The following is a 72,089-nucleotide window of genomic DNA, read 5'->3' as shown; positions in this document are numbered from 1 at the left end:
AAGAATCATTTGAAATAGTGTCAGACCGGCACCTTCTATCTTCCTGGTGAGACTGCAAATCTCGAAAGTGTATTTAGAGGTCAGATTCAATAATCCTTGCTAATAAATAACGGTATTAGAACAACATCAGACACAGTGATGCAGTTCTGCAATGACGTTTGTTATTGGTTGGCAGTATGGAGGATATGCTTTGTCAGTAGACATTTCAGTGTTTAGTTACAACAACTTAATTGTTTCTGAACGTAATTTCCTACTTGAGTCGAGTTTAACGTGGACTCCGTACCAAGCTGCTACTTGGGGGCAATTTTTGCATTCAAAATTAGGAAAAAATGGCACTCAGGAGTTTCGAACACAGGATCCTTGCCACGGCATAACTTCATTAAACTGACTGAACGACTGTGATGTCAATTCTATCAGCTCAAAATTTACTGTTTACAAAGCCTATTGTGAGTTTATTTTTCCCAAAAGTTGGCAGGTTAACAGTTTCACTGAAAATAAAAACATCAATAGATTCCAAAATTGCTGTGACTGTACCAAATGAAGGTTTAATGAGCTGCTTCTTTAATTCGTCTGAAAAATTGGCTACCGCGGTTTACCGCCTCAAACGGTCACAAAGGTCGATACGCGGCCTCTGTCATCTACGATAGAGCGCGCATACGTCATAATGACAATAGAAGAATTGGCAATTGCGAATAAGGACAACCGTCAGCTGTAGAATGGAATGACACAGTGAAAATTTGTGCCGAAGCGGGACTCGAACCCGGATTTCGCGCTTATCGCGAGCTGTCGCCTTGCGATATGGCTATCCGTGCGCCACTCAGGACCAGACCCAAACTTCCCTACGTCGTCACCCATGCGTCTACGACCTGGACTCGTACGTTTATTATGTATATTCCCGTACATGTCAGACTCTGTACGTGAATGTCGCTTGCCCTGTATCAGCAGATAAACAACGCCTGACCTGTACGGGTTTATACATAATAAACGTACGAGTACAGGTCGTAGACGCATGGTTGACGACATATGGAAGTTTGGGTCTGGTCCTGAGTGGCGCACGGATACCCAAAAGGTATGGCGACCGCTCGCGATAAGCGGGAAATTCGGGTTCGAGACCCGCTCCGGCACAAATTTTCATTGTCGTCATTCCATTCTACAGCTGATGGTTGTCCTTATTCGCAGTTGCGAATTTATCTGATCTATTTCATTACGGCTGTAGTCGCCACAGCGACTGTTCCTTTGGACGTGTGCGCGTGTCCGAAGGAGCTTTGCATCGTAATCAGAATAACACAGGCATTGCAATATCGTTTGTCATTATGACGTCACACGTGACTCTGTCAGCGTACAATAAGACTCGTCCTCATTACAACAACTGGGTCGACGCCATGTTCCAAACTAGTCAGCGTGGCACACTAACACCGCTGTTACTGTGAGAGCAGCACAGAGAGGCAGTACTTAAAGGCTGCTGAACCAGCTCGACATTTTCTAGCAGCTGGGCAGTTATGCGAGGTTGGGCCTGTGGCATTCAGCGTCGTGCCGATGTCGCAGATGCCCCCCCCCCCCCCCCCCCCCCCCCCCGCTTAATCGGGGCACGAACCACTCCCTGGCCCCTAACTTCTGGGCGCCAGAGGCAGCCTTGCACTTTGCCATCACGAGAGTACTACATGAGGGTGCAGCCATCTCTGTTCCCACTTCAATTTTAGCTCGTTCGTACCTGGTTCGAGACAATACAATGAATTATAGGAATGAATATTAAATACCAAACAAACTCTCGGCGCTTGAGCATGGCCCTTCTTTTGTTAAAGGTCCTTTCAAGTATTTTTTTAACTGTGTCTCTTCTCTCTGTGTTTTACTACAATCGGATTTCGTAATAAGACAGCACCCGAAGACGACGGTGGATCGAGCTGCACGACTTTTCGCTTAGAGGTACGGAACATTTTGCCATGCCAAGTCACCCAACAATCTTATAATGACTAAAGATACAAAATAAACATACATAGGTTAGTAATAACAGTATATTCTGAAATAAAACACAATTAAATTACGACACTTACATTGAGACTTGTATTATGCAATTACGAGTGCCGTTTGGTTGCAACTCGTGAATGTATTGATAAAATAATGTAGTATTAATGGTGGTGTGCCAAAATACGTCCGATATCGACAAGACCTAGAAAACAAAAGATGCCTCTTATTCTGCGAATAATCTGACAATCAAAAATCTTCAGATGTTTCCAGCGGCTGCATACAATATTTATACAGCTGTGGACTATCTCTATGGCCCAAATTATTTCTTTATTTCATTACTTATAATCAAGTTTTCTGCTAATAAGAACTCAGCATGCAAATGTGCCTTTAAACCACCGAGATATCAACAGAAGACCACTACGTTTCGGCACCTGGACCGTGACGAAGCCTGACGTTCTCGCAGCCGCCGCGACTGGCCACACCTACTATGACCCTAAAATGCGGAAAACTGGTGACGTAACAGCAGCAGGAGCAGGACGCCCGGTCAACAAAAAATTAACATCTGAGGTCAGTCTCCTACACCTAGAACTACTTAAACCTAACTAACCTAACGACGTCACACACATCCGTGCCCGAGGCAGGACTCGAACCTGCGACCGTTGCAGCAGCGTGGATCCAAACTGAAGCGCCTAGAACCGCTCTGCCACAGCGGCCGGCCCCGGTCAACAGCCGGAGGCTGCAACACTAGGCAAATGCCGTGATATTATCCGCGCTACCACCCGATAATTGTAAACAAGTCTCATAAAGAAGCCATTGTACCCATCATCGGTGCTCAGCTGCAAAACGCATCCATTGTCAGTAGAGCATCCTAGCACACGCTTAACCATCCTAGACATAGCATTAGTTTTGGCTCCAGAAGGGTGCCCCCTTATGTCAATCCTCTTAAATTTTAGAGTTTGCCGACAGCAAATATCACTCTCTCCGAAAAATGGGTTGAATTAATGGTGTATTACTTATTTCAGATAAGGCAGGGCTTATTATATGAGAACAAACCAAAGAGTGTCTCAGATTGGCAAAAGACAAACTGGACCCGTTTGCAATGTCGTTTGTCGTTTGCATACCGTGTACATGCGCAATAATGACCTGATGATGTATTAATACCAGGATCATCGAACACAAACGGTATTGCGCGTCGGAACACATGAGAAATCGGTTGCTGTGACAGACCAAGCCCGAATAAAATTCGCTGACATGAAGGTTCTCGTTGTGGAGGAAAGCTACCAACCCCACTTATTCAGGCAAAACACTGAAATTTAAAAACAGAACAAAGCGGGAACCACAGTGGTAATAACGAGGGAAAAACCTCTCAGACATTGGCACAGCAAGACATGTATAGTGTCTGGCCATAGATGCGACTCCAGTCCACCACCAGCAATGAATGCTAAATGACACTTGTCAGCTCCTCACGCTGCCGAAACACCAAAATGTAATTAAACGGATCTTGATCGAAGATCCCGCTACGAAAGTCAACGGGCAATGTGTCAACTACTAACCAAGAGTAGTAAGTATTGTGTTCTGCCTTACGGCAGGTCTTGTCATGGGAGAAGCCTCGTCAGAGAGGTCCACCGCATGAGCGTCTAGGGAAGTGATTCCAGTGGTGGTTTCCCGTTGCCTTTCACTGATGATGAGGGCAACACAACACCCAGTCCCTGAACGGAGAAAATCTCCGACCCAGCTGGTAATCGAACCCGGGCCCCTTGGCGTGACAGACCGCCGCGCTGACCACTCAGCTATCGGGGCAGACACTGACCAAGAAAACATCAACAATTTTGTCACATTAAAATTCCTCAAGTGGAGAAACAGGAATAAACTTTAGACGATACTTCACGTCTGACCATATTATGGGATTTATTGCATCAGTTTCCTCTTCTATTATGTAATTTTGATTGTCATACTTAAACCTGAATAAATGTGTTTTCAAAGCTACAGGTTGGGTAGTCTCGGTAAAGTCATGCGGCCAACATGCCACATTTAAACAGACACAAAATCTCCAAGACTGGCGATCTTTAACAGAAGCTCGAAATTTAGCGTGGACTTCGAGGCGAGATGCTTATAATAGTTTCCACAACAAAACTTTGTCTCGAATCCTGGCAAAAAATCCAAAGAGATTCTGATTTATGTGAAGTATGCTAGCGGCAAGACACAATGAATGCCTTCTCTGTGCGATAGTAACGGAGTTGCTATCGAAGACAGTGCTACCAAAGCGGAGTTACTAATCATAGCCTTCCGAAATTCCTTCACCAAAGAAGACGAAATAAATATTCCAGAAATCGAATCAAGAACACCTGCCAACATGAGTAACATAGAAGTAGAGATCCTCGGAGTAGTGAATCAACTTAAATCACTTAACAAAGGCAAGTCTTCTGGTCCGGAATGTATACCAATTGGGTTCCTTCAAGAGCAAGCTGATGCAGTAGCTCCATACAATCATGTACAACCGTTCGGTCGACGAAAGATCTGTACCCAAAGACTGGAAATTTGCAAAGGTCACACCAAAATTCAAGAAAAGGTAGTAGGAGTAATCCAATAAATTACAGGCCCATATCATTAATGTCGATATGCAGCAGGATTTTGAACATATATTGTGTTCGAACATTATGAATTACCTCGAAGAAAACGATCTATTGACACACAGTCAACACGGATTTAGAAAACATGGTTCTTGTGAAACGCAACTGGTTCTTTACTCGCACGAAGTGTTGAGTGCTATTGACAAGGGATTTCAAATGGATTCCGTATTTCCGGAAGGCTTTTGACACTGTACCACACAAGCGAGTTGTAGTGAAATTGCGTACCTATGGAATATCGTCTCAATTATGTGACAGGATTCGTGATTTCCTGTCAGAGAGGTCACAGTTCGTAATACTTGACGGAAAGTCATCGAGTAAAACAGAAGTGATTTCTGGCGTTCCCCAAGGTAGTGTTATAGGCTCTTTGCTGATCCTTGTCTATGTAAACGATTTGGGAGACAATCTGAGCAGCCATCTTAGGTTGCTTACAGGTGACGCTGTCGTTTATCGACTAGTAAAGTCATCAGAAGATCAAAACAAATTGAAAAACGATTTAGAAAAGATGTTTGTTTGGTGTGATACTTGGCAATTGACCGTAAATACCGAAAAGTGTGAGGTCATCCACATGAGTGCTAAAAGGAATCCGTTAAACTTCGGTTACACGATAAATCAGTCAAATCTGAAGGTTCCTAAATTCAACTAAATACCTAGGAATTACAATTAAGAACATCTTAAGTTAGAAGGAGCACATAGAAAATGTTGTGGAGAAGGCTAACCAAAGGCTGCGTTTCATTGACAGGACACTTCGAATACGTAACAGTCCTACTAAGGAGACTGCCAACACTACGCCTGTCCGTCCTCTTTTAGAATACTGCTGCGCGGTGTGGGATTCTTATCAGATAGGATTCATGGAGTACATCGAAAATTTTCAGAGAAGAGTAGCACGTTTCGTGTTATCGCGAAATAGGTGAGAGAGTGTCACTGAAATGATACAGGGTTTGGGGTGGACATAATTAAAACAATGGCGATTTCCATTGCGGCGGAATCTTCTCAAGAAGTTTCAATCACCAACTTTCTCCTCCGAATACGAAAATAATTTGTTGGCGCCGACCTAAATAGGGGGAAACTATCACCGTTATAAAATAAGGGAAATCAGAGCTCTTACGGAAAGATATAGGTGTTCGTTCTTTCCGCGCGCTATACGAGATTGGAATAATAGAGAATTGTGAAGGTGATTCGATGAACCTCTGCCAGGCATTTAAATGTGATTTGCAAAGTATTCATGTAGATGTAGATTGAGAACATTCGACTAAATGAATATGGGAAAGCTCGCAAAACCACTCTCAAACTGTCCAGTTAGAAGCGACTTTTAATGGCCAAGGGGTGAACCAGGGAAGTCGTCTCCTCACTGTGACACATTAACAAGCAGCCATGCCAACTGGACTGAAAGAGCGCGCATGTTACGTTGTGTTGCACACAGTAGAGTATGAGAAGGTTTCAGTTTTTAGAGTGGATGTTTTTCGACCTTGAAATTTCATCTTTTTCCCCACTTCTGTACTGATGCGATTGGGTCCGAAGATGTACACACCTATAGTATATCATGCACATGCTATTCAAAGGCTGCTACAATAGCTCTGCTGGGTAAAACTGAATGCAAAAAAGGGAATTCGTCAAGGCTTTTCGTTGTCTACACGCTTATAGTAAACTACTGTTGTGACTAATCTGTGCAAGAAGGGAAAGGTGCGTCCTCTTGGTAACTGATACGAATTGTTGCTGGAATCCAGGTGCCAATGTGCTTCGGGCATTTCCAGTCCACTTCTGCACCTCGATAATTGATCCACGGGAAAGAAGCAAAGAAATGATTGAGTACTCCACTTCAGCTCTGTACTGTTAAGGTTTGCATCCACCTTTATAGCAGAACAGCGCCCTTAAAATGATAAACAACGTAAAGAGTAGCTACCAAACAAACTCAAGTTATATAGCGATTACTAAACTCACAGTTTCCCATCCCGCTCTGAAATGGTAAGTCTGTTTTTTTAGTGGAATCAAAATCGTATCTAGTAATATGTGATAATTTCGTAAAGACAATACAGTCTACACTCCCGGATGTTAGTAGTGGCAGTAGTATGTAAAATATTTCCCCCTTTCTGGCCCCACTCTGACTTCAAAGGCCAATTTTCCTACATATAAAATGGCGGCACATTATAAAAAAATGGATGTAATTCAAAAGATGGTGGAAATTAAAAAATTGGCCAACTGTGCTAAAGGGTCTTCTCCCATTCTATGACATCACTGTAGAAGTAGGGCAGTTGTCCTAAGTGTATAAAGGTGGGAAATTTAAAAAAATCAAGAATAGGTATTTTCATGTTGAAGAAAATTCATAAAATCCAAGATAGCGATCGAAGACAGCAGCCCCATGTCATCAAAATCCAAGATCGATCACCTGGGAATATGGGAGCAGCCTCTATAGTTCTCACATTTCTCCTTCCATGTGATATGAGAATTCATTATGGTGGACCCGAGGGATATGGGCACAGGCTGCATTTTTGTCAAGTCACTTGTGTTAAGTATAGAACCTGGTCCTAAATTTAAACTGGCAGGAAATTCAAAAATCATTGAATTTCCTCATTCCTATGATGTTATACATCACTTGCCCTAAGTTTAACATGTCTGCTAGACCAGCTTCCCAAAGTTTAAAGAGTTTCCTAACCTGTCTGATCTTACTTTAAACAATTGTCCCCCTAAATTTGGGCCCCCGAATAGATTTGCTCTAAGTTTGAAATGGTGGGATATACAAAAAATCCACATACCCTACTTTTAAAATGATGGGAAATTAAAGAAAATTACTTACACTGAGTTTAAAGTGGTGAGAAAATCAAAATCTATTTACCTGAAGTTTAAAATACTGGGAAGCCTACTGACACAACCTATATGCTTGCCAGAAGTAGAGCATTTATCCTAAGTTTAAAACTTAGTGCAACCTTCGTGCTTGTCAAAGAATTGCTGTGTTGTGTGTTGTAGGATAGGAATTGTGGTGCTATGCTCTTGCATTTTATTCCTTCGAGCATTTGTCAACTCCACCAGCCCACTTTCTCATGCACAACCATAGCCACTCGTGTCAAGTAGAGCCTGGACTTTCCACAGTCCAGCAGCTGACTGTACGTGTTGGGAGCCTAGTAGGGAATGGCTGTACAATGGCAGCTGATGGATCACATAACGTCAAGCTGAGCCTGCGTACCCATCTGACAAACAGGAGCCTGCCTGTATTGATGTGACTGTACCTACAGTTTAGAATGTTGACACCCACAGTCCAATAGCAGCTTTGTGCCCCCACCGCAGTCGGCTACACGATTTTACGCTTAAACACGTTCTAATTTTATACCAGGATGGTTTCTGGCCTCTTAGTCGTCTGGAATGTGACTTTATTAACATTCCAGCACCTGATGTTATAACCTAGGAAGGATTTTCTGTATATAGCTCCTCACACTTTGATTGCAGACTTTAAGGGGATGAATTTCCAGTATACAAATCGCATAGGGACTGCAATGACCACATACGTTTTTTGATATATGAAGTATTATTCGCCTATTTTTCTTCTGTTTTTGCTTTGATGGGATAGGAATTTCTCAACATCTGTATCCAAGCAGAGTTCTAGTTGGACAGTAAGGATACTACAAGTGTAGATCCACTTAATAGTGTGCAGTTCTACCTTTTATACCGAATACAACAACGATTCTGCATGACATAAGTCCTTGATAGGTTTCTGGAGGTATATAGCATAAAATGTTTACGAAATTGACATCCAGTTGTGATTCGGCAGCTGTGGCATGATTCCATCATAATGATCATCACTGAACGTACCAATGTAGGCCCCAGCATCAGCATCTACTGCCCTCGGAGTCTTGTGCAAGTACAGGCTTTTACTTGAAGAAATACAGCAACCAGGCACTTTTATGGATGTTTGTTTATGCCAATATACTTTTCGGCCTTTCATCCCTCTTCAGTTGGTGTAATACATGTATTAGTATTCACTAAGTAGATCGTTAAAAATCGACAGCACTTATTTGCTGCAGTTGCCCTGTGTAATGTTAACAATTTGGGTTATCTACCACCATATATCACGATACAATACTTCGTAGGTGTACTTACTTCCTACCTTTCTTGTTGCTGTTCCGATTTTCGCGTTTATAGATGTGGTACAAACACTTTTTCACTTGTGTCTTGCACAAAAACAATGCAGAATCTACCATGTTTGTCGAGTAACGCCTTTGTCTACACCGGAAAATTATATCTATAGTTAAAACTGTATTTTACTTACAGGCTGTGAAAAGACTGTTTCTAGTTTAGTATCTGTATGACTAAGAGGAAAAAAATTGAAGTTGTTTAGCATGAATGTGCTGAGTTTTCTGTAAATGTAATAGGGACTGTTTAATTAGACTATACTGACTATCATAAAACAGTGTAGTACATTTATGTAAAAGAATTAATACAACGCGTTTTACTCATAATGAGAGTGACATTTACAAATAATAAAGGCAGAAAACACAAAACTTACACGATGTACTACTACTATATGGGGTGGATGGGCTCACGCTGGATTATGTTTTTCACGACTGTACTTAGTGTGCGGTTGTACGACCAAATTATCAAAATTCCTTACAAAAATTTTTGTTAGGTAACTCTGTTTGGTCACTTAAAAAGTCATTTGGTGATGCACCTTTATGAGGAAAAATTTCAGTTTCTTCAAGTTTCAGTAACTTTTCAATGATCCCCAGGTATTTAATTTCACCTACTTCTAAGGGTTGGTATGCAGAGACATATTTTAATTGTCGCAATGTGCAAACAGTTACCGATGTGTGTATGTGTATACAGTTGAGTTTGGCAGGCCAGGAACATTTTTCTAACTAAAAAATTATTCCATTCTGAACCAAGATCATTAAACCATCCATGCCAACCACTATAAAGTCCCGCATCACAATCAAAGACGTGTTGTCATATGTGTCGTGGGGTAGGAACGGTTTTATTTACTTAAATAACTGTAGAGGAGATCAGCAAACTGCAACAATCATTAATGTGTAGACACGAAGCCACCACACTCGTGGTCCGGTCACGTTCGTCAGAAGTGGAGCTGACTGTGCCGAAACCTGACTTGGAGTGATTGCTACCACAGGCTGCCCTCTCTACCAGCGCACTACACTGACAGACGTCATACACTGCATCAAATATTTCTGCACCACCTACCAAACCAAACAGGTGCATTTTCCAATGCCGTGACTGTCATTCCGCGAAAACTATAGCGCAGCCCATGGTCGCACAAAGACACGTCTGTGGAACTAACATACTGACTGCACAGGTAAGAGATTATTAATAGCTCCCAGCCACAGTAAAGCAGTCAACGCCATAGGACAAGAAACAGCTTTGGAGACATTTGAGGAATCAAAAAGTACAGCTGATTAACATGCAGTCAAGTTCAAAGCACATACTGGTGAGCCACAACGTTACACCCACCCAGTTAATTACGTCATGGTATACCTTTTATACCCTAATCTGCGACTATTCTGCATGACACTAGTGCGTAGTAGGTTCTCTGACGTATGAAATCCAGCATCCACAAAATCCCTGCCAGATTCTGGTCGGCCAATTATGATTCCCAATCATTCATACAGATACATAGTAACCTCTAAATGTTGGAAAATGTACATAAGTGAAATGTATTTCCTAGAGAGCAACGCAGGTAGCAGAAAAGGATAAATTTAGTAGATGCAGTTTCAAAAGGCGGCAGTACTATCCATTCAATTACCACGTTAGGTGTGTCCTCGTTTCTCACACAGACTCAAAAACGCCACAGTTAGGAAGCTGAAAGTTCCAGACACATTACTGATGAACGCTGGTGTTAGCTGCTTTGGTCTACTGGCTACACGTATATAAACGTTGTATAGTCATCTGATGTTTCCACAGGATTTCTAAATTATTTTAGATGAATACCGGTCTGATTCATTCAAAATGGGTTTTTATGTGATAAATCTTATGCTGACCGTGGATATGATCATTTACGATAGTGAGTGCAGTTTTCATGACGTACACTGAACTTCACACGAAGCATAGAATTATTGACAGATCTATAATGCTACCACAGTCATACACAAGAGTGCAAGTGCAGGAATATACTCTATAATAGGCAGAAAGACATTTGGTCAGTGTGGCACTGTTGATAGAGTACTAGTAGTTCTCACAGTAGTACATCCATTCCATAGTTTCAAACAGTGGGTCGCATGGGTATTCCAGAAAGGTAGAGCAGTAGATGCAGACTATAGATTAAAGTAGCCACCCAACTAGCTGTAGTAGTAGTAGTAGATTCAAACCACAGATTCTGAACTGGCTGTGCCATAGCGACCACACGCAATATTCTTTGTCAGACATCACTATTAGTCTTTAACTCAGACTGATTTCCACGATAGGTAGACGTTGATGTGATGGAAATTTGATATAAATGTATACAATGCGTTAAATTCCAATCATACTTCCTACAAACATAAAGTGATCTAATGTAAAGGGTGGAATTGCATTTTTAAATGATTTTTAAGCAATTCCTCACATAGAGTACTGCTGGTTGTTGAAGCAGTACATTCAAAATGTTTTACACAGTACATAAGGCATCTAACATTTTCAGTGCATATCTAAATGGAGACAGTTGAGGAATCTGAAGACATGAGTGATATGTGAAAGGTTCTCATGATTGTAATTGATTAGTAGGGTGGTGGGACTTCTATTTGTGAAGTTAGATACTTCCATAGGATTTATAAATCATTTTATAACAGATTATTTTATGATTGCTTCAACGGCGCTTGTGCAGTAGGTCTTTTGGTGGTCATGATAGTGAGTGTTGGGAGATGCGATTTGAAACGACAAAAATAGAGAAATGGAGAAATTCGACATGCCTGCGAGGTTGTAGGACACTGACATATGTGCTACTGTCGTAAAATATTTCTGACAATTGTTGGAATCAGAGGACTTCACGGTCATGCAAAGCCTGATATTATCGAGCTTACACTGAAATACACTCCTGGAAATGGAAAAAAGAACACATTGACACCGGTGTGTCAGACCCACCATACTTGCTCCGGACACTGCGAGAGGGCTGTACAAGCAATGATCACACGCACGGCACAGCGGACACACCAGGAACCGCGGTGTTGGCCGTCGAATGGCGCTAGCTGCGCAGCATTTGTGCACCGCCGCCGTCAGTGTCAGCCAGTTTGCCGTGGCATACGGAGCTCCATCGCAGTCTTTAACACTGGTAGCATGCCGCGACAGCGTGGACGTGAACCGTATGTGCAGTTGACGGACTTTGAGCGAGGGCATATAATGGGCATGCGGGAGGCCGGGTGGACGTACCGCCGAATTGCTCAACACGTGGGGCGTGAGGTCTCCACAGTACATCGAGGTTGTCGCCAGTGGTCGGCGGAAGGTGCACGTGCCCGTCGACCTGGGACCGGACCGCAGCGACGCACGGATGCACGCCAAGACCGTAGGATCCTACGCAGTGCCGTAGGGGACCGCACCGCCACTTCCCAGCAAATTAGGGACACTTGCTCCTGGGGTATCGGCGAGGACCATTCGCAACCGTCTCCATGAAGCTGGGCTACGGTCCCGCACACCGTTAGGCCGTCTTCCGCTCACGCCCCAACATCGTGCAGCCCGCCTCCAGTGGTGTCGCGACAGGCGTGAATGGAGGGACGAATGGAGACGTGTCGTCTTCAGCGATGAGAGTCGCTTCTGCCTTGGTGCCAATGATGGTCGTATGCGTGTTTGGCGCCGTGCAGGTGAGCGCCACAATCAGGACTGCATACGACCGAGGCACACAGGGCCAACACCCGGCATCATGGTGTGGGGAGCGATCTCCTACACTGGCCGTACACCACTGGTGATCGTCGAGGGGACACTGAATAGTGCACGGTACATCCAAACCGTCATCGAACCCATCGTTCTACCATTCCTAGACCGGCAAGGGAACTTGCTGTTCCAACAGGACAATGCACGTCCGCATGTATCCCGTGCCACCCAATGTGCTCTAGAAGGTGTAAGTCAACTACCCTGGCCAGCAAGATCTCCGGATCTGTCTCCCATTGAGCATGTTTGGGACTGGATGAAGCGTCGTCTCACGCGGTCTGCACGTCCAGCACGAACGCTGGTCCAACTGAGGCGCCAGGTGGAAATGGCATGGCAAGCCGTTCCACAGGTCTACATCCAGCATCTCTACGATCGTCTCCATGGGAGAATAGCAGCCTGCATTGCTGCGAAAGGTGGATATACACTGTACTAGTGCTGACATTGTGCATGCTCTGTTGCCTGTGTCTTTGTGCCTGTGGTTCTGTCAGTGTGATCATGTGATGTATCTGACCCCAGGAATGTGTCAATAAAGTTTCCCCTTTCTGGGACAATGAATTCACGGTGTTCTTATTTCAATTTCCAGGAGTGTAGAATCTAGGACAAAAAAACCGACAAACTAGAAAGGAATTACCTGTATAGGGCGGCATTTGGTATATGTGATGTACGAGTACAAGCAAATGATAACAGTTTCATAAAAATTGTATGATTTATTCAAGAGAAAGAGCGTCACAATTTAATCAAGTCAGTAACGCATTGGTCCACCTCTGCCCCTTATGAAAGCAGTTATTCGGCTTGGCATTAACTGACAGAATGGTTGAATTTCTACCTGAGGGATATCGTGCCAAATTCTGTCCTACTGGCGCGTTAGATCGTCCAAACCTGAGATGGTTGGAGGGCCCTGACTATAATACTCCAAAAGTTCTCAACTGGGGAAAGATCTGGCGACATTTCAGGCCAAGGTAGGGTTTGTCAAGCACGAAGAAAAGCCTTAGAAATTCCCGATGTTTGCGGGTGGGCATTATCTTGCTGAAAAGTAAGCCCAGGATGACTTGCCATGAAGGGCAACAAAACAGGGCTAAGAATATCATCGACATACTGCTTTGTTGTAAGGATGCCGCGGATGAGAACCGAAGGGGCTCTACTGCGAAAATAAGTGGCATCCCAGACATCACTGGTAGTTGTCATGCCGTATGACAAACAACAGTCAGGTTGGAATCCCTCCACCATCGGGGGTATCTCCAGACATGTCTTCCGCCTGTAACCTCACTGGAGTAGAACTGTCTTCAGTGATGAGTCTCACTTCGAAATGAGCCCCGATGATCAGTCAATAATTGTCTGCAGACACCCTAGACAGTAGTGGGGACCAACCTGACTAAAGCAGCCGAATGGCCTAACAACCGGAAGTGATGATCTGGGGAGCCATTTCTTCTCACAGCAGGATTCCTTTGGTTGTAATCTGAAGCACCCTTACAGCACAGCAGTACACTCCCAATATGATACACCTCATTTTGTTGCCCTTCCTGGCAAGCCATCTTGGGTGTACATCTCAGCAAAATGATGCCATCCAGCACACGATGATTTTTTTCATTGCTTGTCTTCACGCTTGCCAAACCCTACTATGGCCATCAAGGTCGTAGGATCTCTTCCCAACTGACAAAGCTTGAAGCATTATGAGCAGGGCCCGCCAATCAGCTCATAATTTTGACTATCTAATGTGCCAGTTGGACTGAATCTGGCACAGTATCCCTCAGGAGGGCATCCAAAAACTCCGTCAATCAATGCCAAACAACTGCTTGCATAAGAGCCAGAGAAGGACCAACACGTCATTGATTTGCTCAATTTGTGAATCTCGTTCTCTTGGATAAGTCAGCCAGTTTTTCTCAGATTGTAATCATTTGATTTGTGAGTACATGTACATCACATCTACCGGTTTCCGTCCAGTTTGGATGATTTTTTCGAGATGTGTCATTTCTTTTGTCTTAGAATGTATTTCGGATAAAGTTTGGACTTTATTTTATATGAAGTGAGAATGTGTTGAAAAATTAAACAATTCATGTGTTGCATAGTGGAAACTACATAACAATTTACCCCATACATCGACACATTACAGCAAAATTGTAACAAATAGTATCCACGTTACAATGAAATCACAACAAAATATCCCCTATTAAAATGACATTGTAACAAAATTCCGTCTGTTACAGGAAATATTATACAAACTTGCTCCACATTGCACAAAAAATTCCAAACAGTCACCACACAACCAAAAATCACAAGGGGATTGCTACATTTTGGAGTAAAATTGTAACAAATTGCTTCAAGTTACAATGAAAATTAAGAAATTACCGCATATTGGAACAAAATTGTAACAAAATTCCCACATAACTGAGGCGACTCCTGCAATTGGAAATGTTTCATCCAAATATGAATTCACTTGTATCACATTCCAGATCCGCTATTCACATTGACCGTGTTAGACTACTTATTCAATGTTATTCCATTTGTTTATTGTGAATTTTTTTATGTGCATGTGTAATAAACTGACGATTAAGATTTTTGTCTAATTTTATAGTTAGATGATATCGTTTATTATCATTATTTTGATGGGTGATGATTTACTTATGTCAGATGTACAGGGCCAAAGTTAAGATATTTAATTAAAGATTCCAATTAAAGTGCTCCATCCACAAGTCACGTAATTGGTGTAATCTTACAAATTGGCGACTCTGCTCAGGGTATGTTTAGTTGACAACTTGTGACACCGCAGTTAGCACCCTGAAAATTTTTGCCGATTAAAACAAATGTTTTGAAGAAAGTTTTGCATTTGTCATCTTAATAGTCATTAAGTTAAGAAACGTATGTTTTGAAGAAAGTTTTGCGTTTGTCATCTCAATAGTGATTAAGTTAAGGAAAATAAATTACTTTTAAGTCGCCGACGTATAACTATTTTGTGCATTTTGTTCAAGAGATATGAGGTTGGTATACGCTCATTGTTGTCCAGCTGAAGATCATCATTGAACTTCTGAAGAGGATTTTTTTTTCTTTTTTCTTTTTTGTCCTTTGCGTGTTTAGTGTTAGGAGGGCAATGAAGTAGGTTCATTAATTTTTATTGAAACGTTAGGTGTACTGAAGTTTGGAAATTCAGATAGGCATTCCCAAAATTTCCAAGGGCATGAGTTAGGAGTTTACCAAGAATGAGCGAGGCAGACAGATAAGTTTCAGCTATTTGAGAAACAACTGGCATGGGATCAGAGATGGAAGTTAAGCAGCAGACTGTCAACACGCAGATTTCAGTGAGACTTGGTGGGAGAAATCGCAAAGTGAAACGAATTTAGGGAACAAACAAAACCAGGCACAGGTTAATGAAGCATAGTCAGAAGTTGAATTTAGGAGAGAAGACGATAGAGAGAATACACATGTACCGAAGACTTCTGTAGTAATAGGCCATGTAAATGTGGCACAGAGTGATGCCACTCGTGAGCCCATACTGCAGAGATTTGTGATTGAACAATTTAAGACAATTGAAAATTAAACTGAAAAACAGTCCCAGAAAAACGAAAATAAAAATTAGAAAAATATGAGAAAACTGAAGAAGAAAGGGCCAAACAGTTCAAGAAAATAGAAGAATGATTAAAGATGAGCGAAAATTTACTCCAGAAATGTGAGGGAACAGTTAAGAAAAGTGAAGAAAAGAGGAACGCACAGTGCGAAGAGAATGGCAAACAGTTCTAAAATTCAGATAAAAAGATGGATGAACAAGTAGCGGCAGTGAATAAGAAACTCGACGATCATGTGAAATGTGAGGAACACATTAAATTATTAGACAAAAGATTGAAGATTGGGTTACTGAAGTTGAGAAACAGCTGAAGAAGAAGGTATATGAGTTGGCACAAGATTATAGTACGAAAGCAGATACGTTGACACAGAATACAAAGGGTACTATGGATAGTTTACAGAAAGCTAATCATACCAGCACACAGAACACTGATAACAGAGCACAGAATATTGAGTTGCAGAAGAATGAATTAGGCAAAGTAATTGAACAAGTTTAAGTATTAACCACGTATATCGAACAGTTAACATGCAATGAAACCACATCTGATACGACAGCACCAGTAAACCTATGCGAGAAGGAAGAAATTAGGGACCTGGTACAATTTAAGGAGATCCAAAATCACATCACTCGAATGATACGTGTGAAAATAAAAGAGCGGAAGGCAGCAGCAGAACCTCAAGCTGTAACGTAAGACGGAACGAGAGAAACCAAAGTGCAGAAGAAAAAAATCGAGAGGAAGAGGAATTAAGAGAACTTAAGACAGGTTACGTCGCATCAGGGGGATACTGAAACTTTCAACTCCACCGATAGTCACCACCACAATCGTTGAAACTTTATCGTGCGATGTAGACGAAGAGTCGATCAAAAAGAGGAAATCCCTACAAAAGAATGGTCCTGACTAGCAATAACCTATACCTTTCATGAATCACTTACCGCACAAAAATCTTCGTTACTCGAACTACTGCAGTACAGCGAGTGCCACTACTGCCAGCTAAATAAAAGAGTCAAACTACTGAAGGCACTAACTACTGATAGGCATAGTTAGCAACTGAAAGATTTTGATAGAGAACAAGCAATGTATTTATCTTAATAGTGTTCAAAAGTCATAATATATATATATCAGTCCATGATATCCAATATTACAAATTTACTCTTTCTGATGGACACACGTCCAGATCGTCCGCTCTCAAAATTCCGCCATCTCTCTCCCCACATCCACCACTGCTGGCGGCTCACCTCCAACTGCGCAATGCTACGCGCTGTTAACAGTCAACTGCCCAACACTACAATGGCGAATATTACTCCAACAATGCAAACCAACCACAGCCTTCACACAGCACAGTCGCCGACCGCGGTGGTCTAGCGGTTCTAGGCGCTCAGTCCGGAACCGCGCGACTGCTACGGTCGCAGGTTCGAATCCTGCCTCGGGCATGGATGTGTGTGATGTCCTTAGGTTAGTTAGGTTTAGGTAGTTCTAAGTTCTAGGGGACTGATGACCACAGATGTTAAGTCCCATAGTGCTCAGAGCCATTTGAACAGCACAGTCAGTGATTTTCATATAGAGTGCTACATGGAGTTACCAACATAAAAACCTAAACAGCCTACTTACATAGCCCCCAAGCTCCCCACAAAAATTTTACAAATTGTTTTGGGCAGTGACCAATACAGATTTGAAAAAAATTTTTCATAATTACAATAATAAAGCAATCAAATGCACACACTTATTGATCCAATGTTGGTCAAAAGCTAAAATTTTCTCACAGTCCATAAATACAGTCCTGATCATTCATCACAGTAAAATTGCAGTGGTTTTTTTTCTCTCAAAGTCTGAGCAGTAAAAGAAAATGCACACAGAAGTAGTGGATTTCCATGCAGTCTTGAAGAAGTAGTGTTGTCCTTCCAACGGAAAGACAGTGCTGACTCTTGACATGCAGACAGGTAATGGACCACAACAGAGCAAACCCACAGCAGAGTCAGTCGAAGTTTTGAAGAATATTGGTAGGTAGGTCATCACAGAGCAGACCCACTGTAGTCCTGCTAGAGATTATGGTATTGGTGGGCCACCAGAGGTGCAGACCCACTGCAGTCCTTGTAGAAATAATGGTACTGGTGGGCCATCAAAGATTCAGACCCTCTGTAGTCCCTGTAGAGACGGCCAGCAGTCATCTGTTGCGACTGTGCAGGTGCACAATCACCATCGAAGAGTCTTGTGGACAATATAGCAAGTCCATAAACCACCACTTGTGCACTCACAAAGTTTTTTGGAATTGTCCTTAGAACCAGCAATGCTGTTAATCAGTCCCTTGATGAATTATTAACACACGTGCAAACACTAACAGTCCCAAATTCTCATCTATTGTGCATATACTATGACCAACTGAAACAGTGTGCAGTGAAATGTAACTTAATTTGATGAACTGGTGTCTATATAATTATAAATTTACAACATAAGAATACAATTACAAAGGTACAAAATACATCATTAAGGAACATAAGAGTACAGATAACATTTGTAGTAATACAGGCTTTACAAAAGAATAGAAATAAACATGTACATCAGTGTTACAGGAATTATGACATAAGTACATACATAAAGATCAGAATAACTTTTGAAACATCAACTTCACACATGAGTATTAAAAAACACAGAATAAATAATGTCTAAACATCTTTACAAAGTAAATAACATATTATAAATGCAAATTATATTTGAGGATAACAGTATTCCTCATCATAGTGAATGTAGCTGAGTATTAGAAAAATTCTACAACGAAAGTCTTACCAGATAAACACATAAAGACAGGAAGAACACAAATACACGAGAGTACACAAACACATAGCGGAATAATACAAAAGGAAAGGACAGGGTTTGCTTTACTGCAGTATTTTCCAAACAAAACTTTCTTTACTTCTTGGAGATCTCCTTTCATTCATCATTATTCCCAAAAAGTCCTACCGATACCTGCTTTCTGTAGTTTTTTCGTATAACTTCTCAATGCACTTCTTCCAATTCATCGAAACTCATTCTCTTGCACAGTCTACCCCCTCTTAAGCTAACTTAAATCTACTGAGCTCAGATGCTAAACTAAGGGATGAGGCAATGCAGCAGCACAAAACAATTAACACAAACAGCTATGACAAAAAAATGCAAATTGGCAAAGCTAGCAGCAATAAATATAAATTAGCAAAGCAAATGCAATACTACAACTAATATAAGGCAATGTGCACCAAACAAGAAAAATAAATCAGTAGTAAAACTGGATTAACAGAGTAATACAAAGTGAAATTTAGTAGCACTATGCCTGGCAAACAGCAGCAGCAAATGCAATAACTAATATCTAAACATGACAAAGCTCAAGCAGAAAAAATATTTGACTAAAGATGGCTATGTCTAATACCTATGTCACATCTTACCACTAGAGTGATGCATCACGAGAACTTACTCTAGCACTCTAGCACTCAAGTTACCAAATCGTAAAAAAATTATTTATGCAATTCCTGTGAAGGGAAATGTCTATTCATGTTCCCTCGTTTTCTTGGAAGTAGATCATAAAATTATTATTTACTGGATCTGTAGGTGTAAAATAACTATATTAGTACATCTATTAAATTTTATTTTAACCAATGCTGCAGTGCAGCTATAAACTAGATGTTAAACAAATTCAGCAATCTCTGAACTAGAAAGACAATAGATGTAAAATGTTTCTCATCATTTCATTAGGCATTTTAGTAAATATCATAAATTGAGAGCTCCACAGTGTAATCATATGTTTTCAAGTTCGAGCATGTCATATTTGCGATGCTTTCTACAAAGAAATGTCAATAGCGAGGATAATGGCCTCCTTTTTTCTCCTCCTGTGCCTCTGAAAGGCACACATTACTGGCTTTTTTTCCAAGTGACTGTCGCTCAGATGGGCCTCCACAGCACATTACGTCAAGGTCATCTACCTTCTTTACTGAAATATTTATGGCAGCAGTTTCCTCTACAGTGACAATCTCATATAAAATAAAAAAATTCAAAGGTTAGAAATTTACATTAGAAGTGTGTAGAAACAAAATCTCATATTTAACAGAGTCCAAAAGTTTTGTCAGCATTGTGGTAACCAACATTCACATATGTACACACATTTCATAACTCTTTAAATACGATTCTTGGTTTCCAACATCCGTTTTCATAAATCAGAGTCCCTAACCACTACTCCTTATTCCTTACCTTATTACACATATACATATTCATCAACATGTCTTCAATATTTCCTCATAATAAATACATAGCATAACCAAATTCCTCATATAGCATCATCTCATTGATCATAAACATACCTCAACAGCATAATACACATTATCATCGTAATAATATCACAAAACCTCATTCAAATCTCAAAAACGTCGTAGCTTTCTGCAATAATGTCAAAACCTAAAAAAAATTCTCTGCTCATTTCAATAGTGTCATCTACCTCAAACGTACTTTAAAAATCATGATCCCATACCAAATACATCATTCAAAGCTCTCATAGTATCACAATGGTTCACAAAGTACAGACAAAATACAATTTCATAAGTGTGAAGTTATCCAACTGTGTAATTGCGTAAACATGTGTCACTGATGCAATAAAATAAATGTTTGTCTCTCTCAGTTAAATGATCAGATAGCTGTGTAATTAATGTGTTAGAGAAATATGGTACCGATGTGTAAAGTTGTATAAGCAAATACCATGTTAGCTAGGGCTCCTTGTGCTTGCCAAACACATGGTACACAAAGTAAGCGTATACCCCCTGAGAATTAATGTATTTATACCCTCAGGTGTTACAGATTACAGCAATGGAATGAAATGTATCACGGAAAACTTTCTTTGTAATTCAAAAATCTATAAACATAAATGTTTTAAGTACAAAATCAATCACTCAAATACGTGTACTGTAGCGCTAAACTGTGCGTCTTGTTGTAAGACAATCTCTGTCATTACTTAAGGGTAAAAAATGTGCCAAGTGTCGTAATTATCGTCGTCCATAAGCAAAGTTCTGTAGAAGTCAATGTACTTACCTCGTAATAAACAAAGTGAATTGCTATGCGTATAGATATCGTAGTTATTACATACAATTCCGTGATCAAGAAAGCACTACACTGTAATGTATTGTTGTGCTACAAAAAAGGCTGTCTCATTGTAGCTATACCACAAAAGTTACTACTAAAACATGTTTTACTTTCCAGAAGAATTCAGAAAAACTGTGCAGATATAAAGCAGATACAGCACAAAAGCAACAATGTAAATTGTGCCACACATTAGTAGCGTCGTGATATAATCGTGTAGCTGTCAAAGAAACCAAATACTAAGTCATCTTTAATCTCACAGAAAGTATTTCAAATAAAGAATGTCTTTTCAAGTAAACCAAAATGTTGCATTAAAATCTCATTAGTAGTATATGTTCGAAGTATGTAAGGCTTATAGTCGTTACGTAATCGTGCAACTAACAAGCAAGAATGTACACACACAATAACACTGTGTCGTCTGTTCACTATAACAACGCATTCGTAATTACTGTCTAAATATGTTCCCTAGGTTCTAGACTGGATAGTTAGTTTTAAAACATAGTTGCATGTTAACAGTTTCTAAGTGTGACAAAGAGTACTAGTAACATGAAGTGAAAAATTTTATAGCAAAGACTAAATATAAAATAAATAAATAAATTACTACAAGAACAAATTTCAGGTGATCTGATATCTTGTAGTAATTTATTTCTTTTATCTCGTGCTCTCATGTTTTCGCCATTAAAATACTTGCCCTTATATCGACTTTAACACATGTAAAGAACAACATATTACATCTCTGTGCAAAGTAGCTTATGCCATATCTTTCTGTCAAGATCTTTGTTACAAGCAACAGTTGTAAAGTGCATGTTGGTAAAGTGTAATCTAATATAGTTCGTGTGAAAGTGTTGTGGACATCAAAATGGACGCAGACATATCTGAAAAAAGCCGCCTATACTGTCACAGTAAGTAAAAACTAAATTTACATCCATATCGACAGATAAGCTATAGTCACGGCGATACATTAAAGTATGACCCATCTTTCTGCCATAGAACCAGCACCCAGCATTATGCTACTACCAGTAATGATGTAACTTCCCGGATCCTCCCGAAACCATCTGAAGATGAACCTGAAAAGGTTTGAAAACCGGTTTATGGAATAAAGCATTATTATTCAAAAAAGTGACTGGTTGTAGTTGTGTATAACTTATTTACATTCAATATACAGTCAGGGTTCTAAAATATCCGTAATGGATAAGCATAATCTTACATTATTTGCTTTTCAGACAGCTGAGCAAAACTGAACGTACTCAGACATTTCGCTCTTTACCTATTCCTGTCAACACTAAACTGACACACAATATTTTTAGCGCAACACAATCTGACTTTGAAAAATCCCTACAAAAGAATGGCCCTGACTAGCAATAACCTATACCTTTCATGAATCACTTACCTCACAAAAATCTTCGTTACTCGTACTACTGCAATACAGCGAGCGCCACTACTGCCAGCTAAATAAAAGATTCAATCTACTGAAGGCACTAACTACTGATAGGCATAGTTAGCAAATGAAAGATTTTGATAGAGAACAAGCAATGTATTTACCTTAATAGTGTTCAAAAGTCATAATATATATATCAGTCCATGATATCCAATATTACAAATTTACTCTTTCTGATGGACACACGTCCAGATCGTCCGCTCTCAAAATTCCGCCATCTCTCTCCCCACATCCACCACTGCTGGCGGCTCACCTCCAACTGCGCAACGCTACGCGCTGTTAACAGTCAACTGCTCAACACTACAATGGCGAATATTACTCCAACAATGCAAACCAACCACAGCCTTCACACAGCACAGTCAGTGATTTTCATATAGAGCGCTACATGGCGTTACCAACATAAAAACCCAAACAGCCTACTTACAACTTGAAGGACGAGAAGATCAAATAAAAATTCATAGGGAGTGCACAGACACAGGGAGGAAATATTTATTCACCTAGGCCTGGTTGTCACTGGAAAAGAAGAGGAACCATTGGGAAGAGATGTAGGAGAAGTTAGCCACGAACAAACAAGACATTGTGAGGAAGTTCAGGCAGGTGATAAGATGGCAGATGTTACTCCAGCTTCGATGAGAAAGAATGATGAAACAGATAGAGGGGATGACGAAGAAAACAACGATTGGGAAGATATGTGGATCAGCGAATCGGAAGAGATAGAATACGTAGAACGTAATGCAGTAGAAGAGGACTTTTGGACATTCGATATTTTTAACTTGATAGGGGTTGTAGAAGCACAACTAAACTCACTAGAAGAGGAAGAGGACATGAGCGAGGTTGAGGATGTTTCAGACGCTGGAACATGTTGGAAGTGCTACTGATAGGAACAGAGAAAAAGGGGAAGAACAACGAGGAGGAAGCGGATAGCGATTGCGAAGACTTTTGTGGAGTAACCTATTATTCTAGGGAAATTATTAAACAGTCAATACTTTTGGGGCATTTTCAGTAATGTGAAGGAACTTTGTGAGACCACTCTAAGTGAATACTGAATGTTATCAATGAACAAGGGGTATCACGATGTGGTTTATTCCGTAAGGGTACGTTCCTAGAAAGAGTCAACTAACATATTGCTTCCTCCTACGTATATCTCGAGGAATCATCCTGAATCCGAGAGATTTGAGCTCGTAAGAAGGTTTACCAACTGTCTAACATCTTCGAGCAGGAAAGGTAGGAAGTACCCTCCATCACGCATCGTAATGCGGCCTAAGAGTATAGATTAGGTGCAGAAATTGGTCGTTAAATTTATAGGCGGTCCGCCTCTGTTCTGGGGAGATTTAGAAAACCGCGGAGACTGAAAAAGAGTGTGACCGTAGAAATATTTTCAACCCGTTTCCTCCTGGATGCGAGTGCGGTGTGTTTACTGCTGCGTTACGTCGGTCAGTGCATGCTCCCAAGAGAGAGACGCTGCGCCGTGCACCAGAGCTGAACTCTAGCGGTCACAGGGGGCGGTGTTGCAATGCCTCCACAGCTTCCGCGCCAGACGACGGTTGACGCTGGGCGGTCACGCTTTGTTCTCAGCCATTGTCTCCCTCCGATCGCTGCGGAGGAAGCAGACGCGGTACTCGCTAACGTCGTAAGGAGGCACGACCCATCGTGCCTTGGGACAGCAGTGCATTTTTTTTCTTCTTATAATGGTACCGGTATGTCATATTACTTCGTATGCGTTCATACCAATGTGTCGGCTAAAGACTACTCACACGCGACGACCTTCTGCACAAAAGTTTGCGCTCATCACATTGCGCGGGCAGGTCGCAGCGTGCGGACCTGATATTTTCGCGGATTTGAGATGTGCGCAAATCTGGAAGTTGAAGTCGGAAATTTGAGCTAAATTTCTCAATTCTGTGCGTGTAAATCACGTCTGCACAGACAAATCACTGCGCGTGGATAGATCTCTGCAAATCTGGCGCGTGAAATGTGTTGAGTCAGCTGTTGTTCAGTCTAGCGTTTCTCGTCTCTGTACACTGAATTCAAAAATGGATGATATGCGTCTGTGTGCTACAGAGTTCATTATTGAATTTATTGAAATACATAGGACTCAAAAATGTTTCTGGTAAGTTAAGAGTAAGGAATACAGCGACGTGTATGCGAAGGCACCCAGTTCTAAAAGTCTATTACAGACTTCAGGCAGGGAAATTAATAGTCTCCAGATACTCGGAAACAAAGTAAAAGGTACTGCACAGAAAACTCCTATACTTCATCAGAATATTTGGAGTTCCAATCATTCAAAATATTAAATGATTGAGGTACATTACTTGCCTTCATAATATCTGCTTCAGAACGGTGTACATAGCTTCTCATGTATTAGGTATTGTTTCGCTCAGTGCTTGACTGGACGTTGCAGATGAAAAGTTTTAATCCTTAAAACTTTATCCTGTTGCTAGGTATCATAAGGTCGCCTGTCAAATGTTAAATCTGCTTTCCTTATCTACGTAACTTATGTATTACGTGAGGAGTTAACAAGTGTACATAGATATTTCTATGTTTCTGTCTCCATTTAAATGCCGGCCGAAGTGGCCGTGCGGTTAAAGGCGCTGCAGTCTGGAACCGCGAGACCGCTACGGTCGCAGGTTCGTATCCTGCCTCGGGCATGGATGTTTGTGATGTCCTTAGGTTAGTTAGGTTTAACTAGTTCTAAGTTCTAGGAGACTAATGACCTCAGCAGTTGAGTCCCATAGTGCTCAGAGCCATTTGAATCCATTTAAATAATTTCGCCAGCCGTCAGATGCGCCCAGTAATTCACGAAATAAATTAATATGTGAGAACGGTGCCCTAAAGTATTCACTGTCTTGACCATTTAGATCTTTATTTCTGCCTCTAACACACAGGTTGCTCTTTTTTTCTCTTTTCAAGTTACTAAAAAAGGACAGAAGAATTTCTTCCATTACAAATTATTGTCCTGGAATATCCTTTGCTCAGGGTGACCGTATATGTATTTTCAACTGGAAAACGAGTTCAGATCAACTCAAATGTCCAAATGTCTAAAAAATACTTAAATTTAACTACATCGTTCTCTGATGTATAACATACGAACACTTAAGAGTGTTGTGTGCTAGAACTTGGTCACTCTTCATTGTAAAATTCGAGGTTCGCACTTTTTCAAAAAAGGGATGTTTCTTTTCTCATGACATCCTAAAACTGCTGACAATCATAGTCAGCGCTAGTTTTTATTTTTATCACACTTTTCATTGTCTCTACTGAGAGCCTACGTTTTTCATACGACCAATAGTTTGAGATAACGCTGAACACTCTTTCACAGTCCGCATTGGTTCCCGGAATATAAAAATGAACTCCTAAATCACACCCAGCCTTCATACAGCATCGTATAATATTTTCTCAACTTTTCTGAAGATTCACATTATTTGTCTCCAGGATCCCAAGTAGTCTTCTGTTATTCGCAGCACGTATCGAAAATAATGTTTTCGTCACCATGATACTCAATTACATTTTTGTAAAGTTAAAAGTATGATTAAATTCTTCATTTGCTGTAATAGAATTTAACAGCAACTTACTTAGTTCTAGCATATCTCTACAGGATGTTACAAAAAGGTATGACCAAACTTTCAGGAAACATTCCTCACACACAAAGAAACAAAATATGTTATGTGGACATGTGTCCGGAAACGCTTACTTTCCATGTTAGAGCTCATTTTATTACTTTTCTTCAAATCACATTAATCATGGAATGGAAACACACAGCAACAGAACGCACAGCGTGACTTCAAACACTTTGTTACAGGAAACGTTCAAAATGTCCTCCGTTAGCGAGGATTCATACATCCACCCTCCATCGCATGGAATACCTGATGCGCTGATGCAGCGCTGGAGAATGGCGTACTGTATCACAGCCGTCCGCAATACAAGCACGAAGAGTCTCTACATTTGGTACCGGGGTCGCGTAGACAAGAGCTTTCAAATGCCCCCATAAATGAAAGTCAAGAGGGTTGAGGTCAGGAGAGCGTGGAGCCCACGGAATTGGTCCGACTCTACCAATCCATCGGTCACCGAATCTGTTGTTGAGAAGCGTACAAACACTTCGACAGAAATGTGCAGGAGCTCCATCGTGGATGAACCACATGTTGTGTCGTACTTGTAAAGGCACATGTTCTAGCAGCACAGGTAGAGTATCCCGTATGAAATCATGATAACGTGCTCCACTGAGCGTAGGTGGAAGAACATGGGGCCCAATCAAGGCATCACCAACAATGCCTACCCAAACGTTCACAGAAAATCTGTGTTGATGACGTGATTGCACAATTGCGTGCGGATTCTCGTCAGCCCACACATGTTGATTGTGGAAATTTACAATTTGATCACGTTGGAATGAAGCCTCATCCGTAAAGAGAACATTTGCACTGAAATGAGGATTGACACATTGTTGGATGAACCATTCGCAAAAGTGTACCCGTGGAGGCTAATCAGCTGCTGATAGTGCGTGCACACGCTGTACATGGTGCGGAAACAACTGGTTCTCCCGTAGCACTCTCCATACAATGGCGTGGTCAACGTTACGTTGTACAGCAGCAACTTCTCTGACGCTGACATTAGGGTTATCGTCAACTGCATGAGGAATTGCCTCGTCCATTGCAGGTGTCCTCGTCGTTGTAGGTCTTCCCCAGACGCGAGTCATAGGCTGGAATGTTCCGTGCTCCCTAAGACGCCGATCAATTGCTTCGAACGTCTTCCTGTCGGGACACCTTCGTTCTGGAAATCTGTCTCGATACAAACGTACCGCGCCACGGCTATTGCCCCGTGCTAATCCATACATCAAATGGGCATCTGCCAACTCCGCATTTGTAAACACTGCACTGACTGCAAAACCACGTTCGTGATGAACACTAACCTGTTGATGCTACGTACTGATGTGCTTGATGCTAGTAGTACTGTAGAGCAATGAGTCGCATGTCAACACAAGCACCGAAGTCAACATTACCTTCCTTCAATTGGACCAACGGGTGGTGAATCGAGGAAGTAAGTACATACTGACGAAACTAAAATGAGCTCCAACATGGAAATTAAGCGTTTCCGGACACATGTCCACATAACATCTTTTCTTTATTTGTGTGTGAGGAATGTTTCCTGAAAATTTGGCCATACCTTTTTGTAACACCCTGTATATACAGATTGTTTCGTAATTCATGTTACACACTTCTAGAGGTCGTAGAGTGAACATCGTAGATCAAGTTTTACACAGAAACACATGTCTGGAAACTTCGACCAAAGACGTTACAGAGCGTCTAAGTTATGGGCGCCGTCGCCTGTTAATGTATGTTCCATTTTATACAGGATGATTCCGTGATGATGTTACAAACTGTCTAGCTTGATGGAGAAGGATAAATGTATCAGTCTGAGGTGAGGGTTCCTGTACCGGTAACGAACGAATCGGAAGTTATAAGCGAAAACCGTTCTCATAACTCTGCCAGTGAAATACTTACATGTACTGGTACTGTTGTTGACAAAGAAATATGATCAAATATTCGTCAAATTTCTTTGACAAAAATGTTTGACATGACGCTACAAAGGGTATTACACTGTCGTCAAATTTCAAGATGGTGGACGACAACTTATTATACTCTGCATTTGCTAGTACCAAAGTTGTAATGTGTGTGTATTTGGAAGAAAAGCGGCGGAAAGAGAAGGAAACTTACTTGGATGAAGCCCTAGGTATTACGTCGAGATAATAAAAGCATTCACCAAAAGTTGTTACGAGAGCTGCAAGTGGAGGAAGTCAAGTCTTAATATATAAATTACTTACGAAAGGATGCGAGTGTATTTCAGTATTTGCTCAGTAAAGTGGTTTTTCGTATTACAAAACAGAGTACTCTCTTGAGAAATTCTGTATGTACAGAAGACAGGCAAACTGTGACACTGCGATTTCTTGATACATGAGAGAGCTACTCTAGCGTACAACACAGCACTCAAAAAGCATTTTGCACATTGACCAAAATAATTTCAGAAATGTGTGAAGCGATTTATAAAGCAGTGAAAGGGGAATATGTGAATATAAATAAATGTCTAGCACACTATATGAGCAATAAGAACTATTTTTAAATTTGAATAATTTGTTGTTGTTGTTGTGGTCTTCAGTCCTGAGACTGGTTTAATGCAGCACTCCATGCTATTCTGTCCTCTGCAAGCTTCTTCATCTCCTAGTACCTACTGCAGCCTACATCCTTCTGAATCTGCTTAGTGTATTCATCTCTTGGTCTCCCTCTACGATTTTTGCCCTCCACGCTGCCCTCCAGTACTAAATTGGTGATCCCTTGATGCCTCAGAACATGTCCTACCAACCGATCCCTTCTTCTAGTCAAGTTGTGTCACAAACTCCTCTTCTCCCCAATTCTATTCAATACCTACTCCTTAGTTATGTGATCTACCCATCTAATCTTCAGCATCCTTCTGAAGCACCACATTTCGAAAGCTTCTATTCTCTTCTTGTCTAAACTATTTATCGTCCATGTTTCACTTCCATACATGGCTACACTCCATACAAATACTTTCAGAAACGACTTCCTGACATTCCATGTAGGCTTTCACGGCCGGCGTCTTCATCAATAAACACTTCCGGGCTAAGTTGCCGTGGTCGATCTGTAAAACTTCTTCTACCTAACGTTTCGTTCTCAACTACGGAGAACATCTTCGGAGGTGAGTCAACGACTGGCTGCTAGGAGCTGGGGCCGCCGCTTATATGGATATCGTAGAGGGCGCCACGATAGCCAGAGATAGCTGCACATCGACGCCACGTGACGTGCGGTGGCGCCCTCTACGATATCCATATAAGCGGCGGCCCCAGCTCCTAGCAGCCAGTCGTTGACTCACCTCCGAAGATGTTCTCCGTAGTTGAGAACGAAACGTTAGGTAGAAGAAGTTTTACAGATCGACCACGGCAACTTAGCCCGGAAGTGTTTATTGATGACTTCCTGACACTTAATTCAATACTCGATGTTAATAAATTTCTCTTCTTCAGAAACGCTTTCCTTGCCATTGCCAGTCTACATTTTATATCCTCTCTACTTCGACCATCATCAGTTATTTTGCTCTCCAAATAGCAAAATTCCTTTACTACTTTAAGTGTCTCATTTCCTAATCCAGAAGAGTCGAAGGAACAAACAACTCTGAAGCCATGTTTACAAACTCACTGTGGGACGTCAAAAAGCGGAAGCGACGCCAGCGCTCGAACCGGTTACATTTCCCATTGCAGTGAACATAAGACGAACGACTTTTATGATCAAATCAACGGCGAGGCCCTAGATTTGATCATATTTATTTGACAACAGACGAGATTTGACAAAGTTCCCTATTACAACATCAAATTTCTTTGACATAAATATTTGACATAACAACTTTAACAAAGAAATATTGTAGTGTAATACTGGCCTAAGATGTGTACGGACCACTTGCAGAGAGGGTAATAAGGACCAAAACATGAAAAAATGGCTACTAAACATCGGCTCTGAAGCGCATACCTTAAGAATTATGAGCTCATAGCTCCTCACGTATGCATTTTAGAGGCCAGGTCCACAGGACATTTTTTCCTAGTTTTCCGTCATACTATCACCTCTGAAAGTTGCGTACCCTCCAGTCTTAGTAACAACTGTACCAGTATGTCTATTCCACTGTCAGAGGTATCAGAACGGTTTTCGCTTATAACTTTCGACTCGTTTGTTTCTGGTACAGGGACACTTACCTCAGACTGATACATTTATCCTTCTTCATGATACTATAACATTTGTAACATCATCACGGAATCACCCTGAATGTACATACATTTACAGGAGCCGGCACTATAACTTTGAATGTCTGTAGCGTCGTTGGATAAGGTTTCCAGACATGGATTCCTATGTAAAACTTAATCTACTAAGGCCACTCTAGAAGTGTGGAACATGAATTGTGAAACACCCTTATGACAAGCAATGTCTCGACTGACTGACGAACACACTGTCTCATCAACGGCAAGCCCAAACCACTAATGATAGAAACTTGAAATTTGCAGAGGGTGTTGATCGTGTACTATAGACGTCGCTTAAGAAAGTATTTTTTCGATATACTATTCTTAAGGAGGTGAAATGGGGGATGAAACGCTTTGTGACAATATATCGCTATTAAGGCAATTTTGAAGCTAGAACTACAGAAATTGGTAAGTTATTTGGTCTCTTCGTCAGAAATAAAAAATACGTATTTCGGCATTTTTGGACATTCAACCCCTCAGGGATGAAATAGGGAATGAAAGGTTTTAGAAAAATGTTTCTATTAAGGCAATTTCGAACCTAGAGCTATGAAAATCGGTATTTGGCTTTTCGGTCAGAAAGAAAAAAATGCATGCCTTAGTGTTTTTGTAAATTCGATCCCTATGTGGGTGAACTAGGGGCTCAAATGTTTTATGAAACTGTTTCATTATGAAAGCATTTTCAAAATTAAATCTATGAAAATCTGAGTTTGTCTTCTTGGTTAGAAATATATATTGGTTTTACTGTTCTTGGAAATTCAACCCCTATGGGGGTAAAATGAGGGCTGAAAGGATTTGTAGAAATCTTTCAATATGGAAGCGTTTTTGAAGGTAATAAACGAAAATTTTATTTGCTTCTCTGTTAGAAATAAAAATATACATTTCACTGTTTTTGAAATCAACCTGTAAAGGTGGTGAAATGTTTTATGAAAATATTTCATTGTGAAAGTATTTTAAAGCTACATCTTCGAATACTTATATATGGCTTCTCTGTTAGAAATGAAAAAATAGGTATGCACTGTTTTTGGGAACTCAACTCCTAAGTAGGTGAAAGATTCAATGACTCATCGTCGCCATCCCAAAGAGTTGAGGATACAAGCTAGAAATTGGAAAAAGGGTGTGGATTTTATATGTAGGCATCGCTTAAGGTGGGATTGTTTGGAATTCCATTCCTAAGGGGGTTAAATAGGGGATGAGAGGCTTTTTGAAAATATCTCGCTATTAAGGCAATTTTGAAACAGAGCTATGGAAATTGGTATTTGGTTTCCCAGTCAGAAATAAAAAAATATATATGTCTTTCAGCATTTTCGAAAATTCAACCATTAAAGGAGTAAAAGAGTGGGTTAAAGATTTTGAAAATAAATCATTATTAAAGAACTACTGAAGCATTTTTAAAGCTACATATATGAAAATTGGTATATGACTTGTCAGTTAGAAATTTTAAAAAAATGTGTCTCAGTGTTTTTGGAAATTCAATCCCTAAGGGAATGAAGCAGAGTGTGAAAGGTTTTATGAAATTATTTCATTATGAAAGCATTTTAAAATCTAAATCTATGAAAATTGGTATTTGGCTTCTCTGTTAGAAATAAAAAATATATGTTCCACTGTCTTTGGAAATTCAACCCGTAACGGGGTGAAATGCGGGAAGAAAATTTTTAAAAAAATGTTTCCCCATCTTAAAAAAAATTTAAAACTAAATCTATGAAAATTGATATTTCACTTCTTGGTGAAATATAAAGATACATGTGTTAGGAGATGGAAGTTTCTATTTCAATATCACCACAAGAACGCGACAGGCTACCAGAATCGCTTTTTGGTCAGAAGTACCTTCAGAAATGACCATGCTTCTATGGCCTTAATTAGAGAGAAAAGTTTAGGTGTTGCAGTTTGGGAAAAACATAAAAATTCGATTAGAGGAAAACGAAAAATATCTGTGAAGTCGGTTCAGTCTACGTGAGTGAAGCAGAAAGCGCTAAGCTTGACTCTAATACTTCGTTTAGAACAATTTTTCAAATATAAGATACAGTCATTGTAATTATCCTGACAGTTTCCGGAACCTAAGGATTTGTTTAGAACACCATTCTCTATTGTGTTGTGCAGTGTCGTGACTGTAACCGGAATAAATATATTCACTTCCCTGTCTTCTAATTTCCGAAGTAAATTGTTATATGTTGGTGCTAGTAGTAGCTTCCCCCTGAATTCTTTTAAGAAAATTGTTGAACAGTTTGAGTTGTGCATGAGTAAACAGAAGCCACAGTGCACTGTCTTGCCGTTCAAAAAACTTCTTTGAAGTTATTGGGGAGTCTATATTACTTAAAAAGTAGCTCTTCAACAATTCAGACAATTTTAGGATACGTATCACCAATATAGTCTGATTAAATTACTTACACTTCACACATCTTGCATTGGGGATGATTTTCACCAATCAGTGCGCTCAACATCATGCCCGAACAGTTCGCTGTTACTAAACTGCCACAACAATTGATCAGTTCGCTTCTAATTCCTTATCCGGCATTCTTTCTGTATGTGTTTGGATCCCGAATCATGTGTCTGCCACTTTTGTTTCGTATTTCATCGTGCATGATAACCACACCACAAACAGCACACACACGTAAGGACGCTAAAGAAATAGACACGTTTCGTACACAGCATTAACTAAACACTATTGGATACCTCCGCACAAGACACAATTCATTATCACATATGCGGTTATCGTAATCACAGAGAATGGCTCATATTAGTTAAGCTTCGCACGACATTGTGTGAAACAGAGTTTTTGAAGGCTGCAATACATCACTACGACTGTGTGTTCACAGTCAAAAATACAAGTTGCCTCAGTGTTGTACTTTAGTGCAATGGTTAGCGCAATAATCTGCCATGTTGAAGGTCGTAGTTAAAATTTTATTACTTCTGCATCTAGTAAAACAGTTTATCATTTTTATGATTTGGTCTCTTCGTCAGAAATAAAAAAAATACGTATTTCGGCATCCCTCAGGGATGAAATAGGGAATGAAAGGTTTTAGAAAAATGTTTCTATTAAGGCAATTTCGAACCTAGAGCTATGAAAATCGGTATTTGGCTTTTCGGTCAGAAAGAAAAAAAATACATGCCTTAGCGTTTTTGTAAATTCGATCCCTATGTGGGTGAACTAGGAGCTCAAATGTCATTCATAACCTTTTTGTCATTCATAACTTTTTGCCACGTCACTTTCATCGTCGCACTGACATTTTAATTTGTTCTAATTTTTCTGCCTATCATTCTTTTTTCGTTAGGAATATGCCAATATCATCTATAATCAACAACTAAGTGCGAACGAGGACGGCTCATCGATTGGTAACGCGGCAAGTCGCGTAGCCAGTGAGAGGATAGTTTCATGCGACCAATGATAACTCGAAATTACAGTTTCCTTTCAGCGCTGAAACTGAACGTTTTCTGTCTTCAGTTTGCTTGTAAAAAGAGATCGTGGTTTTAGTTCCACGGCAGATTGTTGACCTCTGCTTTCTCAATTACATTACACATCATGAGGTTGTGGTTAGCTTAGGATATGAGTTCAAATTCAGGGCTACAAAACGCGTCTACTGCCGCAGTTCAGTCATTTATCACTCGCATTTCCGACTTACTTTGCGCCGGCCACTTCCAACATTGCCTCGCGTTACACATGAACAGCGCTTGTGAAGTGACTTGCCGTGTTTGTGTGTTAGCTATAACCGAGCGGTAGTCGACGGCCGACGTGACAAAACCCTTGCGGCAATTGACAGACGTCAGCTATCAAGTAATTTTAAACGGATATAGAGAGAGACCCAGCGAGTCTTCCCATGCTGCAGCACTGGCTGATACTGAATTCTAGTGTCTTTTCCAGTACAGAGAGCATCTTGTTGCACTGATCTGTATGTGACATCGATGAACTTCCGTTGCGACAATATTGGCACCAATGCGTGGACTGAGCCTTAAAGGAATGTCGTTTGTCTGGAGCGCTGGGAAGTCCAGGTAGCGCTCTCCGTGCAACAGGGCTATCCGAATTGTCACAGACATTCGTTCACATGGTAGCAGCTTAGAACTAACGTCATCGTCGCACTTCCTGGAAACTGGAAATTGTTGTGTTTGTAGTCGGTACTTTTTCAAATTATTCAAATGTTTATCTTAAGTAATGTTATGTAGAAGTGAGGATCGACTAGCGTGCGCAATGTGATATTCTCTCTGTTTTTTTTTTCTTCTAATTTACATTTCTACATTTACATGTTACTGGCACTATATGGGAATTCACCAATTTGACGCAAAATTATATGAGAGAAAAGTTGTAGAACATCAAAATGGTGTATCAAAAAGTCTAAGGAAGTGACGAAAATCGTAGCTGGTAGGTACACATCGGCACTGGTGTGAGAAACTGAAGGACGAAAGTGACTTTTGGATGATGTGTTGTAAGTAGGCTGTTTAGGTTTTTTTATTGATAACGCCACCTCAGTATGAAAATCACCGGCTGTGCCGTGTGCAGTCTGTGGCTGCTTTGCATTGTTGTAATACTCAACCATTGTAGTGTTAGGCAGCTGGCTGTGAACAGCGCGTAGCGTTGGGCAGTTGGAGGTGAGCCGCCAGCAGTGATGGATGTGGGGAGAGAGATGGCGGAGTTTTGTAATTTGTCATGAACTGATATATATATGATGATATCAAGGTAAATACATTGTTTGTTCTCTATTAATATCTTTCATTTGCTAACTATCCCTATCAGTAGTTAGTGCCTTCCATAGTTTGAATATTTTATTTAGCTGGCAGTAGTGGCGTTTGCTGTATTGCAGTAGTGGGAGTAACCAAGATTTTTGTGAGGTAAGTGATTTCTGAAAAGTACAGGTTAATGTTAGTCAGGGCCATTCTCTTGTAGAGAATTTTGAAAGTCAGATTGCGTTGCGCTAACAAAATATTGTGTGTTGAAAGTCAGATTGCGTTGCGCTAAAAAAATATTGTGTGTCAGGTTAAGCACAGTCTTGTAAAATTGTTCAAAAGGGGACGTTTCAGTGTCACTGTCAAGTAACTTAGTTCGATGAAACTAGGACCGTGGATAGAAAGAACTGCTACAGAGTAGCACAGAAGGTAACTAGAATACGCTATGAGACGAACAGAAAAGACTACTGAAATATGATAGTCATACTGAAGTCACCACGATCCGTGATGACCCCCCCCCCCCCCCCCCGTCCCTCCCGGACATTATAAAGGCGGGACAGGGTTCTTAATAGAGTTTGTAATGGTCACGGACGGCAGTGCTTGCTCTGGAGTGTGCTCTCGTGCTGACCAAGAGGTTCCTCTACCAGCGAGCTCGACGACGATAGCCCGTGCATGTGGACATGCAATACTGCTTCACAACGGGTGCACGGTGGGATTTAAATCGGGGAAAGGGGAAAGCCAGTCCACACCGAATATTCTCTCGTTCCACGAATTTCTCCACTAGCGATGTGCGATTCAGTAGCACATTGTCATCCACAAAAATTAAATCAGAACTGGATTCAGCTCTGAAAACACGCACACGGCGAGGGGGTACAATGTCATAAAACGTTGCTCGACAGTGCACCACGTTTAAAGACTTGGAGGTCAGCACACCAATGCAACATTATGCCTGGACCACCACAACATAATACCTCGACCACAAAAACAATCATTTTCGACAATGCAGGACGTATCCTCACAAAATGGTTCAAATGGCTCTGAGCATTATGGGACTTAACATCTGAGGTCATCAGTCCCCTAGAACTTAGAACTACTTAAACCTAACTAACCTAAGGACATCACACACATCCGTGCCCGAGGCAGGATTCTAACCTGCGACCGGAGCGGTCTCGCGGTTCCAGACTGACGCGCCTAGAACCGCTTGGCCACACCGGCCGGAGGACGTATCCTCATGTGGCAAGATGTGTGAACACGAAATGCACACAGGAACATAACCGAACATGATGGTTTTGATGTTCCATGTGATACGTTGTGAGGAGAGACACTGAGGTGACAGAAGTCATCCGATAGCAATACGGACACATAAAGATGGCGACAGTATCGTATATACAAGGAATAAAAGGGCAGTGCATTGGCGGAGTTCTCATTTGTACTCAGGCGCTTCATGTGAAAAGATTTCCAACCTGACTGTGACCACACAGACTTTTGAAAGCGGATTGGTAGTTGGAGCTAGATGCGTGGGACATTCTGTTTCGGAAATCGTCATGGAATTCGATATTCCGAGATCCACAGAGTGTGCCGAGAATACCAAATTTGAGACAAAGCACTGTGTAAGCTGGTGGTGGCTCCACGATGATGTGGACTTTGTTTTCATGAAACACACTGGGTCCCCTCGTCCAACTGAGCCGATCATTGACTGGAAATGGTTATTTTCAGCGAGTTGGAGATTACTGGCTCAATATTTCTGCAGGAGACTTCCAACGAATATTGAGTCCATCCATGTCGAGTTGCTGCACTACACCAGGAAGAGGGTCCGACACAATATTAGACCATATTCCATGACTTTCATCGCCTCAGTGTATAATGTTGCATGGGCGTACTGGCCTCCAGATCTTTGAGCACACTACAGTTTATTGAACAGAAACTGAATAAAACAATTGCCTTGAAGATTTTTACTGCTTTTTGCATAATGGATAATTTAGACTGTCTGATGTCATTACGGAGTTAATTTAAAAGCTAGTAACACATCTATAAGATCTCTTGGTCCATACTTTAAATGTAATTTTCTCAAGACATAGTTGTGTATTAGAAACGAAGGATCTCGGTCTTGCAGCTGAAATAACAGAATTTGAAATGCAGCTGATGGTCGTCTTTAGCTTTGAATAATCTCCTTTCTTTTTTGAACAAATGATCACTCTAAGAAGTAATTTGAGTGGCTCTGGATGTCACTTTCAACTTTATCGAAGAATATGTCTCCACTTCATAAATTCGTGATCTGATGTCTTTCGATATTACAGCAGCGGTTTCAACAATTCAGATGAGTTCCTGTTGTTGGCCTTTGCGTCTGGAGTCCTAAAACACGTCAGATATCATGGAATAGACTGTGTTTCGAAAGCGTATCTCAGTTTTCATTTGCTGATGAGTGGTCAGCGGGACAGAATGTCAATCCTTAGCGCCCGGGTTCGATTCCCGGCTGGGTCGGAGATTTTCTCCGCTCAGGGACTGGGTATTGCGTTGTCGTAATCATCATCATTTCATACCCAGTGGTGTCAAATCGAAAGACTTGCACCCGGCGAACGGTCTACCCGACGGGACGCCCTAGTAACACGACATTTACATTTATTTGCTGATTTAATTTTCCAATGAATAACAAATCTTCATAGAACTTTTCGAACGTCCGTTTCTGTATCGTTTCGATCTTTGGGTAGTATCCATTATAATTCTTCAGAATCTTTTAAGAGTGCCAACTGCCGTTAATCTTAATTTGCTTCCAAATGCTCACAAATTAAATTCTCTGAGGAGATACCTCATCAGCTTTTGGTCGTCCAACGCTACTGTAAATTTCAACATCAGATTTGAAAAACATTTTCGTACAATTACAATGGTTTCTCCCTTCAACAACAAGATCGTTTTCGTGCCCTACTCGAAATTTTACCTGATTGCCCCACTCATTATTCCGTTTTGTCACCATTTCCTTTATCGAATTTGAAAACGTATTTTTAACGTCACGAACAACATTTACAGGGACCGATGACCGTAGCAGTCTGGTCCCTTTCATCCCCCAAACCAACCAACCAACATTTACAAAATTTTCGTGTAATCCTGTAATGCGCCCACCCACAAATAAACAGTCTGTTTTAAGATAAAATTTTTGAACAGGTGATCAATAAATGTGGTAATCATTTTCCACTGAACCCTTTCTAGCATGGTCCTTCTAATGAGATTTCCTACACTTTTCATGAACAACAACAGCGGCACAGTACACCAAAATATGTTTACCATCGTTTCTCGTCTCAATTCTTTCAATAAACATTTATATACGTTTTTCCTTCATTGTGTAAGGTCTAGCCAATCCATAACACTTTCACCACAAATAAAACATTCAGACGTCGCACTGAACTCCACTAATGAACGTAACTAAACAATCGTCAGTCAATAACATTTTTCTTGGTACGTGACAGCATTGTTAAGTGTAAAAGTCTCCAACCTTTCGTCCGCTTTTGCAAGCGGCCTTCATCACGGTGGGTTTGGTAACAGCAAAAACATACTGAGGAAGGCCATTTGCAGTAGTAAAGAAAACGAGCCACCACAGTCCTATCTTCAAAGAAATTTATTTCAAATTAATATTTTCTGGACCTGAAGATCGAGTAAGTGTTGCGGGTAGACTAGTCGTTTGAAATACATTTCTTCGATGATACGGCTGCGGTGGTTAATAGAGATGGGGCCCCTCCACGCCCGCACCAACGTGGTGACCAAACCAAAAGTTCTACTGTCACCTCCGTAAACATGTTAGTTATCTAGTAAGTGGATCACAGGATGCTGGGCTGTGATGTTATCCGTGCGTCTGGGTAAGACTACGCATTAACACGGCCCATCAGGTGATAGATGGTGGACGAAACGCGAGTGAGGGTAGCGATTTGAAGAGCAGAGGGAAAAAAGTGCCATGGCTCGTGCCGTGGGAAAAAAACCTCTGCGACAGTGGGATGGGTAGTAAGAGCAGTAGTGGCTTACTAGCTGCGATAGTTCATGCAAGGTTGGATTTGTTAGTATGGGTATCATGCATCATTACCGTGGCAAGCGATGGCGATGTATCCCAGTTGCTGCAGCCGCTACACTCCTGGAACAATCAAGATCGTTATACAGTAGTAGGAGATCGGCCATAGATCATCTCACTGTGTGGGGGATGTGTGGAGTTTGTCTGCATGCAGTGTACGGTACGGCTTCCCTGCGTGGTGCCAGTTATTCGGCAGTGTCTTCCAGCTGGATATCCAGTAATGGCGTCTGATTAACAGGGGTTCGCCTGTACCGTTATGTTTGCGTATGCTTGGCCATAGATGTTAGGTCCTTACAAGTATGTCTTTTGATCTTTTATGTTTCCATCTATGGTTGTGGTCGTAGTTTCCCAGATTCAGAATAAACTGGTTCTGCGAATGTCTGGAGTTTCTGTATAGTCTTGTGGTGAGTTTGTGGATTACCTCCGTGAGAGTCTCAAGTCGGTATTCCCGGTGAAGGCTCGCGATGCGTGTGTATCGTGGAGCATTGCTTATGATTTTGAGTACTTCGTTGTGTATGAGCTGCAGACGGCGCAGGCGTGTAGGCGCAGCATATCCCCAGACAGGAGCTGCATACATCAGGGGTCGGGTAAGTGTCATGTGATTTCCGGGAGTGCGGTCGTGTTGTTTGGGGGGATAGGTGTTGGTACGATGCTTGTTGGTTTTCAGGTGTTGTCTGTGGCTGTTGCGTAGCTGTTGCAGCGGTTGTTTCGCGTGTGTGTGTAGGGCGCTGAGGTTCCGCGGCCTGTGCCGTTCCGCCAGGGCGTGCAACCGTGGCAAACGTTAGCCGTTCCTTACTGGGTTCGGCGCTGGCCTTGGGCGTGGTATGTCGTACTGTACCCTCCTCTTGTCTCGTTTACGCTTCAGCGCCTGTTTGTATGCACTGCACTGTCTGAAGTTTGCCGCATGGGGCCCACCGCAGTTGGCACAGCGTCGCTGGTTTGGCTGAGTTTGTGTGTAGCTGTTGGATCTGTGATTGCCAGCGCGTCCGCGGCAACGAGTTGCCAGGCCGCAGCGGAGGGCCGAGTGGCCGAACCGCTGGCAGTTGTTACATTGTTGGGGGACGTTTGGTGGTTCGTAAAGTTCTACACGTACGTCCATCCGCAGAAAGCTCTTTATCTGCAGGATGGCGCGGGAATCAGCCGTGTCGGCTAACTCAACCATGTAGTGTGGTAGCGGTGCGTGTGTACGGAACCCTGTCATCCGGGAGGCACTTTTACGGTCGAATCCCAGATAACAAAGCGCCGCCTGTACTGTCTCGTTGCGGGTACTGGGATCCACTCCCTTGATCATGTACTGCTGGGTTCTCTCGTCCAGCGTTCTGTACGTGTAGTGTTCGATCTTCCGATCTTTGAGGAAGGTCAGAAGATCTTTATGTTCGTTGTCTGTGGCAACGTACAGTGAGGCCCTATCTCCCGAGTACTTTGCGTGTAGTGTACTGTTTATGTGCCTATCCGCGAATGCAGAGTTAAGGGCACTAAGGTTCCCATAGTTTTGTATAACGTCTGGGGGGAAACCAGTCTTGTGTTGTGTGGGCACCGATGTGGCTTTGTGTGCTTTGTTGTTGTTCGCCACAGCTGTGTTTGCGTTCTGTTTAGTGTTAATATTGTTGCTAGCCTGAGATGAGCTAGTAGGTGTAGGCAACAGCGCCTTTCGGTTGCCTAGCGAGTTTGGTTGCTCGCTTGTTTGTGTTGGTGTTTTTCTGGGTCTGCGTTTTTGGCCCTCCACCTGCCAGGGCTCTGTGTAGTGGTTTTCTGTATCCACATCCTCCGCCGCTGCCTCGATCTCTTGAGGCTGCGGCGTCGGTGGGACAATGGTACCCGTTTTCTTTATTTATATCACTAGCCACTGTCTCACGTGCGCGAAAACAACGTTCTTGCACAATTTGCAATACTGACCGAAACATAGGAGAATTTTACACATTGACACATATCCATAACAACTATCATTGGCTGTGACAACGGCCGCAGAAGCCTACGCTTACATTTAAACAATGTTCACTGACAGATTTAGCAATGGTCAATAAAAGACCCGGCAGAGAGCACACGTTTTCGACAGCGGAGTAAAAAATTTCAGAGAATGATCGCCCCGATAAGTAAATGAAACAGCAAAAGTAAATATTGTAAAAACCATTGAATGGAATATAAAAAAATTTCCGATCATTAACCACGCGATTCCGAAAATATGAGAAATGGCGATACTTACTAACCAACTAGGTTTTTTGACAGTTACTTTGCCTTTTTGAAAGCACATTTTAACGTTCTACAACTCTTCTCCTAAAAAATTTTTTTCTTCAAATTGGTCAATTCACAAATATTGGACGTGTTATAGCGATAAAACAAGTGTTCATCGAAAGATGAAAAATTAGTTTTTTTTCTGATGTAGCGTGGAAGTAACATCGTTTTGTGAAAGTCTATGTCAGATATTCTCACATTCAAATGTGCTGCTTATTTGTAGTAATGGGGGTGGACTTAAATTAATCTTAATCTAACACAATTATTTAGTTGATCGCCAAGGTTGACAGGGACCTCAAACAAAGTACAAACGGCACTACGACTTCCGGCCGTCAAAAGCTAAAGATAAAATAAGTAGGTCTCTGTGTGGGAGAAAGTCGATAAACTTCGTGTAGTAGGCGGGCATTCCTAAGCTCTGCTATCTAACATTCTTACACCATACTTAATTCAATTTCATATGTACTACTGCTAAAAAGTACATCTGAACCTAAGGGTCTCTGTTCTGCGTTTTCACGAAACCTTATAGCTTTCGCCTGTCTTTTCTACTAAAGCATTGAGCGAAGTGGCGTAGTGCCAAATGCACTAGACTGGCATTCAGGAAAACCGGGTTCAGCCACCCAGGTGCCCGTCTAGATTAGGGTTTTCTATGGTTTCCTAGTACACTCTAGGTCTAGGCGAATTCCAGGACGGTTCATCAAAAACACCAAATCGCTTTTCTCCCCTCCAGTGATAAAAAAATTCCAGCAAGGCTCTGTCTCTAATGGCTACAACCCTGTCTCACTCCCCTCCCAACCACTGCTTCCCTTTCATGCCACTCTACTCTTATAACTGCTATCTGGTTTCTGTACAAATTGTAAATAGCCTTTCACTCCCTGTATTTTACCACTGCCCCCTTCAGAATTTTAAAGAGAGTATTCCAGTCCGCATTGTCAAAAGCTTTCTCTAAGTCTACAAATGCTAGACACGTAGGTTTGCCTTTCCTTAATCTATCTTCTAAGATAAGTCGTAGGGTCAGTATTGCCTCACGTGTTCCAACATTTCTACGGAATCCAAACTGATCTTCCCCGAGGTCGGCTTCTACTAGTTTTTCCATTCGTCTGCATAGAATTCGTGTTAGCATTTTGCAGCGGTGACTTATTAAACTGTTAGTTCGGTAATTTTCGCCCCTATCAACACCTGATTTCTTTGGGATTGGAATTATTATACTCCTCTTGAAGTCTGAGGGTATTTCGCCTGTGTCATACATCTTCCTCACCAGATGGTAGAGGTTTGTCAGGGCTGGCTCTCCCAAGGCTATCAGTAGTTCTAATGGTATGTTGTCTACTACCGGGGTCTTCTTTCGACTTAGGTTCAAATGGTTCTGAGCACTATGGGACTTAACATCTCTGGTCATTAGTCCCCTAGAACTTAGAACTACTTAAACGTAACTAACCTAAGGACATCACACACATCCATGCCCGAGGCAGGGTTCGAACCTGCGACCGTAGCAGTCGCGCGGTTCCGGACTGAGCGCCTAGAACTGCTAGACCACCGCAGCCGGCGACTTAGGTCTTTCAGTGCTCTGTCATACTCTTCGGCAGTATTATACCTCCCATTTCACCTTCATCTACGTCCTCTTCCATTTCCATAACATTGTCCTCGAGTACATCGCTCGTGTATAGACCTTCTATATACTCCTTCCACCTTTCTGCTTTCCCTTCTTTGCTTAGAAGTCGGTTTCCATCTGAGCTCTTGATATTCATACAAAGGCCTCTTTAATTTTCCTGTAGGCAGTATCTATCTTACCCCTAGAAATATATGCCTCTACATCCTTACATTTGCCCTCTAGCCATCCCTGCTGCGGGCTTTTCATAATAACTACGCACCCTCCGACTCAACGTTGCAATATTCAAAGTTTTGGCTGGTTTCGTTGTCTGGGGGCTGGGATACGTAGTTGACACATTACAAGCTAAATACTGCTGAGTCTACAGTAAACAATATGATTAGACCCATGAATCGAATAGTCGAAGGTTCCTATCACTCGGCAATTGCGAATTATGAATGTAACATATACATTTATAAATGAAAGATTGCAGTTATATAAAATCTTAACGACTTTAAACGATGAGTACGATAGCAGAAGTACTTTTGAGAATTCCGTATATTTCTGCAAAACACTTATTGGTGTCGATGATCCAGCAATTAAATAAAATATAAGTTGTATAGCAGGAAAACAGTAGATTCCTACAGCACGTAATTAGTAATGAAGAATAACATAGTTCGCGAGATACTCACTTCAAAACGGACACTACGTCTTCACTGTAGAAGCCTCGGTAATGTCACAAGTGTCCAAGTCGGTACTGCGAAATATTTCTATCTCTCGCGACCACGCGCAAACTGCTCCACTCCAAGTCTTTCCCGCCACTGTGCATCCTTCGCGCCGTCCAGCACCTCCCGTGTGCTGTGCCGTACTCTCCAGAACTACCCTTTGCACAGAACCATCTCGTGTCCTCTCCGGAAACGATGTTCCCATTCAGTCTCCCCATTCACGAGCGTTGTGACTGGCTAGAGCGCTCGCGCCATGTCTTCAAAACAACGGACCCACACATATATTTAAGCACATACGAAATACTGGATTTACATTTAAATACTTGAAATTAGACAAATATTCCTACGGCTGGACCATAAACACGCTCTAACACACATTATTAAATACATAAATATTAAATACATAAACAATTAAATAAACATATATCAAAAGAAAGGAAGCAAAAGGTAGGCCAGGAGCCTAATTTCTCTGTGCTTTCTAAAACAGTAAATATTTAACCAATTTCTTCATGAATAGTATATATCGATTATAACAAAGACATAGATGAATAAATATGTTTATAAGCATGCTGCTACCGTTTTTTCGTGTAACTGTGGAGTACTTATGGCCTGACGCGATCGATAGTAATCGGCCACTTTGACCTCCTATAACTCATGTACTGTTCAAGTTACATGCCTGTAATTTATACCAATTTTGGTTTACACTAATGACTTTCTAAAGACACGACGATCGACGAAATCGGATGAAGCGTTTATGTTTTGGAAATTCGTTTCTGGGTGTTACTTGTATAATTTAATGTCGGATACTAAATTTTAAAATAACGAAGATATTGAAAAAAAATGGTTCAAATGGCTCTGAGCACTATGGGACTCAACTGCTGAGGTCATTAGTCCCCTAGAACTTAGAACTAGTTAAACCTAACTAACCTAAGGACATCACAAACACCCATGCCCGAGGCAGGATTCGAACCTGCGACCGTAGCGGACTTGCGGTTCCAGACTGCAGCGCCTTTAACCGCACGGCCACTTCGGCCGGCTAGATATTGAAAATCTGATAACACCATCAGAATCGTTGTGCAAATAATAGTAACGTACATGTTTCTTTTTGAGGTATCATGATTCATCTGGCTACTATTAATTTCTATACGAACTGTGAAATGTCTGCCATTAGGGTTTCACAAAGTCCGCCATCTTTGGCACTCCCGGCGTGGCTCCTTCGGTGTCACAAAGCACCGTCCTCGTCACAGCGAAATTCCCAGCCACGCGGCTGGACCATGCGCTGGGGCTGCCCCTCTCGTCCGGCTAACGTTTGCCACCACGTGATTGCTGCCGGGCCCCGGCTTTGACGAGCGTCCTGTGTGGCCACGCCAACTTAGAATATTTTCAGGGTGCGACGACTCGCCCGTTACCTCACACTGCTTAACCATTTAGCGCTGCCTGTCGATCTCACATTTGAGACGTTTGTATTCCTTTTTGCCTCTTCATTTACTGAATTTCTATATTTCCTCCTTTAACCAATTAAATTCAATGTTTCTTCCGTAGGTAGGTAGGTAGGTTAGGAAACTTAAAAAGGGAAATGGATAGATTAAAATTAGATTTAGTGGGAATTAGTGAAGTTCGGTGGCAGGAGGAACAAGACTTTTGGACAGGTGATTACAGGGTTATAAATACAAAATCAAATAGGGGCAATGCAGGAGTAGATTTAATAATGAATAAAAAATAGGGGTGCGGGTAAGCTACTACGAACAGCATAGCGAACGCATTGTTGTGGCCAAGATAGATACGAAGCCCACGCCTACCACAGTAGTACAAGTTTATATGCCAACTAGCTCTGCAGATGATGAAGAAATTGATGAAATGTATGATGAGATAAAAGAAATTATTCAGGTAGGGAAGGGAGACGAAAATTTAATAGTCATGGGTAACTGGAATTCGAGAGTCGGAAAAGGGAGAGAAGGAAACATAGTAGGAGAATATGGATTGGGGGAAAGAAATGAAAGAGGAAGCCGTCTGGTAGAATTTTGCACAGAGCATAACTTAATCATAGCTAACACTTGGTTCAAGAATCATAAAAGAAGGTTGTACACATGGAAGAATCCTGGAAGTACTAGAAGGTATCAGATAGAGTATATAATGGTAAGACAGAGATTTAGGAACCAGGTATTAAATTGTAAGACATTTCCAGTGGCAGATGTGGACTCTGACCACAATTTATCGCTTATGAGCTGTAGATTAAAACTGAAGAAACTGCAAAAAGGTGGGAATTTAAGGAGATGGGATCTGGACAAACTGATTAAACCAGAGGTTGTACAGAGTTTCAGGGAGAGCATAAGGGAACAATTGTCACAGATGGGGGAAAGAAATAAAGTAGAAGAAGAATGGGTAGCTTTGAGGGTTGAAGTAGTGAAGGCAGCAGAGGATCAAGTAGCTAAAAGGACGAGGGCTAGTAGAAATCCTTGGGTATCAGAAGAAATATTGAATTTAATTGATAATAATGCGATAAATGAAGCAGGCAAAAAGGAATACAAACGTCTCGAAAATGAGACCGACAGGAAGTGCAAAATGGCTAAGTTAGGGATGGTTAGAGGACAAATGTAAGGATGTAGAATCTTATCTCACGAGGGGTAAGATAGCTACTGCCTACAGGAAAATTAAAGTGACCTTTGGAGAAAAGAGAACCACTTGCATGAATATCAAGAGCTCAGATGGAAACCCAGTTTTAAGCAAAGAAGGGAAAGCAGAAATGTGGAAGGAGTATATAGAGGGTCTATACAAGGGCGATGTACTTGAGGACAATATTATGGAAATGGAAGAGGATGCAGATGAAGATGAAATGGGAGATATGATACTGCGTGAAGAGCTTGACAGAGCACTGAAAGACATGAGTCGAAACAAGGCCCCGGTAGTAGACAACATTCCATTAGAACCACTGAGAGCCAGTCCTGACAAAACTCAACCATCTGGTGTGCAAGATGTATGAGACAGGTGAAATACCCTCAGAATTCAAGAAGAATATAATAATTCCAATCCCAAAGAAAGCAGGTGTTGACAGATGTGAAAATTACCGAACAATCAGTTTAATAAGCCGCAGCTGCAAAATACTAACGCGAACTCTTTACAGACGAATGGAAAAACTAGTAGAAACCAACCTTGGAGAAGATCAGTTTTGATTCCGTAGAAATATTGGAACACGTGAGGCAATACTGACCTTACGACTTATCTTAGAAGAAAGATTAAGGAAAGGCAAACCTACGTTTCTAGCATCTGTAGACTTAGAGAAAGCTTTTCACAATGTTGACTGGAATACTCTCTTTCAAATTCTGAAGGTGGCAGGGGTAAAATACAGAGAGCGAAAGGCTATTTACAATTTGTACAGAAACCAGATGGCAGTTATAAGAGTCGAGGGACATGAAAGGGAAGCAGCGGTTGGGAAGGGAGTGAGACAGGGTTGTAGCCTCTCCCCAATGTTATTCAATCTGTATGTTGAGCAAGCAGTAAAGGAAACAAAAGAAAAATTCGGAGTAGGTATTAAAATCTATGGAGAAGAAATAAAAACTTTGAGGTTCGCCGATGACATTATAGTTCTGTCAGAAACAGCAAAGGACTTGGAAGAGCAGTTGAACGGAATGGACAGTGTGTTGAAAGGAGGATATAAGATGAACATCAACAAAAGCAAAACGAGGATAATGGAATGTAGTCGAATTAAGTCGGGTGATGCTGAGGGAATTAGATTAGGAAATGAGACACTTAAAGGAGTAAAGGAGTTTTGCTATTTGGGGAGCAACATAACCGATGATGGTCGAAGTAGAGAGGATATCAAATGTAGATTGGTAATGGCAAGAAAGTGTTTCTCAAGAAGAGAAATTTTTTAACATCGAGTATAGATTTAAGTGTCAGGAAGTCGTTTCTGAAAGTATTTGTATGGAGTGTAGCCATGTATGGAAGTGAAACATGGACGATAAATAGTTTGGACAAGAAGAGAATAGAAGCTTTCGAAATGTGGTGCTACAGAAGAATGCTGAAGATTAGATGGGTAGATCACATAACTAATGAGGAGGTATTGAATAGAATTGGGGAGAAGAGGAGTTTGTGGCACAACTTGACTAGAAGACGGGTCGGTTGGTAGGACATGTTCTGAGGCATCAATGGATCTCAAATTTAGCATTGGAGGGCAGTGTGGAGGGTAAAAATCATAGAGGGAGACCAAGAGATGAATACACTAAGCAGATTCAGAAGGATGTAGGCTGCAGTAAGTACTGGGAGATGAAGAAGCTAGCACACGATAGAGTAGCATGGAGAGCTGCATCGAACCAGTCTCAGGACTGAAGACCTCAACAACAACAACATTTTTTTCCGTTACCCAAGGATTTCTACTAGCCCTCGTTTTTTAACCTACTTGATCCTCTGCTGCCTTCACTATTTCATCTCTCAATGCTACCCATTCTTCTTCTACTGTGTTTCTTCCATCCGTTCTTATCAATCGTTTCCTAATGCTCTACCTGAAACTCTCTACAACCTCTCGTTCTTTCAGTTTATCCAGGTCCCATCTACCTTAAATTCCCAACTTTTTGCAGTTTCTTCAGTTTTAATCTTCAGTTCATAACCAATAGATTGTGGTCAGAGTCTACATCTGTCCCTGGATATGTCTTACATTTAAAAAGCTGGTACCTAAATTTCTGTTTTATCATTATATAATCTATCTGAAACCTTCCAATAACTCCAGGCCTCTTCCATGTATACAACTTTCTTTCATGATTTTTGAATCAAGTATTCGCTACGATTAAGTTATGCTCTGTGCAACATTCTACCAGGCGGCTTCCTCTTTCATTCCTTACCCCCATTCCATATTCGCCTACTAATTTTCCTTCTCTTCCTTTCCCTACTATCGAGTTCCAGTCACCCATAGCTATTACGTTTTTGTCTCCCTTCACTGTCCGAATAATTTCTTTTATCTCATCATACATTTCATCAATCTCTTCGTCATCTGCGGAGCTAATTGGCATATAAACTTGTACTACTGTAGTAGTCGTGGGCTTCGTGTCTATCTTGACTACAATAATGCGTTCCTTATGCTGTTCGTAGTAGCTTTCCCGCACTCCTATTTTTTATTCATTATTAAAGCTGCTCCTTCATTACCCGTATTTGATTTTGTATTTATAACCCTGTATTCACCTGACCAGGAGTCTAGTTCCTCCTGCCACCGAACTTCACTAAGTCCCACTATATCTAATTTTAACTTATCCATTTCCCTTTATAAATTTTCTAACCTACCTGGATTTGTTGACCCTCAATGCAGGTGATACATTCAGCCTTGTAGTCATCGTCTTTAATTCGGATTATGCCAGGGTAGTCATTTTCAAAACAAGCTTCAAATTCACATTTCCAATGTGCCATTTCAATTTTTGTACTGATCTTGTGAGCAGCGGTTCATTAGTTGAAAAATGGTTCAAATGGCTCTGAGCACTATGGGACTCAACTGCCGAGGTCATTAGTCCCCTAGAACTTAGAACTAGTTAAACCTAACTAACCTAAGGACATCACAAACATCCATGCCCGAGGCAGGATTCGAACCTGCGACCGTAGCGGTCTTGCGGTTCCAGACTGCAGCGCCTTTAACCGCACGGCCACTTCGGCCGGCGGTTCATTGGTTGATCATACACAACCAATAGGGGCGAGTGGGATGGCAAGGAATTAATAAAGAGTAGCAAATGCAAACTAACTGGATAAATGCCCATACTGACCGGTATGTGTACTGTCATCTCAGCACGTGACAAAATCTTGCTCTTGCATTATGCTAAATCACTTTCTGTCAACAGAAGCACAGCATACGGGAACATACTAATGAAGCATTAATATTCAGTAGTAAGTGAGAATCGAATCGGTTGTGCCCAAGCTTAATACGAGGGTCGTTCAGTAAGTAATGCAACATGTTTTTTTTTCTGAAAGCAGGTTAATTTTGTTCAGGATTCCAATACGCCATATTAGTCCTACTCTCTTGGTTACAAAGCCCTATTTTTCTGCATTGTCTCCGTTCAATGCGACGGCCTTACGCCAACTTACTGGGAAGGTCTCTATCATGCATTGTACCACTCTATTGGTCGACGTCGGAGACAATGTCTTGCTGGATCAATAACCTCCCCTTCATACACTCCTGGAAATGGAAAAAAGAACACATTGACACCGGTGTGTCAGACCCACCATACTTGCTCCGGACACTGCGAGGGGGCTGTACAAGCAATGATCACACGCAAGGCACAGCGGACACACCAGGAACCGCGGTGTTGGCCGTCGAATGGCGCTAGCTGCGCAGCATTTGTGCACCGCCGCCGTCAGTGTCAGCCAGTTTGCCGTGGCATACGGAGCTCCATCGCAGTCTTTAACACTGGTAGCATGCCGCGACAGCGTGGACGTGAACCGTATGTGCAGTTGACGGACTTTGAGCGAGGGCGTATTGTGGGCATGCGGGAGGCCGGGTGGAAGTACCGCCGAATTGCTCAACACGTGGGGCGTGAGGTCTCCACAGTACATCGAAGTTGTCGCCAGTGGTCGGCGGAAGGTGCACGTGCCCGTCGACCTGGGACCGGACCGCAGCGACGCACGGATGCACGCCAAGACCGTAGGATCCTACGCAGTGCCGTAGGGGACCGCACCGCCACTTCCCAGCAAATTAGGGACACTGTTGCTCCTGGGGTATCGGCGAGGACCATTCGCAACCGTCTCCATGAAGCTGGGCTACGGTCCCGCACACCGTTAGGCCGTCTTCCGCTCACGCCCCAACATCGTGCAGCCCGCCTCCAGTGGTGTCGCGACAGGCGTGAATGGAGGGACGAATGGAGACGTGTCGTCTTCAGCGATGAGAGTCGCTTCTGCCTTGGTGCCAATGATGGTCGTATGCGTGTTTGGCGCCGTGCAGGTGAGCGCCACAATCAGGACTGCATACGACCGAGGCACACAGGGCCAACACCCGGCATCATGGTGTGGGGAGCGATCTCCTACACTGGCCGTACACCACTGGTGATCGTCGAGGGGACACTGAATAGTGCACGGTACATCCAAACCGTCATCGAACCCATCGTTCTACCATTCCTAGACCGGCAAGGGAACTTGCGGTTCCAACAGGACAATGCACGTCCGCATGTATCCCGTGCCACCCAACGTGTTCTAGAAGGTGTAAGTCAACTACCCTGGCCAGCAAGATCTCCGGATCTGTCCCCCATTGAGCCTGTTTGGGACTGGATGAAGCGTCGTCTCACGCGGTCTGCACGTCCAGCACGAACGCTGGTCCAACTGAGGCGCCAGGTGGAAATGGCATGGCAAGCCGTTCCACAGGACTACATCCAGCATCTCTACGATCGTCTCCATGGGAGAATAGCAGCCTGCATTGCTGCGAAAGGTGGATATACACTGCACTAGTGCCGACATTGTGCATGCTCTGTTGCCTGTGTCTATGTGCCTGTGGTTCTGTCAGTGTGATCATGTGATGTATCTGACCCCAGGAATGTGTCAATAAAGTTTCCCCTGTAAGTAGGCTGTTTAGGTTTTTTTATTGGTAACGCCACATCTGTATGAAAATCACTGGCTGTGCTGTGTGCAGCCTGTGGCTGCTTTGCATTGTTGTAATACTCACCATTGTAGTGTTAGGCAGCTGGCTGTGAACAGCGCGTAGCGTTGGGCAGTTGGAGGTGAGCCGCCAGCAGTGGTGGATGTGGGGAGAGAGATGGCGTAGTTTTGAAATTTGTCATGAACTGCTCTATATATATATATGATGATATCACGGTAAATACATTGTTTGTTCTCTATTAATATCTTTCATTTGCTAACTATCCCTATCAGTAGTTAGTGCCTTCCATAGTTTGAATCTTTTATTTAGCTGGCAATAGTGGCGCTCGCTGTATTGCAGTAGTGGGAGTAACCAAGATTTTTGTGAGGTAAGTGATTTGTGAAAAGTACAGGTTAATGTTAGTCAGGGCCATTCTCTTGTAGAGATTAGTGAAAGTCAGATTGCGTTGCGCTAAAAAATATTGTGTGTCAGTATAAGGACAGTCTTGCATAATTTTTCAAAGGGGACGTTTCATATGTCGACCCTTAGCCTAGGATACCTCACTGGAATCTTCTGTTTTTTTCTTGTAGTTTGTGTAATTAGTGTAGCTTTTGTTTATTGCCAGCGCGTAATTGTAGAGAAAATCTCCTTTGTAGTTGCAGTCTTTCATTGTTGTACAGTAAAACAGTTGTGGCATGCATGTAGATTTGCACCAAGTATTTCGTAGCTGCAATTAACTAGATATTATTTTCAGTGTTATGTTAATGTGTTCTCTTATTTTTGGTCTTCAAATTGTGTTTTTCTGTGTTGTCGTGTGAAATACTATGACAATAATGGCGTGTGAAAAACGTAACACTAGGCTCCAAAGTAAACTGAGAAATAATAGTGACGACGAGCGTAGCTTGCCAGCACCACTGTGTAATGAATTAACAGACATTCAAAGTAGTAATTTGGTAACTGTGCATAGGGAAATGGAGCGGGCGTCAAACAATGGTGTAGACAGTGAAACAATTAGAGAACAGGGAAGCATTATCGATCGATCGGTCGGCAACAGCTCGCCTCAGGAATCCGAAATGACAGGAAACAATCTCGCAAATATTGTAGACTCAGGTTTTGGGTCCTCACCGTTTTCTCAAATGAGTCAAGACACATTTTCTGCTTGTCAAAATGTGAATGTTGCCGGTGCAACTTCACTGCCGAATAGCACTGAGGAACATGTTTCAGACACCAGTGCACTGTTGTTACAATTAATGCAGCAAATGGAACAAAATCAGAGACAAACACAGCAAAAGCTTCAAAAGTTAGACACAATGGAACAACACCAGAGACAAACACAGCAACAGTTAGACACAATGGAACAAAATCAGAGACAAACACAGCAACAGCTTCAAAAGTTAGACACAGTGGAACAAAATCTTAAAAAGTTAGACACAATGGAACAACACCAGAGACAAACACAGCAACAGTTAGACGCAATGGAACAAAATCTTCAAAAGTTAGACACCACACTTGAACAAACACGTGAGGATTTAACTAATGAGTTACATCACATTGAATCGAAATGTCAAAAAGTCTGTAACGACGTAAAAACACAAATTTGTGAGCATTTCCAGCCTATTTTTTCGCGTCATGAAAATGCTCTACAGAATCACGAAGCAGCCATAAAAGAACTGCAAACTACTGTTCATGAAAATCATGAGACCTTACAAGCTAAATTTGACTCAGTTGCATCTACCGATTCGGTTACGCAACTTGCAAAAACTCAGGAAAACTTGAAGGACACAGTAGATTCGATTTCAACACAAATGGACAATCTGAAACTTGGTTCAGAAAAACACAGTGAGGAAATGTGTTCACTATCGGAGAAAGTAGCCGAACTTTCGGATCAGTTCACTAACTTATCTACGAAGGTAGATGATAATCTGAACGACACAAAACCGGTAGTCTTTAATGACACAGAAGACAGCGAACAAATTAGGAAACTGAAACAAAATCTGAATCAAATTAATACGCAACACAAAAGAGAAATCCGCGAAGTACAAGATCAGCTGGCGCAAGTAATACAAAAATTTCATATTTCAGAGGACACTCGCGCTCCAACACGGGAAGAGGGACTTAGAAATACGAAACACCCACAAAATAATAACACAGGACACTTCGGAAATTATGAAAGAAATTGGCAAGGTACACCGAATTTTGAGATGGAACCGCCGACACGACGTAACAATGACCGCTATGCGACTCGCCGACATGATGATTTTGACTATAAGCTGTTCATTACTACACGTAAATTTAAAACATTTAAGAATTCTGCCAACGACATTCATCCACAAGCATGGCTCCATCAATTCCCTCATTGTTTTCCTCCCAACTGGTCGTTAGAACACAGATTAGAATTTATGTGTGGCTACTTAGAGAATGAACCAGCTGTAAGAATGCGATCGGTCATTCACGATTGCCACAGTGAAGGAGAATTTTACCATGCCTTCCTCTCAGCATATTGGTCTCAAGCCACACAAGACCGAGTAAAACATGGCATCATAATGATGAAACATTTCGAACAATCTGAATTCTCCAGTCTTGTGAAATATTTTGAAGACATGTTGCACAAAAATCAGTACCTGTCAAACCCATACAGCCCCTCAGAACTCATCCGCATTTGCTTAATCAAATTACCTGAACATTTACGACATATTATTTTGGCAGGACTTTGCAAAGACGACATTGAAGCTTTTCAGGGACTGTTACAAGAACTGGAAATTGACACTGACAATCGCGGAACGCAGGAGCACAACAATCACAGATCACATCCGTCGCAATTCCGCGATGAAGGAAATAATAACTGGACACGACAAGGCTATTCTTACAACGCAAATCGTGACCAAAACAGACATCACCCGTATGACAACCGTTGGCAGAATAATAGTTACAGGGAAAGATCACCTCTCCGCGGTAATGACTATCACAGAGACAATCAGAGAAACAGACAATATGGGAACCAAAACAATTATTATTACGAGAGACAGAATAACTTTAGACGAAACGGTCCAGCGCGCAGTTACGATTCAGGGAGAAATTCTCCACCACTTAACCGACAAGAAAGAAACCACAGAAACTACCGACATGACGATAGACGATATGATCGTAACGACAGACCTGAATTGCATCAGAACTGGCGGGATTTAAACAGAGCAGGGCCCTCTCGTCACGGTGAATTTGTAGAAGCTAGGTCTCCTAATCCCAATAACGACGCACGCCAACAAAGAGACAGACAATGACTCGCACAGCAGGCAGCCGCGTGCGCCAGCTGGCTCAGGGAAAAATAACATAGACGCTAACCTCGAGAAAAATTCCAGTATTCTTTACCGACGTATACCACTTGACAATTGCGTTAAAGTTTAAACTCTGCGTACTAGGAAGAGCAAAGGGTTACACCATATTTCACATGTAAAACCGTTTATTGAGAGATAATCTGCTTTTTAACTTAGTCTTTACCATAACTTTTCACTTTACATTACTAGTATGCTTTGTAAGACTTAAGAAACTGTTAACATGCAACAATGTTTGAAGTTAAGTATCCAGTCAAGAACCAAGAGAACTTATTTGAACAGAAATTACGAATGCATTGTTATAGTGAACAGACGAAACAGTGTTATTGTGTGTGTACATTCTTGCTTGTGAGTTGCATGATTATGTAACGACTATAAGGCTTACATACTTAGAACATTTACCAGTACTGGTAATGAAATTTTAGTGCAACATTTTGGTTTACTTGAAAATACATTCTGGATTTAAAGTATTTTCAGTGAGATACCAGATGACATAGTGGTTAGTTTATGTGACAGCTACACGATTTTATCACGACGCTACTAATGAGTGACAATTTACAATGTTGCTTTTGCAGTGTTTCTGTTTTATTTCTGCACAGTTTTTCTGTATTATTCTGGAAAGTAAAACATGTTTTAGTAGTAACTTTTGTGGTATAGCTACAATGAGACAGCCTTTTTCGTGGCACAACAATACGTTACAGTACAGTACTTTCTTCATCACAACAATAAACGTAATAACTATGGTATCCATACACAAAGCATTTCACTTTTGTTTATCATGAGGTAAGTACATTGACTTTTGCAGAACTTAGCTTTCGGAGGACGATAACTACGAGACTTTCACAGAGGTTATCTTACAATATGACGCACAGTTTAGCGCTACAGTACACGTATTTGAGTGATTAATTTTGTACTTAAAACATTTATTTTTTAAAGATATTTGAAGTACAATGATACCAAGGTTTTCCGTGATACATTTTATTCCGTTGCTGTAATCTGTAACACCTGAGGGTATTATTCATTAATCCTCAGGGGGGTACACGCTTACTTTGTGTACCATGTGTTTGGCACGTACAAGGAGCCCTAGCTAATATGGTATTTGCTTACACAACTTTACACATCGGTACCATATTTCTCTAACATAATTACACAGCTATCTGATTATTTGACAGAGATAAACATTTTTTTTACTACATCAGTGACACATGTTTACGCAATTACACAGTTGGGTAACTTCACACTTATGAAATTGTATTTTGTCTGTACTTTGTGAACTGTTCATATTTTTGCGGACCCATTGTGATATTATGAGAGCTCTGAATGATATATTTGGTATGGGATCATAATATTTAAAGTACGTTTGAGGTAGATGACACTATTGAAATGAGCAGAGAATTTTTTTAGGTTTTGAAATTATTGGAGGAAGCTACGACGATTTTGAGAATTGACTGAGATGTTATGATGTTATTTTTACGACGACGATGTGTATTATGCTGTTGAGGTATGTTTATGATCAATAAGCTGATGCTATATAAGGAATGTGATTACGTGTTTATATGTATATGAATAATGGATAGAAGTTAGGGACTCTTGACTTGTGAAAAAGGATGTTGGAAACCAAGAATCGTACTTTAAGAGTTATGAAATGTGTGTAAATGCGTGAATGTATCACAATGACGGCGAAAATTTCTTGGACACTGTTATATTCATAGGATTTTGTTTCTACAAATTTGCAACGTAAATTCTCGACCTCTGAAATTTTTATATGAGACTGTCACTGTAGCGGAAACTGCTGTCGTAAATATTTCCTTAAGAAAGTTAAGTGACCACCTGCACGTGCGTCGTGGGCACACAGCTGTGTCAGACACCTGGAGAACAAGCCATTAGGGTGTGCCTTTCCCGAAGCACAGGTAGAAAAAAAAAGGGGAGGCCATTATCCTCGCTATTGACTTTTCCTTGTTGAAAGCATACTGTGGAGCTCGTAATTTATGATATTTACTGAAATGCCTAATGAAATGACGAGAAATATTTTTACATCTGCACACCTGATTACGACAAGCGTCTTTCTACGAGAGTTGTGAGAATTTTTCCTAACTTATGAAATGTCACATGACTATTGAATGATATTTTTATGCTTTGCCTTTCATAGTTCCTTATTTCATTTGATATCTAGTTTCCAGCTGTGTTGCAGCATGGGTTTTATAAAAAAAAAATTCATTTGCTATGTGAACACTTTCTGTCAACAGATCTATTGAATAATTATTTTATGACCCACATTCTTCGAAAAAGGAGCTCTTGGAATGGAAAGAACAATAAGAAGGGACTAATAACAGGAACTGCATACATAATTTTCTTTTCAACTACTTGGTTAATTTTTTTTCGTAGAGTAAGTTTTTGTGATGCATCACTCTAGTGTTAAGATATGACGCAAGTTTTAAACATGGCCATTTTTACTGTAATATTTTTTCTGCTTGAGCTATGTCATGTTTAGGTATAAGTTGCTGCTGTTTGCCAGGCATAGTGTTATTGAATTTGACTTTGTATTATTCTGTTAAGCCAGTTTTACTAATGATTTATTTTTATTGTTTGCTGCACATTGCCTTAGATTAGTTGTAATATTACAATTGCTTTGCTAATTTCTTAATGCTGCTTGCTTCGCAAATCTGCGTTTTCTTTCATTGCTGTTTATATTAATTGTTTTATGTGCTGCTGCATTGCCTCGTCCCTTAGTTTAGCATCTGAGCTCAGTAGATTTAAGTTAGCTTAAGAGGGGGTAGACTATATAAGAAACTAGTTGTGATGAATGGAAAGAAATGCATTGACAAGGTATATAAAAAAAGATTTGGGCCAAAATGAGTATTGTACAATGAGCCATAACTATTTTGAAAGAAATATGGTTAGAATACAGAAAACAGGTATAGATAGGACTTTTTGGAAATAGTGAGGAACGAAGGGAGATCTCCGAGAAGTAAAGAAAGTTTTGTTTGCAAAATACTGCAGTAAAAGAAACCCTGTCCTTTCCTTGTGTTATCCCACTATGTGTTTGTGTTCCCTTGTGTATTTATGTTTTTCCTGTATTTATATGTTTATCTGATAAGACTTATGTTGTAGAATTTTTCTAATACTAAGCTACATTCACTATGATGAGGAATACTGTTATCCTCAAATATAATTGGCATTAATAATATGTTATTTACCTTGTACATATGCTTAGACATTATTTATTCTGTTTTGTTTTAATGCTCATGTGTGAAGTTGACATTCCAAAAGTTATTCTGATCTTTCATGTATGTACTTACGTCATAATTCCTGTGACACTGATGTATATGTTATTTCGATTCTTTTGTAAAGCCTGTATTGCAAATGTTCTCTGTATTGTTATGTTCTTTAATGATGTATTTTGTACCTTTGTAATTGTATTCTCATGTTATAAAATTGTAATTGTCACCAGTTCATCATATTATTAACTTGTAAGTTACATTTCACTGCACACATTTCTGTTGGTCATAGTATATGGACAATATGTGAGAAGTAGGTACTGTTAGTGTTTGCACGTGTGTTAATAATTCAGCAAGGGACTGGTTAACAGCATTGCTGGTTCTAAGGACAATTCCAAAAACTTTGTGAGTGCACAAGTGGTGGTTATGGACTTGCTATATTATCCGCAAGACTCTTCAATGGTGATTGTGTACCTGCACAGTCACAACAGATGGCTGCTGGCCATCTCTACAAGGACTGCAGTGGGTCTGCACCTCTGGTGGCCCACCAGTACCATTATCTCTACAAGGACTACAGTGGGTATGCGTCTTGCTGATTCACCAGTACCATTATCTCTACAAGGACTACAGTGGGTCTGCGTCTTTGCTGACTCACCAGTACCATTATTTCTACAAGGACTGCAGTGGGTCTGCACCTCTGGTGGCCCACCAATACCGTAATCTCTACCAGGACTACAGTGGGTCTGCTCTGTTATGACCTACCAAACGATATTCTTCAAAACTTCGATTGACTCCACTGTGGGTTTGCTCTGTTGTGGCCCATTACCTGTCAGCATGTCAAGAGTCAGCACTGTCTTTCCGTTGGAAGGACAACACTACTTCCTCAAGACTGCATGGAAATCCACTACTTCCGTGTGCATTTTCTTTTACTGCTCAGACTTTGAGAAAAATACTGCAATGTGATGAATGATCAGGACTGTCTTTATGGACTGTGAGAAAATTTTAGCTTTTGACCAACATTGTATCAATAAGTGTGTGCATTTGATTTCTTTGTTATTGTAATTATGAAAATTTTTTTTCAAATCTGTATTGGGCACTGCCCAAACCAATTTGTAAAATTTTTTGTGAGGAGCATGGGGGCTATGTAAGTAGGCTGTTTAGGTTTTTTTATTGGTAACGCCACCTCTGTATGAAAATCACTGGCTGTGCTGTGTGCAGCCTGTAGCTGCTTTGCATTGTTGTAATACTCGCCATTGTAGTGTTAGGCAGCTGGCTGTGAACAGCGCGTAGCGTTGGGCAGTTGGAGGTGAGCCGCCAGCAGTGGTGGATGTGGGGAGAGAGATGGCGTAGTTTTGAAATTTGTCATGAACTGCTCTATATATATATATATATATATATATATATATATATATGATATCAAGGTAAATACATTGTTTGTTCTCTATTAATATCTTTCATTTGCTAACTATCCCTATCAGTAGTTAGTGCCTTCCATAGTTTGAATCTTTTATTTAGCTGGCAGTAGTGGCGCTCGCTGTATTGCAGTAGTGGGAGTAACCAAGATTTTTGTGAGGTAAGTGATTTGTGAAAAGTACAGGTTAATGTTAGTCAGGGCCATTCTCTTGTAGAGATTAGTGAAAGTCAGATTGCGTTGCGCTAAAAAATATTGTGTGTCAGTATAAGGACAGTCTTGTATAATTTTTCAAAGGGGACGTTTCACCCCTTCCTGGGACAATGAATTCACGGTGTTCTTATTTCAATTTCCAGGAGTGTAGTTGTACCGCTTCCCGCGGAGGGCGTCCTTCACTAAAAGTCGCCCTAGTATTCTACCCCTCATAACGTCATTAATACTTGTTCTTTGAGCCATTTTCAACACACGGTCACCATTAGCACGTCTGAAAACATCTGCCACTTACTCGCTGCACCATACTCTGACATGCACCAACACACCTCTGCGTATGTGGACTGCTGCCACCACCACCGTGCGACGACCGCAGGACATATGCACCGCATGGTCATACCCCGAGGTGATTTAAACCCTCAAACCGCACACCAGAGCGTTGTTTCACCATGTATCAGCATTATCCTTAATTTATGAGCATGAATGTAGAAAGCTTTAAGAGTTTTCACACAAAAAAAAATTGAGAGGCATTACTTTTCAGCACGCCTTCGTATTGTAAATTTGTTATTTAGTGTTGACTGCACTATTCAGATGGCACATACTTTCTTCACTATGTTTTGTCAGCCGCTGTAAGTGAGTAATTTTATAAATTCCTAAATGCCAGTTTATCTCTCTCTTTGTCTCCAATGCCTATAATACCTACTTTAATCTAACTTAGCGGTACGCACGCCTCCTTTTCTTGAATGTCATAACTTTGTGTTGTATCTCTGTGTTACAGTATTTTTGATGCTTATGTATCTTGTAACCAGTAGTGAGCTCAATACTAAATTAGAGAGACTACCCAAAGGTGTCTTTGCCTAGAAATCCATCTTTGATTAAGCCGCCATATTAGAGAGAGGCATTCGTAATTGTTTGTAGTTTTTCTACTTTCACCTTTACAGTGATTATGTGAAAATGGTTAACATTTGTGTTCCATAGGAATGCAGTAATCGATGGATGACAGAATGCGGTATTCGGTTCCACAATTAAGTTACTTACGTTACTGGGTTTCAGGTCCTCTATTATGCAAATTATTTATAAATGACCAAACATGTTTTAGCACTGTTGTGAAATTATCAGAGAATACCGCACTTTTATTCAGTTCTATAAAATATAAACATGTTTAAGTAATAATTATTCTAACGAAATTAGACATAAAACCAGTTTACGTGGTTATTACTTTGTTTGTTTCTGTAGGACATCTTTCATTACTGTATACAGTACTGGTGGGATGTAACTGTGATTGTGGTTGGCGAGTTAGCAAGTCACATTATCTATGAAATGTACTTTCTTGGAGAAAAAAATTTCACGACTATACGTTTCGTGATTATTTACAGTTAATTGTGAAATATTCCTTCTTACCTATAACGAAAATGCAAATGTAAACACGCTATATGTTTTTGCAGAGCTCCACTCGCAACTTCCACATTTTCGCTTCACTAAAAACAGTGTTTATACTGCTACATTGTGTCCAGACCCCGTTAGTGTTCACTTGTTTTCATGTCAGTTTTGGCACTAAGTATTTTTGTTTACTTTTCCTGTCTCTTTATATGTTTGTGTGTGTGTGTGTGTGTGTGTGTGTGTGTGTCTTATCTGTTCGTATCATCTTTCATGTATTTTTGTCTGCAGAAGCGGCCATTACTAGAACTACATAAACCAAGTGATGGATAGTCCATCTTCTGGCCACACATTCTCCAGCAAGTTCTAAGGTAAATATGGGAACATCTTAATCACACTTCAGAAGACTGTCCTCATCTTACAGTTTAATAAACCTTCTATAGCACGTAATGTAATTCCGATCAATACGAAACGCTCTGTGAATAGTGCTTCGTCTGCAACAAGAAAAAGAAACAAGAAGACAGTGATAACGTAGTTACATTAAGAAAGTGGTGAACTGTATGTTAATAAAAGAGTTCATCAACATTGAAGTTTGCAAAACACGTCTAGAATTGGCCAAGAAAGTAAAAAAAAAAATAACTTACATTGAGGAAATAACAGAAACTCCCTGGGAGTTTAACCACCTGAAGCGGCTGGAAGCCCAAGAAAATTTTATTAATTCGTATCGCTGTGAAACCATGCATTCATACAAAACTAGAACAAGACTTGTAACTGTGATGAAATGCTGTAAGTGTGCTGATAGACTGCAAAGAAAGAATCAGTCGAGGTAAAGGACACAGTCCATGATAACCAATTGGTAGCACACAGCTCAGAAAATATTCACGTGTCTGAACCTGATCGGTGCGCTCTTCAGTATGAAATCGAAAGCTCGATGTAATCTCCTTGCCTGTGTAGGAAAGCAGCTGTTTCCTTCAGGTCCTACCAGGAGGACCCTGTCCTTCCGACAATCATTTCTTTTTCGATGTCTTCACATTTTTCCTGTAGCCATTTCTTCTTAGCTTACCTGCACTTCCTATTTATTTCATTCCTCAGCGACTTGTATTTCTGTATTCCTGACTTTCCCGGATCATTTTTGTACTTCCTCCTTTCATAAATCAACTGAAGTATTTCTTCTGTTACCCACGGTTTCTTCACAGTTACCTTCTTTTTACCTATGTTTTTCTTCCCAACGCCTGTGATGGCGCTTTTTAGAGATGTCCATTCCTCTTCAACTATACCGCCTACTGAGCTATTCTTTATTGCTGTATCTATAGCCTTAGACACCCCCCCCCCCCCCCGCCCCATGAAACCTTGCCGTTGGTGGGGTGGATGCATGCCTCAACGATACAGATAGCCGTACCGTAGGTGCAACCACAACGGAGGGGTATCTGTTGAGAGGCCAGACAAACGCGTGGTTCCTGAAGAGGGGCATCAACCTTTTCAGTAGTTGCAGGGGCAACAGTCTGAATGATTGACTGATCTGGCCTTGTAACACTAACCAAAACGGCCTGGCTGTTGTGGTACTGCGAACGGATGAAAGCAAGGGGAAACAACAGCCGTAATTTTTCCCGAGGGCATGCAGCTTTACTGTATGATTAAATGATGATGGCGTCCTCTTGGGTAAAATATTCCCTAGGTAAAATAGAACCCCACTCGGATCTCCGGGCGGGGACTACTCAAGAGGACGTCGTTATCGGAGCGTGGAATGTCAGATCCCTTAATCAGGCCGGTAGGTTGGAAACTTTAAAAAGGGAAATGGATAGGTTAAAGTTAAATATAGTGGGAATTAATGAAGTTCGGTGGCAGGAGGAACAAGACTTTTGGTCAGGTGAATACAAAATCAAATAGGGGTAATGTGGGAGTAACTTTAATAATGAATGGGAAAATAGGAGTGCGGGTAAGCTACAACAAACAGCATAGTGAACGCATTATTGTGGACAAGATAGACACGAAGCCCATGTCTACTACAGTAGTACAAGTTTATATGCCAACTAGCTCTGCAGATGATGAAGAAATTGAAGAAATGTACGATGAGATAAAAGCAATTATTCAGGTAGTGAAGGGAGACGAAAATTTAATAGTCATGGGTGACTGGAATTCGGGAGTAGGAAAAGGAAGAGAAGAAAACGTAGTAGGTGAATATGGATTGGGGTTAAGAAATAAAAGAGGAAGCCGCATGGTGCAATTTTGCACAGAGCACAACTTAATCATAGCTAACACTTGGTTCAAGAATCATAAAAGAAGGTTGTATACATGGAAGAAGCCTGGAGATACTGACAGTTTTCACATAGATTATATAATGGTAACACAGAGATTTAGGAACCAGGTTTTAAATTGTAAGACATTTCCATGGGCAGATGTGGACTCTGACCACAATCTATTGGTTATGAACTGTAGATTAAAACTGAAGAAACTGCAAAAAGGTGGGAATTTAAGGAGATGGGACCAGGATAAACTGAAAGAACCAGAGGTTGTACAGAGTTTCAGGGAGAGCATAAGGGAACGATTGACAGGAATGGGGGAAAAAGAAATACAGCAGAAGAGGAATGGGTAGCTTTGAGGAATGAAATAGTGAAGGCAGCAGAGGATCAAGTAGGTAAAAAGACGAGGGCTAGTAGAAATCCTTGGGTAACAGAAGAAATATTGAATTTAATTGATAATAATGCAGTAAATGAAGGAGGCAAAAAGGAATACAAACGTCTCAAAAATGAGATCGACAGGAAGTGCAAAATGGCTAAGTTAGGGATAGTTAGAGGACAAATGTAAGGATGTAGAGTCTTATCTCACTAGGGGTAAGATAGATACTGCCTACAGGAAAATTAAAGAGACCTTTGGAGAAAAGAGAACCACTTGCATGAATATCAAGAGCTCTAATGGAAACCCAGTTCTAAGGAGGACAAATGTAAGGATGTAGAATCTTATCCCACGAGGGGTAAGATAGATACTGCCTACAGGAAAATTAAAGTGACCTTTGGAGAAAAGAGAACCACTTGCATGAATATCAAGAGCTCAGATGGAAACCCAGTTTTAAGCAAAGAAGGGAAAGCAGAAAGGTGGAAGGAGTATATAGAGGGTCTATACAAGGGCGACGTTCTTGAGGACAATATTATGGAAATGGAAGAGGATGTAGATGAATATGAAATGGGAGATACGATACTGCGTGAAAAGTTTGACAGAGCACTGAAAGACCTGAGTCGAAACAAGGCGCCGGTGGTAGATAACATTGCATTACTGATAGCTTTGGGAGAGCCAGTCCCGACAAAACTCTACCATCTGGTGAACAAGATGTATGACACAGGCGAAATACCATCAGACTTCAAGAAGAATATTATAATTCCAATCCCAAAGAAAGCAGGTGTTGACAGATGTGAAAATTACCGAACTATCAGTTCAATAAGCCACAGCTGCAAAATACTAACGCGAATTCTTTACAGACGAATGGAAAAATTGGTAGAAGTCGACCTCGGGGAAGATCAGTTTTGATTCCGTAGAAATGTTGGAACACGTGAGGCAATAGTGACCCTACGACTTATCTTAGAAGAAAGATTAAGGAAAGGCAAACCTACGTTTCTAGCATTTGTAGCCTTAGAGAAAGCTTTTCACAACGTTGACTGGAATACTCTCTTTCAAATTCTGAAGGTGGCAGGGGTAAAATACAGGGAGCGAAAGGCTGTTTACAATTTGTAAAGAAACCAGATGGCAGTTATACGAGTAGATGGGCATGAAAGGGAAGCAGTGGTTGGGAAGGGCGTGGGACAGGGTTGTAGCCTCTCCCGATACTATTCAATCTGTATATTGAACAAGCAGTAAAGGAAACAAAAGAAAAGTTCGGAGTAGGTATTAAAATCAATGGAGCAGAAATAAAAAGTTTGAGGTTCGCCGATGACATTGTAATTCTGTCAGAGACGGCAAAGGACTTGGAAGAGCAGTTGAACGGAATGGACAGTGTGTTGAAAGGAGGATATAAGATGAACATCAACAAAAGCAAAACGAGGATAATGAATGTAGTCGAATTAAGTCGGGTGATGCTGAGGGAATTAGATTAGGAAATGAGACACTTAAAGGAGTAAAGGAGTTTTGCTATTTGGGGAGCAACATAACCGATGATGGTCGAAGTAGAGAGGATATAAAAGGTAGATTGGTAATGGCAAGGAAAGTGTTTCTGAAGAAGAGAAATTTGTTAACATCGAGTATAGATTTAAGTGTTAGGAAGTCGTTTCCGAAAGTATTTGTATGGAGTGTAGCCATGTATGGAAGTGAAACATGGACGATAAATAGTTTGGACAAGAAGAGAATAGAAGCTTTCGACATGTGGTGCTACAGAAGAATGCTGAATGTTAGATGGGTAGATCACATAACTAATGAGGAGGTATTGAATAGAATTGGGGAGAAGAGGAGTTTGTGGCACAACTTGACTAGAAGAAGGGATCGGTTGGAAGGACATGTTCTGAGGCATCAAGGGATCACCAATTTAGTATTGGAGGACAGCATGAAGGGTAAAAATCGTAGAGGGAGACCAAGAGATGAATACACTAAGCAGATTCAGAAGGATGTAGGTTGCAGTAGGTACTGGGAGATGAAGCAGCCTGCACAGGATAGAGTAGCATGGAGAGCTGCATCAAACCAGACTCAGGACTGAAGACCACAACAACAACACAGCCTTAGAGAACTTTAAGCGTATCTCGTCATTCCTTAGTACTTCCGTATCGCACTTCTTTGCGTATTGATTCTTCCTGACTAATGTCATAAACTGCAGCCTACTCTTCATCACAACCATATTGTACACTGAATCTATATCTGCTCCTGGGTACGCCTTAGAATCCAGTATCTGATTTCGGAATCTCTGTCTGACCATGATGTAATCTAACTGAAATCTTCCCGTATCACTCGGCCTTTTCCAAGTATACCTCCTCCTCTAATGATTCTTGAACATTCGCTATAGCCGGCCGCGGTGGTCTAGCGGTTCTAGGCGCTCAGTCCGGAACCGCGCGACTGCTACTGTCGCAGGTTCGAATCCTGCCTCGGGCATGGATGTGTGTGATGTCCTTAGGTTAGTTAGGTTTAAGTAGTTCTAAGTTCTAGGGGACTGATGACCACAGATGTTAAGTCCCATAGTGCTCAGAGCCATTTGAACCATTTGAACATTCGCTATAACTAGCTGAAACCTGTTACCGAACGCCATTAGTCTCTCTTCTCTCTTATTTCTTGTGCCAAGCCCATATTCTCCTGTGACATTTTCTTCTACCCCTTCCCGTACAACTGCATTCTAGTCCCCCGTGACTATTAGATTTCCATCCCCATTTACATTCTGTATTACCCTTTCAATATCCTCATACACTTTTTCTCTTTATATTCAGCTTGCGACGTCGGCATGTATACCTGAACTATCGTCATCGGTTTGCTGTCAATTCTGATAAGAACAACCCTGTCACTGAACTGTTCACAGTAACACACTCTCTGCCCTATCTTCCTATTCATAACGAATCCTACTCCTGTTATACCATTTTCTGCTGTTGTTGATATTACCCTATACTCATCCGACCAGAAATCCTTGTCTTCTTTCCACTTCACTTCACTGACCCCTATTATATTTAGATTGAGCCTTTGCATTTCCCTTTCCAGATTTCCTAGTTTCCCTACCACGTTCAAACCTCTGATATTCCATGTCTCGGCTCGTAGAACGTTATCCTTACGTTGAATATTCAATATTCTTCTCATGGTAACCTCCCCCTTGGCAGTCTCCTCCCGGAGACACGAATGCGGGACTATTACGGAATCTTTTGCCAGTGGAGAGATCATCCTGACACTTCTTCGATTACAGGCCACATGTCCCGTGGATACACGTTACGTGTCTTTAATGCAATGGTTTCCATTACCTTCTGCATCCTCGTGCCGTTGATCATTGCTGATTCTTCCGCCTTTAGTGACAATTTCTCACCCCTAGGACAAGAGAGTGCCCTGAACCTCTGTCCGGTCCTCCGCCCTCTTTGATAATACCGTTGGCAGTATGAGGGTGACTTCTTATGCCGGAAGTCTTCGGCCGCCAATGCTGATTATTAATCAGAATTTAAGCAGCAGCGGGATTCGAACCCGGGACAGGAAACCTTTTCATTATGAATCAAAGACGCTACCCCCAGATCATGGGTGCTCTTATCGTGGAGAACTTCCAGAAAGCTGGGACTCCAAAATTGTCCATCTACATTATGGAAATATAACCATTGTGAGTGGTTGTTCAAAATAGTTCAAATGGCTCTGAGCACTATGGGACTTAACTTCTAAGGTCATCAGTCCCCTAGAACTTAGAACTACTTAAACCTAACTAACCTAAGGATATCACACACATCAATGCCCGAGGCAGGATTCGAACCTGCAACCGAAGCGGTCACGCGGTTCCAGACTGTAGCGCCTAAAACCGCTCGGCCACCCCGGCCGGCGAGAGTTGTCATTGGTTTTTGTTGAATGGGAACACTATGGTTCTGTATTTCTACCATTTCAAAATTTTCACACAGTGGTTTGTATTCTTGACACATAAACCTGAAGAAGTGTCTATAGTGATGTGAAACTGGTAGTTGCGAATAAAACAACTTCATAAAGGTGTGTGGCTTTTATAAATACCTCATCATTCTTGCTTTTTTTAACTGTGATATTTTTTGTAGTTATTTGAATGGTTGCTGAGTGTTGAATGTTGTTATTATTACACATACGATTACATTCTCAGAAAAATTGGATGATTTATTCAAGAGAAAGAGCTTCGCAAATTGAGCAAGCCAGTAACCAGTCGATCCACCTCTGGCCCTTATGCAAACAGTTATTCTGCTTAGCATTGATTGATGGAGTTGTTGGATATCCTCCTGAAAGACATCGTGCTAAATTCTGTCCAATTGGCGAATTAAGTTGTCGAAATCCCGAGCCGGTTGAAGGGCCATGCCCATAATGCTACAAATGTTCTCTATTGGGAAGACTCGGCGACTTTTCTGGACAAAGTACGGTTTGACAAGGACAAAGACAAGCAGCAGAAACTCTCGTCATGTGTGGAAGGGCATTATGTTGCTGAAATGTAAGCCTATGATGGCTTATCACGAAGGGCAACAAAACGAGGTGTATAATATCGCCGATGTATCGCTGTGCTTAATGGTTGGCACAGATAATAACGATAGGGGTCCTGCTATGAAAGAAATGGTAGCCCAGACCATCACTCCGTTGTCGGACCATATGGCGGGTGACAGTCAGGTTGGTGTCCCACTGCTGTCTGTAGTGTCTCCAGACATGTTTTCGCTGGTCATCGGGGCTCAGTTTGAATCGGGACTCATCACTGATGACAATGCCACTCCAGTCAATGAGATTCCCAGCCGAAGACGTGTCTGGAGATGGCCCAGTGGTGGGATACCAGCATATGGACCAACAGCCAGGAATGACAGACTGGGTTGCCATTTTACTTCATAGCAGGCTTCTTCTGCTGTCATCAGCGGCACCCTTACAGCACAGCGTTATGTTTATGCCTTTCTACCACCCGTTTTGTTGCCCTTCGTGGAAAGCCATTCTGGGCGTACATTTCAGTCATATAATGGCTGCCCACAGACGGTGACAGTTTCTGCTGATTGTCTTCGTGCTGGCCAAGCCACACCTTGGCCAAAAAGGTCACCGGATCTCTCCTCAACAGAGAACGTTTGAAGCTGGGAAGGGACAAAGGTGAACCAACGCGTTATTGACTAGCTCAAATTGTAGAGCTCTTTCACTTGAATAAATCACCCGTTTTTTCTAAATTGTAATCATTTGTTTGTCTGTACGTATACGTTACATCTACAGATTTCCGTTAATTCGAAAAAATTCTTCGTGGTGCATGTTTTTCTTTATTTTATTTTTTAAAACGTTATCTTAAGGTATAGTTGAGGCGACCTAGGATGTCTGAACAAAGTGTTAATAACATTCAATGTAAATTTCAATTAGCCCTCGTAAGCTAGTTCTCGAACAGTACGGAATGTCGGGAACAAAGCAAAATAAAGTCAGCTATCTATAAAATTACTTGTAAACTTTTACATTTTCGTGCTTATAATGGTTCAAATTGCTCTGAGCACTATGGGACTTAACATCTGTGGTCATCAGTCCCCTAGAACTTAGAACTACTTAAACCTAACTAACCTAAGGACATCACACACATCCATGCCCGAGGCAGGATTCGAACCTGCGACCGTAGCGGTCACGCGGTTCCAGACTGAAGCGCCTAGAACCGCACGGCCACACCGGCCGGCGCTTATAATGCATAAATTGTCCAAACGCTGCTACAACACGATCATTCTATGCGTTACGGAGTGTTTTTCTCAGTTCTGAATGTAAACGGCGAAGATAATGGATTCTTGCAAAGACCGTTACTAAAAAGCGCAAACAAAGTTGACACTCGGCGCGGTGGTTGATGGGAGCGACGGTAAAGCCATTTCCCATTTACAGTCGCTCCCATCAGCCACCGCGCCGAGTGTCAACTTTGTTTGCGCGGACAATACATTCCGGCTTAACTCTGAAATGTTTGCCCTAGGTTTATACATGACTTTGCGATATTGTCGTTTCTCTTTTCTGGAGTCCTTTTCGTGTGACTATCCCACTGTAATGTATTCGGACTGTGTGCACTTCGCTCAAAGCACGAATTCCAGCCAACGGTAATTTTAAAATAACTCTGCTCCATTGGTGTTCAAGTCTTCCTGCACACAACTTCAAAAAAATGGCTCTGAGCACTATGGGACTCAACTGCTGAGGTCATTAGTCCCCTAGAACTTAGAACTAGTTAAACCTAACTAACCTAAGGACATCACAAACATCCATGCCCGAGGCAGGATTCGAACCTGCGACCGTAGCGGTCTTGCGGTTCCAGACTGCAGCGCCTTTAACCGCACGGCCACTTCGGCCGGCGCACACAACTTCCCTGACATGTGGATAGAATGTGGTGCAGTAGTCGGTTAACTATCCGATTTCCCTCCGATTGAATTTTTCCTTGAGATATAAGGGACATTCCTGCCTTCGACCCACGTCCAAGGAAGAAACCCGTGAATAGTATTGAACATGATCTATTTGCAAGTTTCTGCGCTTTTTCTGTTTTTTTTAAAGCGGTAAAAGGGCCTGTACAATTTAAAGACACTGCCACACAACTTGTTAAAATGACAGTATTTTTATTAGAAACCTTTTTTGCGATATTACAGTGGGTGGTGCTACGCAGCTCGTAGATATTGGAAGAAGGTCATGTTCGTCTTTATGCAGAGTAGACTTCACACAGAATGATGGGCTCTGATTATGACAGTGTACGAAGATTAATTAACTACCCTGCATTATTTGACGCCACAGTAAGAACAGGCTGCTGTCAATAATTTTATGATACCTGAAGGTGATGATCGAAAGTGTAGTTAAAGACTCATTTCAGCAGCAGCTTCTGGGGCGTTTCTGAAAAATGACTTTTTTCATGTTTTGCTTGATATTATTGGTCGTTCTCGGGAGGTTTGTAACTGACCAGACAGTCATGACACGTCGCATAATCGTAGTAAGTGGCGCCACGTAGCTAACCTAATGGCTGTGTTGCGTGGTGTTCGGTTTAATTTTCATTTGTTGGCGTTTGTTGCACACACACTGAAGCACCAAAGAAACTGGTATAGGCATGCGTATTCAAATACAGAGACATGTAAACAGACCGATTACGGTGCATGGTCGGCAACGCCTATACAAGACAACAAGTGTCTGGCGCAGTTGTTAGATCGATTACTGCTGCTACAAAAAATGGCTCTGAGCACTATGGGACTCAACATCTATGGTCATCAGCCCCCAAGAACTTACAACTACTTAAACCTAACTAACCTAAGGACATCACACAACACCCAGTCATCACGAGGCAGAGAAAATCCCTGACCCCACCGGGAATCGAACCCGGGAACCCGGGCGCGGGAAGCGAGAACGCTACCGCACGACCATGACCTGCGGACACTGCTGCTACAATGGCAGGTTATCAAGATTCAAATGAGTTTGAACGTGGTATTGCAGTCGACGCACGAGCGATGGGACACAGTATCTCCGAGGTAGCAATGAAGGGATTTTCCCGTACGACTATTTCACGAGTGTCCCGTGAATATCAGGAATCCGGTAAAACGTCAAATCTCCGACATCGCTGCGGCCGGAAAAAGATCCTACAAGAACGGGACCAACGACGACTGAAGAGAATCGTTCAGCGTGACAGAAATACAATCCTCCCGCAAATTGCTGTAGATTTCAATGCTGGCCAATCAAAAAAATGGTTCAAATGGCTCTGAGCACTATGGGACTTAACTTCTAAGGTCATCAGTCCCCTAGAACTTAGAACTACTTAAAACCTAACTAACCTAAGGACATCACACACATCCATGCCCGAGGCAGGATTCGAACCTGCGACTGTAGCGGTCGCGCGGTTCCAGACTGTAGCGCCTAGAACCGCTCGGCCACACCGGCCGGCGCTGGCCAATTAACAAATGTCAGCGTGCGAACCATTCAACGAAACATCATCGATATGGACTTTCGGAGCCGAAGGCCCACTAGTGTATCCTTGATGACTGCACGACACAAAGCTTTACGCCTCACCCGGCTCCCGTCAATACCGACATTGGACTGTTGACCACTGGAAACATGTTGCCTGGTCGGACGAGTCTCGTTTCAAATTGTATCGAGCGGATGGACGTGTACGGGCATGGAGGCAAACTCATGAATCTATGGACCCTACATGTCAGCAGGGGACTGTTCAAGTCGCTGGAAGCTCTGTAATGATGTGGGACGCGTGCAGTTGGAGTGATATGGGGCCCTGATACGTGTAGATACGACTCTGACAGGTGACACGTAAGTGAGCATCCTGTCTGATCACCTGCCTCCATTCATGTCCATTCTGCATTTCGACGGATTTGGGTAATGCCAAAAGGACAAAAGGACACACCACACGTCCAGAATTGCTACAGATTGGTTCCAGGAATACTCTTCTGAGTTTCAACACTTCCGCTGGCCCCCAAACTCCCCAGACATGAACATTATTGAGCTATCTTGGCTGCCTTGCAACGTGCTGTTCAGAAGAGATCTCCACCCTCTCGTACTCTTGCGGATTTATGGACTGCCCTGCTGTCAATTTCCTCGGGCACTACTTCAGACATTGCTCGAGTCCTTGCCACGTCTGCGGCACTTCTGCGTGCTCGCGGGGAACCTACACGATATTAGGCAGGTGTATCGCTTTCTTCCCCCCCCATGAACCATGGACCTTGCCGTTGGTGGGGAGGCTTGCGTGCCTCAGCGATACAGATAGCCGTACCGTAGGTACAACCACAACGGAGGGGTATCTGTTGAGAGGCCAGACAAACGTGTGGTTCCTGAAGAGGGGCAGCAGCCTTTTCAGTAGTTGCAAGGGCAACAGTCTGGATGATTGACTGATCTGGCC

This window comes from Schistocerca nitens, chromosome 4, assembly GCF_023898315.1.
Source record: "Schistocerca nitens isolate TAMUIC-IGC-003100 chromosome 4, iqSchNite1.1, whole genome shotgun sequence".
NCBI lineage: Eukaryota > Metazoa > Arthropoda > Insecta > Orthoptera > Acrididae > Schistocerca > Schistocerca nitens.
This window is presented reverse-complemented; position numbering follows the sequence as displayed.